The sequence below is a fragment of the Tamandua tetradactyla genome, chromosome 20 (assembly GCF_023851605.1).
Source record: "Tamandua tetradactyla isolate mTamTet1 chromosome 20, mTamTet1.pri, whole genome shotgun sequence".
Taxonomy (NCBI): domain Eukaryota; kingdom Metazoa; phylum Chordata; class Mammalia; order Pilosa; family Myrmecophagidae; genus Tamandua; species Tamandua tetradactyla.
This window is the reverse complement of record NC_135346.1, coordinates 3545370-3617458: the sequence shown is the minus strand read 5'-3', so window position 1 is coordinate 3617458 and position 72089 is coordinate 3545370. Positions and strand designations below refer to the sequence as shown.

Genomic DNA, 72089 nt, shown 5'->3' with positions numbered 1-72089 from the left:
CCATTGAGGATGATATTAGCTGTGGGTTTTTCATATATTCCCTTTATCATTTTAAGGAAGTTCCCTTGTACTCCTATCCTTTGAAGTGTTTTCAACAGGAAAGGATGTTGAATCTTGTCAAATGCCTTCTCTGCATCAATTGAGATGATCATGTGATTTTTCTGCTTTGATTTGTTGATATGGTGTATTACATTAATTGATTTTCTTATGTTGAACCATCCTTGCATACCTGGGATGAATCCTACTTGGTCATGATGTATAATTCTTTTAATGTGTTGTTGGATACGATTTGCTAGAATTTTATTGAGGATTTTTGCATCTATATTCATTAGAGAGATTGGTCTGTAGTTTTCTTTTTTTGTAATATCTTTTCCTGGTTTTGGTATGAGGGTGATGTTGGCTTCATAGAATGAATTAGGTACTTTTCCCTCCGCTTCGATTTTTTTGAAGAGTTTGAGGAGAGTTGGTACTAATTCTTTCTGGAATGTTTGATAGAATTCACATGTGAAGCCGTCTGGTCCTGGACTTTTCTTTTTAGGAAGCTTTTGAATGACTGATTCAATTTCTTTACTTGTGATTGGTTTGTTGAGGTCATCTATGTCTTCTTGAGTCAAAGTTGGTTGTTCATGTCTTTCCAGGAACCCGTCCATTTCCTCTAAATTGTTGTATTTATTAGCGTAAAGTTGTTCATAGTATCCTGTTATTACCTCCTTTATTTCTGTGAGGTCAGTAGTTATGTCTCCTCTTCCATTTCTGATCTTATTTATTTGCATCCTCTCTCTTCTTCTTTTTGTCAATCTTGCTAAGGGCCCATCAATCTTATTGATTTTCTCATAGAACCAACTTCTGGCCTTATTGATTTTCTCTATTGTTTTCATGTTTTCAATTTCATTTATTTCTGCTCTAATCTTTGTTATTTCTTTCCTTTTGCTTGCTTTGGGATTAGTTTGCTGTTCTTTCTCCAGTTCTTCCAAATGGATAGTTAATTCCTGCATTTTTTCCTTTTCTTCTTTTCTGATATAGGCCTTTAGGGCAATAAATTTCCCTCTCAGCACTGCCTTTGCTGCGTCCCATAAGTTTTGATATGTTGTGTTTTCATTTTCATTCACCTCGAGGTATTTGCTAATTTCTCTAGCAATTTCTTCTTTGACCCACTCGTTGTTTAGGAGTGTGTTGTTGAGCCTCCACGTATTTGTGAATTTTCTGGCACTCTGCCTATTATTGATTTCCAACTTCATTCCTTCATGATCCGAGAAAGTGTTGTGTATGATTTCAATCTTTTTAAATTTGTTAAGACTTGCTTTGTGACCCAGCATATGGTCTAGCTTTGAGAATGATCCATGAGCACTTGAGAAAAAGGTGTATCCTGCTGTTGTGGGACGTAATGTCCTATAAATGTCTGTTAAGTCTAGCTCATTTGTAGTAATATTCAGATTCTCTATTTCTTTATTGATCCTCTGTCTAGATGTTCTGTCCATTGATGAGAGTGGTGAATTGAAGTCTCCAACTATTATGGTATATGAGTCTATTTCCCTTTTCAGTGTTTGCAGTGTATTCCTCACGTATTTTGGGGCATTCTGGTTCAGTGCGCCGATATTTATGATTGTTATGTCTTCTTGTTTAATTGTTCCTTTTATTAGTATATAGTGTCCTTCTTTTCTCTTTTAACTGCTTTACATTTGAAGTCTAATTTGTTGGATATTAGTGAAGCCACTCCTGCTCTTTTCTGGTTGTTATTTGCATGAAATATCTTTTCCCAACCTTTCACTTTCAACCTATGTTTATCTTTGGGTCTAAGATGTGTTTCCTGTAGACAGCATATAGAAGGATCCTGTTTTTTAATCCATTCTGCCAATCTATGTCTTTTGATTGGGGAATTCAGTCCATTAACATTAAGTGTTATTACTGTTTGGATAATATTTTCCTCTACCATTTTGCCTTTTGTATTATATATATATCATATCTGATTTTCCTTCTTTCTACACTCTTCTCCATACCTCTCTCTTCTGTCTTTTTGTATCTGACTCTAGTGCTCCCTTTAGTATTTCTTGCAGAGCTGGTCTCTTGGTCACAAATTCTCTCAGTGACTTTTTGTCTGAGAATGTTTTAATTTCTCCCTCATTTTTGAAGGATAATTTTGCTGGATATAGGAGTCTTGGTTGGCAGTTTTTCTCTTTTAGTAATTTAAATATATCATCCCACTGTCTTCTAGCTTCCATGGTTTCTGCTGAGAAATCTACACATAGTCTTATTGGGTTTCCCTTGTATGTGATGGATTGTTTTTCTCTTGCTGCTTTCAAGATCCTCTCTTTCTCTTTGACCTGTGACATTCTAACTAGTAAGTGTCTTGGAGAACGCCTATTTGGGTTTAATCTCTTTGGGGTGCACTGCACTTCTTCAATCTGTAGTTTTCGGTCTTTCATAAGAGTTGGGAAATATTCAGTGATAATTTCTTCCATTAGTTTTTCTCCTCCTTTTCCCTTCTCTTCTCCTTCTGGGACACCCACAACACGTATATTTGTGCGGTTCATATTGTCCTTGAGTTCCCTGATACCCTGTTCAAATTTTTCCATTCTTTTCCTGATAGTTTCTGTTTCTTTTTGGAATTCAGATGTTCCATCCTCCAAATCACTAATTCTATCTTCTGTCTCTTTAAATCTATCATTGTAGGTATCCATTGTTTCTTCCATCTTTTCTACTTTATCCTTCACTTCCATAAGTTCTGTGATTTGTTTTTTCAGTTTTTCTATTTCTTCTTTATGTTCAGCCCATGTCTTCTTCATTTCCTCCCTCAATTTATCAATTTCATTTTTGAAGAGGTTTTCCATTTCTGTTCCTATGTTCAACATTAGTTGTCTCAGCTCTTGTATCTCATTTGAACTATTGGTTTGTTCCTTTGACTGGGCCATATTCTCAATCTTCTGAGCTTGGACAGTTATCTTCTGCTGCTGGCATCTGGGCATTTAGTCAGATTTCCCTGGGTGTCGGACCCAACAAGGTTGTAAGATTTTTCTGTGAAATCTCTGGGTTCTGTTTTTCTTATCCTGCCTAGTAGGTGGTGCTCGTGGCACACGTTTGTCTGCGGGTCCCACCAGTAAAAGGTGCTTTGGGTCCTTTAACTTTGGAAAACTCTCGCTGTCCGGGAGGTTCGCTAGCCGAAGTGGCTTGGAAGAGTGCCAGCCGGCCCAGGGTCCAAACGCGGGGAGGATCGCTGGCCGCCGCAGCCCGGGAAAGCGCCCGTCTGAATTTCCTAGTTGGCCCCGTGGTGGGAGGGCGCCAGCCGCAGCGGCCCGCCCAGGAGAGTGCACGTTCCCGGGGAGTCACGGGTTTGGAAGGGCCCCCCACCGTCACCATTCTCCGTGGCCTGGGGATTTCCCATCCAATTCTCTCAGTTGGTCCGGGGGGCCACGCGTGGTGTGGGCGCCAGCTGCCATGGTTTGAGGGGACCGCCTGTCCAATTCTCCCAGCCGGCCCAGGAAGGGGGAAGGGAGTGACTCCAGCCACTTGCCGCCCCGCCCGGTGAAGCCCGCGCCCCTCAGCGATCTCACCAGAGCGGGTTCTCTCAGCCAGCCAGCTGTTCCAGGATGGGGTACGCTGTCTTTTTTATCTCTGTCGTGGCTTTGGGAGCTGTTCTGTATCGTTTCTACTCCCCTAGTAGCTGTCCTGGAGGAGAAACCACTGGCCACAGGAGCCAGGAACCCAAGCAGCTCAGGAACAGCCAGTGGACCCTCCTCATGGCTCAGGAGAGAGTCCCCAGCACCCCGTCCCCGGGGGGAAGCGCCTCAGCAAAGAAGCAGCAGGCGGAACAGAGGTGAACCTGTCCCCACTGGCTGCTGGCCTGAAACCCTAACCTACCTATTTTAACATGAGGAATGAGATATACAGATATTGAGTGATGGGACTGCGATTTGAACATAGGTATTTAAGTGCCTTAAACTCCAAACTAAGCTATCTGTCAGCTGTCCTGATAAATAACTGCAAGTGTGATGTAATGGAGAGACTGTAGGGGAGTAGGTTGGGAAAGCTTTCCTCCTTCAGTGTTCAAGAAGGCATTGTTAGAGGAGGTTTTATTTTGACTACACTTAAAGAGCAAACAGGATTCCAATAAGGAAGATGAATGGGATAATCTTGGCAAAAGTAAAGGCAATTGTGCATATGTGTGAATGTGCAAGTCGTGTGAAGGAGACAAAAAGATATCCACTTGACTAGAGCTTGAGTTATATGTTCAGAAAATAATAGAACAAAAGTTTCCTAAATGCACCAATAAATACACAATGGCAGGTGCAGAGGGAAAAGAAAGAGAAAGGAACTGTCAAAAACACAATGACAGAGAAGTTCCTAAGTGTAGCCAAAGATGTGTATGTGCACATCCAAGAAGCTCAGAGGACACCAAACAGGAAAAATATGAAGAAAATACTCCCCATAATATACAGATTATATCGTTGAATGCACAAGACAAGGAAAAATTTCTGAAAGCAACAAGAGAAGCAATGTTATGTTTAAGGAAGTTCCAAGTAGATTGAGTGCTGATTTTTCATTAGAAACCATGGAGTCAAGAAGCAAATCAGTTGAAATCCTTAAGGCACTAAAAGAAAACAGTTGCCAGCCAAGAATTTTATAGTTGTTAAGACTCTGTTTAAAATATGAAAGAGTTATTTAGATATTCTCAGGTGAACAAAAGCTGAGGGAGTATATCACACTAGACCCACCCTACAAGCCATGTTAAAGGGAGTTCTTCAGAAAGAAAGAAAGGACACTAGACAGTGGTTTGTTCACAGAAATAAAGGACACTAGACAGTGGTTTGTTCATATGCCATATAATCCATACAATGTATAAAATCAGAGGCTCATAGTGGCATTGCATGGATGAAGGTTGGGCATGGGTTCAGTAACATGGGTTTCCACTTACTAAGGCTGATCTGATACAGTCACTGCTGAGTGCCCAATCTGCCAGCAGTAGCAACCCACACCCAGTCCCCAATATGGCACCATTCCCTGAGGTGATTAGCCTGCTACTTGGTGACAGGTTGACTACACGGTCCCACCTCCATCATGGAAAGGACAGCAATTTTTTTCTCACTGGAATAAACACATACTCCAGATGTGGGTTTGCATTCCTTGCATGTAATTCTTCAGCCAACACTACCATCCGTGGACTTACAGAAACCATCATGGTATTCCAACAGCATTGCTTCTGATCAAGAAGTCCACATTATAGCAAATGAAGTGTGGGAATGGGCACATGTTCATAGAATTCTCTGGTCTTATCAAGTTCTCCATCATCCTGAAACAGCTGTGTTGATAGAACAGTGGAATGGCTTTTTGAAGACCCAGATACAATGCCAACTAGGTGACAATACCTTGCATGGCTGTGGCAATGTTCTCCAAGAACATTGTGTGCTCTGAAACAGCATCCAATCTATGGTGCTGCTTCTTCCATAGGCAGGATTCATAGGTCCAGGAGTCAAGGGGTAGAAATAGGAGCCACACAACTCACTGTTGCCCCTAGTGATCTGCTATAACATTTTTTGCTTCCTGCCTCTGCAACCTTAACCTCTGCTGGTCAATAGGTCTTCGTTTCAAAAGGAGGAGTGCTTCTACCAGAAGGCACTAAAATAATTCCACTGAACTGGGAGTTAAGACTGCCACTTTGGGTTTCTCATGCCTCTGAATCAACAGGCAATAAGGGGAATACTGTACTGCCTGTGGTGATTGATGCTGACTGTCAAGGAGAAATACAACTGCAACAACATGTTGGAGGCACAAAAGAGTTTTCTGGAACAGAGGAGATCCCCAGGGCATCTCTTAGTACTGCCATAACCTGTATTTAAATCAAAAAAGGCAACAACCCAATCCAGGAAAGAATATTCATGTCCCAGAAACTTCATGAATAGAGAGTTTGATTCAACCCACCAAGTAAAGAACCCTGGCCAGCTGAGTGTTTGCTGGCTTTAAAGAGAACATGGAATGGCTAGTAGAAGAAGGTGGTGATAAATATGAACTATAACCACGTGACCACTTACAGAAATGAGACCTGTAATGATAAGAGTATTTATTCTTTGCTTTTAGTAAGTTTGGATTTGAAATTAAAATAAATATCTTTATTTCCTTCTCAGCATCTTTCTAAGGAAACTATTTATAAGTAGCTGACAAATTGACATAAATGCCTTCTTCATAGCAAAAGCTAGTGTTATCAGCGTGTTTTCAGCAGTTTGTACCCACATGAATCTATTGTATAGGGAGAAGAGTAGGAACAGTCCACTCCAGCAGGAAGGATAATTTTATTGCCAAAATGGTTTAAAATTGCTAATGTAAGGTAATAATAAAAATAAAGTTTACTCTAGGTTGAATTTATCATTTTTAATACCTCTACAAACATTACTTCCTTTACTGTGTGAACTGAGGGTTGACTTTGCTTATCCAACTTGTTGCATGCCACTGCAAGCATGGTGGAGTAACATTCCAGTAATCTTGATTGAAGTCTCTAATTCCAGTTCTTATCAGCTATCAATGAGTAAGAAACTTGCATGATGAAAGTAAGGCATCATAATTCTGTGTGAAGTACAAGAGACCCTTTCTAAGTGCATACCGTAGACCATCTGAATGGTTGATAGAGGTCAACTTCTAAGCTAAAGAAATTATTTCAGCATTTCTTAGAACAGCAAGTGTTATATTAGAAGTTCCATATATGCAGTAATAGAAGTTACAAACAATGATGAGCATTTTTAGAAAGACCTGCATTTTACCAATTTGTGATCATTTATTTTAAATTCATGTTAGAGTTGAAAATCGTCATTAATATTCATGCCCTGGAGTGGTAGAAGATTTACACTGCAAAAAAACAAAACCTTTTATATCCAAGGTCTAGTGTAAGTGGAAGCTGTTGAATGTTTATGAAGTACTTATCGATTTATTTAAAGGATATTTATCTACTGTATACTATGTATCAAACTCTTATAGACATTGGGGATATAGCAGTAAATATAACAGACAAAACTGTCTGCTTCTATAGGGCATAACTTGTATGGGAATAAAGGTAATTTATATGATAACTAGATAGATGTTAGATGAATAGATAGATAAAAATTAAGTAGTTGATTAAGCAACTATTAGATGTTAGTACTTACTAAAATGAAAGTAATCAGGGAAAGGAGAAACAAAGCATTGGAAAAAGGTTAAAATATTAGATATGGTGACCTGGGCTTTTGAGTATAGTGCCAGAGGAAGTAAGGATAAGAGTGTCCTAGGCTAAAGAACAGCACATGAAAAAACCTATCAGTGGGAGCATGTATGAGGAGCAAGTGGATTGATACAGTCTTAATATATGCACACTGAGCAAACTGGAGCTAGAGAGGAGAAGAAATGCAATCAGAGGCATAGCACAGGAGCCAATTTGTAGTTAGGTTGTTAAAAAAAAGCTATAAAAAATGTCTATAATAACCATGAGGTCACAATTAAATAGGAGAAAACAAAAAAAATGTGAAAAAAATAGATAAGTTGTTATTCAAAGATTGTTAAAATAATAAATTATTTTCATTTTATTTTATGTCACATAAAATCATAAGAAACATGACCTGGAAAAAACATCTTTTCTGGATTAAAGTAATATCCTCACGTTCTTTCTTTGTTTTACTGTCAAACCTAGCTCATACCCAGTCAGTAGTTAAAATGAGAAATCACTGCTGGCTATCCTGTGATGACGGAAAAGAGTGATGGGAGTAGTCATCCACTCTTTTGGGTGAATTAGGAAAAAAGGTAGATATGCATCCATCTATTCACCCCCTGAATATTTTATAAATAACACTACTTAACTCATGCATTTTGTTTCAAACACAATAAAGTGATCAGAGACTCAATGATGCATCACTAAAACAATTTATGTGCCTATAGAAATTCCCATGTACCTGAAGAAAGATGAGATCCAGAACTTCTGATTTCCAGACTAAATTCAGCATTAGATATACAAAGTTATAGAGGTAGAGTTTACTAAACTATTTTGATATCATGTTTCTTCCAAGAACCTTTTTCAGTGTACCCACAACCTCCTTGTTCCTTTGGCTGTAGATGAGTGGATTCAGCATGGGGGTGAGATGTAGAACATGGAAAGACCTTGGTCCATCTCTGGAGTATAGAAGGAGCCTGGTGTAATGTAGACCACTATGCATGGCCTCAGATAAAGGATCACTACAGTTAAGTGAGAAGGACATGTAGCCAGGCTTTGCTCCTTCCCTCTGGAGAACTCATTCTGAGAACAGTGAGGCAGATGTTTGTATAGGAAGCCATTATGAAACTAAAAGGGATGAGCATAAACACAATACTCATCGTGGACACACACAACTCATAATCTGATGTACTCTCACAAGAAAGCTTCAGGCTGGCAGACGTATCACAGAAGAAGTGATGTATCTCCCTCAGGCCACAGACAGGGAAATGAATGCTGTAGATGGTTTGGATGAATGAATTCAGACCACCCCCAACCCATGACACAAATGCCACTAGCCAACAAACCTCAGGGCTCATAGTGATTGTGTAGCACAGAGGGTTACAAACTGCCACAAATCTGTCATAAGCCATAAGGGTAAAAAGTAGACACTCAGCACCTCCAAGAGTCAGGCAGAAAAACATCTGGGCTCCACAGCCAATGCTAGAGATAGTGTGCTTCCCTAAGGGATGATTTATGATCATTTTTGGAACTGAGCTGGAGATGTACACCAAGTCAAGGAGAGAGAGATGACAGAGCAAGCAGTACATGAAGAATGAGGATGGAGTTCCCTGTGAGGGTGATGAGGTAGACCAGGAAGATAGAGTATACCAGGAGGCTGTCGTGCTGCAGCCCAGAGAAGAGACCGACCCAGGAGGATGAAATCTGTGGGGAATGTGTCATTACTTCTCTCCATACCTCTGCCTTTGTTGTAGCATCTAATGGGTGTTGAGAGTTAAAAACAGACCATGTGTTAAACCTTATACCCATACATGAGCCTTATTTTAATATTGACTTGCTTTTGACCTATCCATCTTTTTTCCACTTCTTAGCCTAACCAGATGACCTAGAAAGCATCTTGAAAATTTCAACTCTTAAATTTATTGCTTGGCATATGCTCTAGGCTGATCGTTTTGCTCCACTATTTAAAAGTTGCTTTATGTCTGTTCAATCGCGGAATCTATCCAAGAAAACAGAGCTGCTTTTTTGGAATTTCCTGGGACTAAAACTCTATCTTTCCTTGTCTCCTTTTTGTTTCTGATTTTTTCAAAGAAACATTTCCCAAAATATCTCACATAGGATTTTTTGTTCTGTTTAAATTATCTCCCTTGTCAATATTTTATAGCCTGTGCCAGTGAAGTACATAGTCCCTCTGTGGAATCCCAAGGAGGTGGCTACCTGCCTGCTTCTGGAGAAAAGCACATTTAGAAAACTTGCCTGAACTTCATTTAGAGCTGAGTTCTTGCCCAGGAAATATAAACTGTTTCAAGCTTCTAATTCCTCCAACTTAATCTCTGCTGGAGTTGTGATTGTAGGCAAGAGGGGACAGACTCTTCCATTCACTATTTCCTATCATAGAATGAGACCCTGGTACCTGGGACCAGAAAATAAGAAGGGGCATCATACACTGCCAGAGTTGTAGAATTCATTCAATCAAATTTCCTACCAAGTACGACAATATGCAATAACAGCCCAGAAAGCCTCAAAAAAGCAAAAGTCAAGGATTCAGTTACCAAGCATCAAGAGGCACTTACTAAATGTCCTTCAAATGCTAACTCATGAAATAGGTAACATTATTCTCATTCCTATGTTGCTGATGGGAAACTGAGACACAGTAAGTTTAAATATTTCATGTACAGTTAGCAGAGAGAAGTCAGGAATCCATCTACACCCATGGTCAGCTCCACAGCCAGGCTCTTAAACCCTGGGTTCAGCTTTCTGTCAAGGGCCATGGCTGCACCGAGAGAGCTTCCTAACTAAGTCCTTGGAGCACAAAGATGCTTGCCCTATGCAAGGTTGTTTTTACAAATATCCAGAATGAGTGGGGAGATCTGTGGGCTGAAGACAAGATGGTGGGGGAGTGAGGTGTTGGGAAGGTGGAGTGTGCTGTAGGCTGGTTGGAAATAGCAACGCTATCCACAGTGACTTCCAGGGTACTCAGGGTGGTGAAATGATGCTGCAAATGGACACAGAACTGAAATGGAACAAGAATAAAATTGGATTCACTGCAGAAAGTACTGATGGCTGAAAGAAGTGGGACCAGTGTGCCTCTCATTAGTTAATAATATGTACAATACAAACAGTGATCCTAATGGAAAAAATGGGCTATAGTTAATTGTGCAATTGTATAAATGCTCCTTTAAGAATTGTAACAAATGTACCACACTAATTCAAGGTATTAATAACAAGGTGTGTTTACATGGGGAATCAGTATTTTATGCATAAGTGTGCTTTAAATTTACACCTTCTCTTTAAAAATTGCAGACATATAAGGTACTAAATCAGACTAGTCCAAAAAAGACTTTTTAGTGGACTAAAATTATTTGTCTAAAAATATAAAGCATTTTACAAGTATCAAAACATTTGTTTGTAATATTTCATTGTTCTCACTACTTTGAATTTCGAATTCTGTGCATCTGTCCCCACTACTGGCTTCTGTATTTTTTGATTGCTGTCCCCTTGGCTCTTCCTTTTGATAATGTCAATGTGTAGTATAGCTTATAGAACACAGAAAGTACTAAGAAATGACTGAAGACTTAATCAAACAAACTATACATACCAATTATTCCTATCTCTACTTTTCAAGCAGGAAAGGTGACACTGTAAGATTCAGAGATTTTTCCCAAGTTTTCACAAGTATATGGCATAATGGAGTCCCTGACCTGCGCTATGTCCATGACACCATGCTGCATATCTGTTTCCAGGACCGTGACTGTGATGGAAATACCTGGTGGTGGTCCAATTGCTCATGCTGCCAGTGTGTCCGAATATGATACATTTTCTGCTCTTCTGTAAATGCAGCAGGGGAAGGGAGCTCAGCCTTAGGGATTTAATGTTGCTTTGAAATTTAAATTCTGCAAATGTTTTTTGAAGACATGCATTCAGGGAAAAGTAAGAGTTCTTAAATGAAAGGCAGAAAATAAAATTCAAATCAATATTGTATAGTCAGACAGTCACATTTCTGCCTAAATCCTCAACCCCAGCCTTCTATGTTCAATGATATGAATTTCATGAGTCATAATATGCTTTTGATGCCTAGAAAATTTCCAGAAAAAAACACAAACCATACATGATTATTCAAACAAGCTGATGGCTCTTAATGTCATTTAAGTCCAATCAATTTTTCCCCTGCAAAAATGCTGACGCTTTCAAAGTTCTCTTCAGTCCCTGGTGACTGTTGTTACAAGGAGACAGCTCTTTCCAAGGAATAAAAATGCATGTATCTCATGTGATATTGACAAAAATCAATGCATCTTCACTTCCAAAGGTTCACAGGCTTAGCCTTGAGGCTGGATTTTGTCTCTAAAATAAACTGAAGTTTAAATAAAGCTGTTGGGAAAGAGTGAGGTGAGACATTTCATAAAAGAGGTTCAACCCCCTCTATGCTGGTGATTTAGTGAGTGGCTTGAGATCTCATTTCAAATGCCCTGTGGAAGTTCCATCATTTTACTTTAATTAGAGTGTCTTCTAACTATCTAGACTTCCAGAACATTCCCAAAAGTCTCTAGAAAAGAAAACAGCCACTTCTTCCCACAGGACTAGAGAAGACCTAAATTCTGCCTCTCTTAGGACTCCAAGCCTATTGCCATATTCAAGATTCTCTGAGGTTTTCTTCTTGCTAATATGTAGAAGGCCTATGAATTCCCTTAATACACTGTGAAATTAGCTGTGTGAGAAATTAATGCCTTTTTCCAAATATTATCACCAGTTATTACAATGAAAAGGTACAACTCAACTATGTACTAACAAGAAGGAATCCTTTTTAATAAGTGAACCAAGGAGAAAATAGTACAGTAGGCTGGTGATTCTTAAATCTAATTGTCCAGGAGCTATATGCCACTTTAACTACAAAACCTAAAGAAATGTTGTGTTTAGGTAGACACTTAGGCTTCACTCTCAATATATTCAAAGCTGATGGCTTTTCCCTCTAAACTCATGCTTTGTTTTTAATGTTTGTATAAATTCATCGCAACTGCTACCATCATCAGCACAACTACTTAAACCACAAGAGTGGAAGTCATCATTATCTTCATTTTAATTTATTTTAACAGCATCATTGATGCATAATTGACATACAGCAAAATGCACATATTTGAAGTGCACATTTTTAAAGCTTTGCCTTGAGTGTATCTCATGAAAACATCACCATGATCAATATAGTGAACATATACAGCACCTCCAAACCTTTCCATTCCCCTGTACTAGCATTCTATCCTGCCACCCCATGAACCCCTCCTCAAGCACTCACGGATCCACCTTCTTAAATTAAAGGCTAGTTATCATTTTCTAGAATTTTAAACGGATTTATAGAGCAGCTACTCTTTTTTTATCACTACTTTAAATCAACATTATTATTTTGATATTCATTCATGTCGCATGTATCAAAATTTCATTCCTATTTATTGCTGAGAAATATTTCATTTATGAATATGCAATAATTTGTTTTTCCATTCACCTGTTGCTGAACATTATCTCGGTTCCAGTTTTGGCCATTACAAATAAAGCTGTTCAGAAAATACATATGAAAGTCTTTAAATGTTCTTAATGTCCACTTCTCTTGGATAAATATCTAAAAGCATAATAACTCTCATATAGTAGTCATATTTTTAGCATTTTGAGAAATGAACACCTGTTTTTTAAAGTATTTGTGCTGTTTCATTTTCCCATCAGCAGTTTATGAAAGTTCCAGTTCCTCCACATTCTTGCCTAGGCTGATATGGTCAGTCTTTTTAATTTTATCCATTCCAATATATGTGTACTTTTTTCTTTGTATGGTTTTAATTTGCATTTCCTTAATAACTAATGATATTATACATATTTTCATATGCTTATTGTCATCCATATATCTTAGCTGGTAAGTGTATGTTTAAAGTTTACCCTTTTCTGTTGTTCATTTCCTTGTTTTGTGAGTTCTTTATATATTCTTCATATGTTTTACAGTGTGGATATCTTTATCAGATATGTTTTGGAAATATTTTCTTTTGATCTGTGTGTTGCTTTTCATTCTCTTAACAGTGTTATTTGAATAAGAGTTTTTTTTTTAATTTGGTAAAGTCCAGTATATCAGCTTGTACTTTTATGAATTATGCTTTTGATGTTATAACTATCTCCAAAGCTTTAAGGTGAGGGAGTAATTGGGATGGAGCATGTGTGTGCCTTCTGGAATGCTGGGTGTGCTGGTTTGAAATTATTATGTACCCCAGAAAAGCCATGTTCTTCTTACCCATTCTTGTAGGTACAGACATTGTTAAGTGGGATCTTTTGATTAGGATGTTTCCATAGAGATGTGACCCACTCAGTTGAAGGTGGATCTTAATCCTTTATTGGATTAAAGACCTTTATTGGAAAGAGCTCATGGGAAAAAAAGCTCTTTTGATGACTGTGCTACTTACACGAAAAAAGGGAGATAAGATGTTGTCCAGGCTGTAGTGATCCTGTCCAGCAAACTGAACAGTGTTCATGATGTTCTCTCTTCAAAGCATTGTTCAAGGGTGCAAGAGAAATATTTGTCTCAAGACTTACAGGCTCATATCAACCTCCACCACATGAAAGGTGGAAAATCTGTTACCTGTGATTCACTTGAAAATATTTATCATCCTATTGCCCCACCCTCAGCTGAAATCCCTGATCACTTTATTATACCTCTAGAAAAGCACCACATACCAAAGCAGCACATCATGATGCCACTTTCTCCTTTGCAGCATGTGCCACACAAGCACTATAATCAGCCATATGAGGATATTTGTGCTCCTCCAGCAGAATTGTCCACAGCTCCACCTAAACCTCATTTTGTCAGTCAGGAAACCTTTCATGTTCAACAAGAAAACACAGCAATTTAATAACTGTTCCTATTCAAGATGATTCAGACTCAGGTGTTAGAGAACCATGACCTCCTTCCCCAGCACCTGCTCACCAGTATCCTGAATATCAGGGTCAACCAGTGGTACCACACCCTCATCACATTATGCCTCCCAACAACATTATGTACCACCCCTACCTCCTGCACCACTAGGAAACCAGCCAATGCCACTTTCTCCCCAGGCCGCAGCTATTTCTCACTTGGTTTATAGCCAAGCTCCACCTCCACCAAAGGCCTCTGCTCCACCACCAAAAGCCCCTCCCCCTGGACATATTATTGCTCAGATGCCACCTTATATGACTTGTCCTCCACCAGGACCTCCCCTACCTCAGCATGGTGGTCCAGCTGTAAGTGCACCCCCTTCTCACCATTATTATCCTAACTCTTTACCTAGTTCACTGAAGATCCAGTAACTCTGAACCCCCATTTATACAACCAGTGGGAATGACTCCCGGTATATGACCTGCACTAAGAGGGTCACCTCCTCCTCCCTGAATGCAGGGCCCGCCTTCTCAAGCCCCACTTCCTGGACTACATCACCCAGATCAGACAAGATATAGATTGTATTACCAATGGTAATAGTACTTTGAACTGAAAATATGATGAGAAAAGAAAACTTACATAGTCAACCATTTTACTAAGCCATGACTATTTTCAGAAGGAAATGCACTTTTTCCAGAGGTGACTCTAAAACACACAGGATCTTGTCCCTTAAAATAGTTTTAAACCTTGACCTTAGGACTGATTTCAAATACTGTGCTGGAGTGCAGAGTGGTGGCTTAGTTGAGAAGAGCTATATTATAACAATTTGGTAGTGTGATAAATGGACACAGAGGTACACATTTCTAATATTTCCTAAAAGTTTTTCCATTGTTCCACTTTGAAAAGTATTGCTTTTGGGCAGTGCACCAGTAGCTCAGTGGCAGAATTCTCGCCTGCTGTGTTGGAGACCCGGGCTCAATTGCAGAAACCTGCTTACGTTAAAAAAAAAAAAAAAAAAAAAAAAAAGTATTGCTTTGTAAACCCAATGTTTAATTTTCTTTGTAAACCTAATGTTTAATTTTTCTTTGATACATTTTGTTAACCTGTGTAGAAGAATTAAATTTCAATACAGTTGTCAAAATGCTACTGTTATATGAATTTACTGTGCAGCTACATACTGCTTTCTTTAAGCCATATGTTTCACCAATTGTGCTAATTTGAAATGATGTATGTACCCTAGAAAAACCATGTTTTAATCCTAATATGTTTGAAAGTGTAATTAGATCATCTTCCCAGAGATATGATTTATTCAAGAGTGGCTGTTAAACTGGATTAGGTAGAGATGTGTCTCCACCCATTTGGGTGAAGCTTGATTAGTTTCTGAAGTGCTATAAAAGAGGAAACATTTCAGAAAATGAAGGAGATTCAGAGAGAGCAAAGCAGAATGACATACCCATGAGAAGCAGAGTCCACCAGCCCCAACTTTTGGAGATGAAGAAGGAAAATGCCTCCTGGAGAGCTTCATGAAACAGGGAGCCAGGAATAGAAGCTAGCAGATGATGCTGTGTTTGCCATGTGCCCTTCCAGATGAAAGAGAAACTCTGACTGTGTTCACCATGTGCCATTCCACTTGAGAGAGAAAACCTGAACTTCATTAGCCTTCTTGAACCAAGTTATCTTTCCCTGGATGTCTTAGATTGGACATTTCTATAGACTTGCTTTAATGGGGACATTTTCTCGGCCTTAGAACTGTAAACTAGCAACTTATTAAATTCCCCTTTTTTAAAAACCATTCTGTTTTTGGTATATTGCCTTCCAGCAGCTAGCAAACTAGAACAGCTTTTGGGACCAGGAGCAGGGTGCTGTTGCTCTGGTTTGCAAATACCAAACATGTTAGAATGGCTTTTTAAATGGATAAGGGGAAGATTCTGGAAGAGTTGTGAGAAGCTTGATAGAAAAGGCCTAGAATGCTTTGAAGAGACAATTCATAGAAATGTGGACTCTAAAGGCACTTCTGATAAAGCCTTAGACAAAATGAAGCACATGTTATTATAGACTGGAAGAAAAGTGACCTTTGTTTTAAAATTGCAGACAATCTGGCAAAGTTGACCAGTGGCTTTGGCTGGAAGGCTGATTTTAAAAGCCATGAACTTGGATATTTAGCAGAAGAGATCTCCAAATTAAATATTGGAACTGCAGCCTGCTTTTTCCTTACAGCTTATAGTGAAATGCGACAGGAAAGAGATAAGCTGAAAACTGAACTCTTGGGTACAAAGAAACCAGAAATTGAAGTTCTCGAAAATTTTGGGTCTCCAGAAAGGGAGACTGCAGAGAATTGTGCCCTGTGTGAGGACTGAACCAAATGTGGAAACAGCCAGTCATTTCAGAGAAAGCCAGGATCGGACATGGAGTTATCCAGGAAGGGTTTGTGGAAATTCCTTATGTCTGATGGGCATGACCTATGACTACTATATAGAAAGTCAGCAAAAGTGCTGTGGAACCTGTATAAACAGAAGCACTGCCAGTCCGGACTGGGGGGTTCAGAGAAGGGACACATTGGAGGAAAAATAACTTCAAAGGCAAAGCCACTGAGGCTGGGGTCTGGAGTCAAGAAGGCTTGGGCCAGGAGAACAGACCCACCCAAGCATGTGGAGAGGGTGAGTTTGCCACAAAGGCAGAGAAAGGGCTTTCCACCTTGTTGCAGTGGAAGAGTCATGCTGCCTCAAGCCTTGGAGAGGGTGAAGCACATTCCTTGGGGTTTGGGGAGAGCCTGGTTGCCAGCACATGGAGGGGCTGAGTGTGTGCCCTGGAGAAGGCAGAGAGCCTGGCTGCAGCCCCTATGCTTGGGGAGGGTGGGGCCAAGAAAAAGGTGGCCTCCCCCAATGTCCCTCAAGTTTGCGCTTACAGAGAGGCAGACCTCTGTACAGGCATTTGGAAAGGGTGGGGCTGCCACTTTCTAAAGCCCTGAAGATAAATGACTCTCACACTTTGAAATCTAATGGACTTTTCCCTGTGGGTTTTCAAAAACTATTTGAGTCCAGTGAACCCTGTGTTCCTTCATCCCTATGGAAATGTGTATATGTATCCTATGACTGTTCTTTCTTTGTATGTCAGCAGCACATAACTTGTTATGAGTTTTCAAAAGTCCATAGACAGAGGAGAATTTTCCTCAGCACAGACCATGCTTGTACCTAACTTTGATGAGACTTTGTACTGGTTTTAACCTTGTATTGCATTTGATTGTTACTGAAATGCTCTAAAGTTTTCTGATATTGTGACAGAATTAATGTATTTTGTATATGGGAAAAACATGTCTATTTTAGGGTCCAGAGGGTGGAATGTGCTGCTTTGAAATGATGTATGTGCCCTAGAAAAGCCATGTTTTAATCCTAATATGTTTGAAACTGTAATTAGATAATCTCTCTGGAGATGTGACTTAATCAAGAGTGTCTGTTAAACTGGATTAGGTAGAGGTGTGTCTCCACCTATTTGGGTGGGTCTTGATAGTTTCTGAAGTCCTATAAAAGAGGAAACATTTTGTGGAATTAAGGAGATTCAGAGAGAGCAAAGCAGATTGGCATAGCCATGAGAAGCACAGTCCACCAGCCAGCAATCTTTGGAGATGAAGAAGGAAAATGCCTCCTGGGGAGTTTCATGAAACAGGAAGCCAGGAGAGGAAGCTAGCAGATGATGCCATGTTCAACATATGCCCTTCCAGATGGGAGAGGAACCCTGACCGTATTCACCACATGCCTTTCCAGATGAGAGAGAAACTCTGACTGTGTGTGCCATGTCCTGTTCCACTTGAAAGAGAAGCCCTGAACTTCAACAGCCTTCTTGAACCAAGGTGTGTTTCCCTGGATGCCTTAGATTGGACATTTCTATGGATTTGTTTTAATTGGGACATTTTCTTGGCCCTAGAACTATAAAATAGCAACTTATTAAATTCCCATTTTTAAAAGCCATTTTGTTTCTGGTGTATTGCATTCTGGCAGCTAGCAAACTAGAACACCAATAATTTCTCAAAGTTACAATAAAGCCCTAAAAGTAAACATTTACTAGAATTTACTGTAAAGAAAAGTTCTTGTGAAATCCTCCATTCTTGTCCTTTATGTCTTGACTCTAGCTCACATCTAGAGTGTCATATTCTCCTCCATCCCTCCTCTAATATGAAGTGACTGCTTGTTCAAGGAAGCTTAGTTTCTGTGATCTATTTAAGCCATGTAAGTTGATATCTTTTATTTAAGGTGTTATAAAAAGCAAATTCTGGGTACTATACTCACATCTTCCTTCATGACTTATTAGTCTACTTTTCTATACAAAAGCAATATTGGTGTCATAATTGTTGCAATGAGGATTTCAATAGTAATAAATCTTTATATATGTATTATTTTGTAATGCATGATTAACTTTCAAAGGCATTTTTCAATTATTTCTCACATTAGTCGTTGAAACTGGAAAGTCAAATGTTAAGACATCCAATCTATATGTAGAGAAGATGAAGGTCACAGGAGTTAAATTATTTACTCAAGAATTCATAGTTAATCGGCAGTGGACTTTTCAGTACAAGTCAACCGTAGATAGAATGGGTTTTATTTAAATCTTCTAACTTATTTATTATACCAATATAAGAGGAGTAAGTCACTTACAATTGTATTCATCTTATAGACAGAAATTTGGAGCTCATTGAGGTTAACGATGCACTTTGTCACCAAACTCAAGGAAACAAACTTCAAAGTGGCATTTTCTTTTTTACAAGTTCTAGGATCTTTGTCTACGTCATTCCTGCAAAAGTGTTAAGGGAAAATGCAATTTATTTGCCTTGGTTTACTGACTCATGGATGAGTTTTTGAAGCTACACACACATATATATATATATTAAGAACTTGGCATCTTTAAAGTACTTGTGGAATGACAAGTAACTATTTAAATGTTAAACCCCTCATAATGTTCCACATAGAGTTATCATTTATTTATTTGTTTGTCTCTTATAGGGATACATATATATCAACACAATCCATTGAAAGACTAATAAAAAATATTATTTTTGTTTTCTGATATTGTAAAACAATATCAATAATGTTGAAATGGCCTGTACTGTGTCCAGGCTATATTAAGCTGCATGAAGAGCCTTAATTTCAAACCTTAATAGCTTACCTTTTATTTTACAGCACAAATGATACTGAACCCCTCCTCAGCTTGTCTTCAACCTCTCTGTTTCTCAGGCTGTAGATAAGGGATTCAGCATGGGGTGAGGATGACACAGAACCTTGAGACAGTCTGCTCTTGGTCTGGGGTGTGGGAATGTCCTACTGTCATCTAGAACACTACCCATGGTCCCAGATAGAGACTCACCACATTCAAGTGTGAAAACCACATGACCAGGGCTTTGTTTCACCCCTTAGGAGAATTCATTCTGAGAGCGGTAGGGAATGTGGGAAGGTAGGAGTTTTGATGAGAGACAATAGGACAATAATACACATGATGCCCATCACCACCGACACCATTACACAGCATAACATGTCCTCAAAGGAGAATGTCCAGATGTCTGTCATCTCACAGCAGTGGTTGATATCTCCTTTATCATGCGTGGGGAAGTGCATCATGTAAACTTTCTGATTTCAGCACACCTCTAGTACAGGTCCTAGAATCATTCTGCAGGGCATAGAACTCATGATGGCTAGATACCTCAGAGGGTTACACATAGCCACATTGTAATAATGGGCCATGGGGTCAGGAGGAAGAATTTCAGAAAGAACGAATATTCTTCTTTCTTCCAAGCTTCCAAGCCTTATGCTTTACTTTTCTTCTGGCTATGTGTCTTCTTTGTTCTTTGCCTATAAAGCTACTATTAAACTTCCCCAGTTATCAAAGATCTGCCTTGGTTCCCCCACCATCTGGGCCATGTCTCCTTTAGCAATCTTGCTGCAACAAATGATTGTATTAACTGTTCTTGTTAAATTGTATAGTTTGGCAAATCATTAAAAGACTTCACTTGGGCCAATTAAATAATTATTTATCATATTCTAGGAAGTTTTTAAAATCTCCATTCTAAACATAGGTTTGTCTATGTTTTAATACTTGCAGGCTGTACTTATAATATTTTTCTGTATTCAAGTATATAGATATTCCAAGAAATATACAACCATACCTTTCAATCACCTGCTGTTATAGAATCCTAGACTGTTAAAACTTGAAAAGTTCTGGAGGGCCTTTTTTTCTTTGTGTGTGGTTTATAGATAAAGAAAGGTAGTTTCAAATATTATGTGGCCACTGAGAGAACCAAATTTAGACATTTGGTGTCAGGATAGAAATATTCAGTTGTTACTCAGCGGTGATGTGTACGTTGCTAATGCAAAAGAGTTTAAATTGAATTTACTGTAATTTGTACAAAATTACATGGCATAAGAACAAGGGCATAGTCTCCCATTGGACAGCTTATGAGTTGGTAGCTGTGCACATCTTCTTATTCTCTGTTTGGCTGTTCTGGCTATGCAATTAATGACAATCATGTTTGAAAATGGAGTGGATTTGGACACAGATCCTGAACACTTTCTTATAATGAATTTTTAGCACACTATTTTCTCAGTGATTGTTACCACTTTATGCCCAGTCAATTTAGTCATTTGTAGCTATAGCTGTAGGTATTTTTGCTTGGGAACATTTGAAAGAATTTGTTCTATTTTTAAAGATTCAGGTTGATGTGAACTCAACAGTAGATTCTGTTTACACAGGACAAGGAAGTGTGGTATGTCAGAAGCTTTCAGTCTTGGCAGGTATAATTGCATTACCCCAGAAAAGGGGGGTGATGACTTGGGATTTATCAAAAAAGAATGTCATCTTCTTCCTTAAACAGATCCTCTCTAACCTCCCAGCATTTCTCTTGCTACATCTAGTGCTAGGGACACCTTCCTTATACTCATTACTTTTCCTGTGGTTAATGCTTACCCTACTTTCAGTGCTCCATGTTTTAGGAAGCATTCCACATTGTTGTCTTGGTTGAGTGTCATTGCAATGTGTTCCAAAGGATATCTATGGTAACACTGTCCATTTGTACTGTAATAGCGTTTTTCATGGCCTCCATCTCATCTCTAAGATTTTTGAGGAAAAACACAGTATCTTTGTATTTCCAATATTTATCAATGTGGCTAGTTCGAACAATGACTAATATATTATTTGAACTTCCCATGGTGCTTTGCAATGTCAGGATGACCTACGTACAAATTGGGTGTCTTTTATGAATCTCAACTCCATTGTAGCATGATTTTTCTGATGATTTGGTAAAGAGTCAATCAGTCAACAAAATGTATTGAGTCACTTTCTGTGCATAGCAGTTTGTTTCTATTTGGGTATATATATATATTTGTTGTATTTATCATTTGTTCCCTTGCCTGCCAAGGGAGAGTCACAGTTATCTCCAGGTAAGAACCCAATCATTTCCAGGCAGGAACACTTAAGTAAGAGAAAAAATTAGGATAAAATGGTGTATCCCTCTGAAGATGAAACATTTATTTCAGTGACTTGAAGATCTAATAAAATCACTGATTTCATTCAATATTTAAAATTTTTCTTGAAACATCAGTGAGATATAAGCTTTCTATACAAACTCAGTAGTAAAACTCTATATATTGGCTCACATTATAATTTTATATTTAACCAATGATTTACTATCTGCGTAACTAGAACTTGATTGAAGTTATGGCACTATAACTTCAACTTACTCAACTTCTTGATGATTCACAGCCACAGCTGGTAATTCAGCCATACAATGATTTCAGAGCCACCCATTGGTAATTTCATATTAATGACAATAAATACAATGCAACAATTGACATGTGGGTCCCCATATAATGCACACCTAATCTAATACTGTTTAACACATTGGAGCACTAAATTGCTGCAATATGATGCACAAAATACATACTCTTAGAGTTGGTAAACAGTTATCAAATGGAAAAAAATGTCTGTTACTATATCATGTATATTATATAAATACTATTATTTAGTCATATTATATAAATACATACTTTTTATTTGCTCTTTTAAAGCAGGGAATTAAAACATTAATATGTTGACACACCTCTGACTATTTTATTTGAAGGTATTGTCTGTATGAAGAAGAAAAAATTAAACTCAGAGCAGATATGGCATCCCTAGGTAGGTAAAGAAAGGTAGCAGATATGACAACATGTGAGGTCACTGTCCTAACCCACAGCTGTACATCACCTGACACAGGCTGTCTGCATCAGGATCACAAGATTTTGACCCTGGGAGTGGTTGGTTGGTTGGTTGCACCAACTAAAAATGGGAAAATTTTATATAAATAATTGTATATCTATCTTTATGGGACAATTAAAAGACCTAATTACACTCTTACCTCAGTAGGCTCACGTGAAACACTGGCTGGTCCTTTGCATGGAGCAAGGACCCCAGAGCCCTGGTCCACATGTGCCTATTTTGCCTGGAGTTAGGGACATGCCGCATTGTGGGTTATTGTCTAAGTGCAGCTGCTCTCTTACATCCACACATTTTAGCTTAGCTAATTGATTGGGCCCATAAACAGTAGAGTCCCTAATCCACAGGGTTAGAGGATGGGCCCTGGAACAAGCGTGAAATTTCTGAACTGCTTCTTGATAAGCCTTCCACCTCTCTACACCAATCTCACTTAAAAACAACCCTAATGTGTCATCTCCAGAAAAAGAGAATATGCTAGATTTGTGATGGCTGATCCTTCCCAAGATCCCAACCGCTGATAACAACCCATCAGGGGATTTTCATGGAGACCAGACAACTGTCCCTCTTCCTTTCCTCGAAGCCTCCACTGACTCTCTGTTCTTCCCACAATAGAGGAAGAATTTGAACAAGAAATAGAATTTTGTAGAATAAAAGGCATTCTGACTTACTGTGAAAAGGATAAGGAAGACAAGGAGAGGAAGAAAACAAGACCAGGAAGAAGAGGAAGATAAATGAAAGATGGTGCTATGTGTAGGGCAGCCTTAATGTGCCCAGCAGTGTATTAAGAACATCAGAATTATTCAATTTGCACAAAATCCTCTGAGATTGGCTCCATGTAATTCTACTTTATGAAATGAAAATTGAGGCTCACAAAAATTGTTTTCCTTTGTAAGATCATGAAGATAGTGAGTTCAGGGTCTCAGGCTTAAGAAAGATTATATATGTTTCCATAGTCCATCTACCAAGCCCAAGAAGACCTGTGAAAACCCTCAGGTCCATACATGCGGTGCTGCACAGACAGATACATGACATTAGAATTTAATGGATGTGACTCCACCCACTCCAGGTGGGTCTTGATTAGTTTACTGGAATCCTTTAAAAAAGGAAGCACTTTGGAAAGAGCTTGAGAACAACAGAGCCAGGAGATGCAGAGAGCCCACTCAGCCAAAGACCTTTGGAGATGAAGAAGGAATACATCCATGGGGGAGCTTCATGAAACAAGAAGCCTGGAGAGAAAGCTAGCAGATGTTGGCATGTTCACCAAGTGCCTTTCCAGTTGAGAGAGAAACCCTGAACTTCTTCAGCCTTTCTTGAGTGAAGGTAACCTCTTGTTGTGCTTTAATTTGGACATTTTTATAGACTTGCTTAAATGGGGCATTTTTGTGTCATTAGGACTTTAAACTTACAACACAATAAATTCCTCTTTTTAAAAGCTATTCCATTTCTGGTACATTGCATTCCAGCAGTTAGCAAGCAAGAACAGAGATGAAGAAGGAAAACACTTTCAGGGGAGCTTCACAAAACAAGAAGCCAGGAGAGAAAGCTAGCAGACTTCTTCATGTGCCCTTCCAGCTGAGAGAAACCCTGAAATTCATCAGCCTTTTTTGAGTGATAGTAACTTCTTATTGGTGCTTAAATTCGGACAGTTTCATAGCCTTGCCTTAATCTGGACATTTTCATGGCCTTAGAACTGTAAACTTGCAACTTAATAAACTCCCCTTTTTAAAAGCCATTCTGCTTCTGGTATATCACATTCTGGCAGCTTGCAAACTAAAACATCCTCCTAAAGTATTTCAGAGTGTAGAAAAAGAAGCAGAACTCCCAAAGTGTTTTCATGAAGAAAGTTAAGCATTACATTCCTCTCCCTGCTTTCAAAAACAGAAACACAAAACCATTCTCATTTCTGAAAGCCACTGTAGACATTCCTAAGTAAAATATTAGCAAACAGAATCCAACAGCAAATTAAGAAATAGTATATCATAACCAAATAAGTTGTATTCTGGAATAAAACAATGATACAATATCAGAAATCTGTTAATATTACTGATATAATAACACTGATTGAGGGGGAAAATTGTAGAATATACTCCATAGGTGATGAAAAGACTTTGCCAAAATTTAATGATCATTTCTGGGTGGGCCATGGTAGCTAAGTGGCAGAGTTCTCACCTGCCATGATGGAAATGCAGGTTTGATTCCTGGAGCCTGCCCAGGCAAAAGTAAATAAATAAATAACAATAATGCCCATTTCTGATCTTTAAAAGATATTTAATATATAAGAATTGGTGATAGTTCCTTCATAAGATGGAAATATAAAATTAAGCCTTACAGCCAGTATCTTATTTAATGTGGAGACACTTGAGACATTTTCATTAAGATCAAGAACACAGCAAGGAGGACATGTCTCTACAAATATTTATTATATGTGATGATGTCAGCCAAGTGTAGTTAGGTAAGATAAACCAATTAGAAATATAATAATTGTAACATTATCTATTTGCAGATGAAATAAAATGATAACCAAAACACCCTACCAAACTAATGATAAAACTAACACTAACAAATCAATAAAAGGATTTAGTAAGGTAGAAGAACATAAAGTGTATAAAATTAGTAACCTTCACATATACAAATCTTTACCACTGGGAATGTATCATAGAAAAGAAAACCTTAAGTATAATAGCAATTAAAAAGATAAAATATTTTATAATTTTCTTAATAAGAAATGCATGATATTGAAAACAGAAAACTTTGAACCACTCCCCAAAATTCAAAAGAATACTCTCAAAATAAAAAGTCATGCCTTGCTTTTGGATAGAATGATTCAATATTATAAAGATGGCAATTCTCCCGAAGTCAATATATAAGGTTAACTTTAAACTAAGTTTCTATTTTCTGGAGCTACAAACATTGATAATCTAGATGATCTGGAAGAATGAACAAAGGGCAGTGGTCAGGAAACCCCTTCAAAAAGAACACACCACAGTGTACTCTGACAGAGAAAATTAGACCATTGAGTATGTCTGTCAACTACAATTTCACCTGTTTTTGGCTTATAAATATGTAACAATTTACTAAGATCATTAGCAGTAATTCTCACCAGGCTCAAGGGAGGGATCAAGTCAAGAAAATGGTCAGAAGAGGTGTGGATGGATTCTGTCAGACTCAAACATCAGAAGATGTATCCACCTCTTCTCTGTCATAAAGAGCCTTCTACCTTGGAATTCCCATTAGGGGTGATTTTAACACCCTTCAGTGAAAGCGTTTCTCCACAGAGAAGCCTGAAGGAATTTCTGCTTGGATTGTGGCCTTGATCATTTCTTTTCTGCTTTGTAGTTAATGTGGCAATCTAGCATTGGCTTTCTCACTTTCTTCTCACTGCTGAGAATCTGGGACACAGGTGATGATGCCAAAGGTGAGGTGCCCTGGCTGGCCCTCACTTCCTTTTTGGCACAGTGTGGAGGCAGCCTGCACTCCCACAGGGGTCCCTGGCCCATTCTGGGTGGAGAAGAGTAGCCCTCATGTTCTTCCTGTTGTGCCTGTGGGTGATGCCCATCTGTCTGCTTGCAGCATGAAAGACTAAACCAGAAATCTCATTCTAGCTTGTCCTCTGAGAACTGGCCTTACAAGTAGAATCAACTGTGGGCAGCTAAATCAGTGTAAAAAACAGTCACAGCAAACTGGGCAAAGTATTACCTGATTTAGTAAGAAGTACTTAATTTAAATGTAAATGGATTAAATTCTCCAGGCAAAAGTCAGAGATTGGAAGAATGGATAAAAAAGCATGGCCCACTGTATACTGTTAACAAGTGACTCATATTAAATTCAAAAGACACCAGTAGATTGAAAGTGAAAGGATGGAAATATATATGCCATGCAAATAAAAACTAAAAGAGAACTATTCTAATATCAGATAAAATAGACTTTAAATAAATATATATAAAGTTATGAAGGACAAAGAATGTCACTATAAAATGATAAAGAGACCAACTTTAAAAAAGACATAATTGTACATATAATGCACCTAACTGCAGGACCCCAACATATATGAAGCAAATATTGACAGACTTAAAGAGAGAGTTATATGACTCTACATTCTTAATAGAAGACTTCAATACCTTGTGTAAAATAATGGTTAGAATATCTATACAGATTAATAAGGAAATAAAAGACTTAAGCCATACTGTAATCTAACTAGATCCAACAGACATATATAGAACATGTGACCCAACAGTAGCAGAACAAACATTCCTCTGTAGTACTCATGGATCAATCTCCAGGAAACACCATATGTTAGGTCCAAAACAAGTCTCAATGATTTAAAAGTCTTGAAATTAGACAATGTGATTCTCCAACCACAAAACAATTAGGCTAGAAATTCATAACAGAGGGCTAGCAGTAAATTTCACAAAAATGTGGAAATTAAAAAAAAACTCATAAGCAATTAAAGGGTCAAAGAAGAAATCGAGGGATATTAAGAAATATCTTGAGGTGAATAGAAACAAAAACAAAACAATATAAAATTATGGATGTAACAAAGGCAATGCTGAGAGAGATATTTATATTTCTAAATACCAACATTATAAAAGAAGTAAGAGCCATGCTCAACCCTGTATGTAGTTGAGAAGCTGGAAAAGAGACCAACTGCCTGTGATCCATAAGCGAGTTAGTGGTGGGGGGCTGATAGAAGGTTGAGGGGGGAGATATTGTGGGATGGAAGAGGTAGCATGCAGGAGATCATTTGATATCAAGTGCCTTACAGATTATTTTATTTTGTATACAGAACTTGTGGTGCTCCTTAGATCAGCCCAAATGTTCACTTTATAAAAATACAAATTTGAAAAGCAGTTTAATGAGAAAGAAGCCATCCAATGGATGCAGGAAAACTGGAAGAAATCATTCCTGTTTTCTGTTGGGCACACTGACTTTGCATTTTGTGGTCAGTGGGGGGGGGTCAGGAGCAATAAATCAGGCCCTAGCAAGAAGAAGGTATTTGGAGTCAAAAGATCCAGGATGGAAAGTTCCCAGGAGTTAAAAACTAAACAATAATCCTTATTAAGAAACTAAAAGAATGGGATGTATTGTGCAAGAGCTAATGGCATTTCCCTGCTTCTGTAATAAGTTTGCTTGCTTACAGCTGCAAACCAAGATGTGGCTCTAAAAAGATAATGCCCTTTTCCTGCTTCTGTGGATACACTTGTGGTTTTTACCTTTATAAGCCCTCCTTGAGAACCTCTCGGGGCTGCTCTCTGAATCCTCCTTCTTGGGTTTCTGAGGCAGTCGCCAGCTGGTTAAAAAAGACTCCTAATTGGCTTGCAAATTGCTTTGAATTGAGTGGTCTCTCTTTTGGTGTGCCCCACAACATTTGGAAGCCTCAGCGAGATTACCCCAAATGGGACATCTGGTGACCACAGGTCCTGGGGATCGCCCCCAGAACAGGGGTCCAGCCTAGGGGAAGGCCTCAGAGAGATGTTCCTCTGCCCCAGGCAAGGACCAGAGACCAGGCCGGTTCTACAGGACCCTCCAAAATTATACAGAATCTGTGTGGAGTCATCTGTTTCTGGAAACCTCACCAGTGAGTACAGGTCTGTTACTGGATCCAGGTCAGGGACCTCTGGAAGGCTGGATGCAGCATTACTTCTGAGGTCAGGTCCCGGAGCAACATGTTGCCCAGGGCTTCTGGTTAGGAATCAATTAAGGATAAGGCTTTTGTGTGTCTTGGTTTAGTTTGTCCCTTCTCTCATCTGTTGGTCTCATCACATTCTGTGTCTTTCTTGTCATAATTGCCATGGGTCAGTCAAGCTCACCTGTCTGTTCTCCCCTTCAATATTTTTTGAAAAATTTTCAGGAATTTCAGTGGAAGGCCAGAGACTACAGAGCCCCTGTCAGCACCTTCAACTTGGAGAAATTCTGCTCACAGGAGTGGCCAACTTTTGGTTCTGGGTGGGCTTCCAAGAGAACCACAGACCTATCTATAGCTTATAGAGTCCAAAGGATGATTTTGGTGATCCAGGCCACTCTGATCAGATCCTCTATATACTAATTTGGATTGAAAATTTAACAGAAAAACCCAAGTGGTTACGGTCTTGCCTGGAGTCCCAAAAAAGAAGACCCCCAGAGTCAAAATGGGCCTCATACTAAAGAATACTCAAAAAGAAAAGACTTAATAGGTCCCAGTACTGAGGGGACCATCAGACAATCTGCTCTTAATATATTCTCCCCCATATCCAATAGCCTCTCTGCCCCCTCTGAGATGAGAGGGAAGAAGTGGCCGAGAGGCAGCAATCAGCCCCTCTAATCACCAGGAGGTGACCTTCAGCCCCCCACATACCAGAAGTGGCTCTGCTTACCACCCCTCTTCTGGTGCACAGTCATCAGATTCTTCCAGGGCCCCAATTTTACCCTTAAGGCAGATTGACCCTGCCCCAGGGGATGACTGCCCACCTTTCATGGTTTTTCCTCTAGTGACCTATATAATTGGAAAAACCAAAATCCCTCTTTCCCTGAAAAGCCCCAAGGGCTCATCTCCCTCTTGGAGACTGTCTTTTTCACCCACCAGCCCACCTGGGATGACTGTCAACAGCTCCTCCAGGCCCTCTTCACCTCCGAAGAATGAGACCGGGTCAGGAGAGAGGAGAGGAAGTTAATTATTGGACCTGACTGACAGTCTACTACTGAGTCAACTCAATTACAGGCTGTGTTCCCCTCCACCCACCCCGGATGGGACCCCAATACTGATAAAGTTAAGGAGGCTCTCAATCAGTATCGCCAGACTCTGCTTCAGGGAATATGAGTGGCAGTCAAGAAGCCGACAAACTTGTCTCAGGTAAGCGACATTATACAAAAGCCAGATGAATCTCCAGCCCCTTTCCTTGAGTGCCTCCTTGAGGCATGCCACTTGTACACCCTTATAGATCCAGAGGAGGCTGAAAATAGGTGAGCCATAATTATAGCATTTGTCACCCAGTTGGCCCCAGATATAAGAAAAAAGTTACAAAAATTAGAAGGATTTGAGGGTAAGGTGCTGTCCAAACTGGTAAAGATTGCCCAAAAGACCTTTAAGAACAGAGATGACCCTGGGTGTTGCTACCTATGAAATGGAGCTCGAAGGATATTAAGGAATGATGAGAAAGAAAGAAAGAAAGAGACAGATGGGTTCAAGGGGTCTGAAGCTTAACTTTAACAAACAACAGACATCAGACAACTTTATTCTTATCCAGATCCTGCTTATATACTGCAGAGTGACAAAAGGCATGCATGCATTTCTTGAGGGAACACAGAGCTTATCTTTCAGTGCTCTCTTCCTTCATACTTAACATAACCATTTGGGGTAAACATTCTCTTCCTCCCAGACTGCTCTACATAACAATCTCTGCAGTTTATTGCCACTATCCTGAGGCCAGCTGCTCCCAACAAATTCTGCAGGTCCTGTTTTAACCCTTGGCTCCTACAGCTGGGACCACACAGTCTAAAAAAATAGCCAGAATTTTAGTATCCACAATGGCTGAACAGGAAAAACAGAAAGATAGATGGGAAACTGTTGAGAACAGGAAGGGGAACCAAGGAAAAAGGTTGGGCCTAGGTGCAAACCAATGCACCTACTGCAAAGAGAACAGACATTGGAAAAATGAATGCCCTAAAAGAGGACTTAAAGGACTGAAACTGTCCCCTGTTCCAGTTGAGGAGGCAAATTGACGGGGCTGGGGCTCCATTCTGTTGAACCCTCGGGAGCCCAGGGTCACCTTAGAAATCAGGGGCAAGCCTATAAAATTTCTGGTGGATACTGGGGTGAACTTCTCCATCCTCCAGAAAGCAGAAGGGCCACATCTAAGGAAAAAACCCATACAGGGAGCAACAGGAAAGACAGAGCCTTACCCATGGATGAAGACTAGGATCACTAATCTTGGGGAATGATGTCACCCAATCATTTCGTGTAATGCCAGAGTGTCCATACCCCCTTTTGGAAAGGAAGGGATCTTCTCCAAAAATTACAGGCCACCATCTCTTTCAGAAATGATCCGGCCAAGCTCTCCTTCAAGACCAACCCTTCAGCAATTCTCCTCACTTGCCCCTTATCAGAAGAATCTTTACTTACTGAGGAAGTGGCAGTGCTGGCCCCAGGCCCTTACCTGTGGGAATTTAAAGAAAAAATACTGTGCATATGGGCAGAAACTAACCTACCAAGAGTAGCCACTCCTGGACAACCCCCAACCCCCATGGTTGTCCAGCTGACTAGCACTGCCACCCCAATCAATCCAACAATACCCAATAAGCTTAAAGGCTAAAAAAAGGCATTACAGTCCATATCAAAAGACTCTGGGATGCAGGCATTCTAGTCCCCTGCCTTCGGCCTGGAACACCCCCCTTCTCCCAGTCCAAAAACCTAGTACCAAGGATTACCAGCCAGTACAAGACCTCTGGGAAGTGAACAAAAGAGTTGAAACCATTCACCCTACTGTGCCTAACCCATATACACTCCTGAGCCTGTTACCTCCCAGCCAGCAGGTTTATACTGTTGTGGACTTAAAGGATGCCTTCTTTTCACTTCCTCTGGCTGAGGTAAGTCAACCCATTTCTGCATTTGAATGGATTGACCCAGAGGGTGATTTCTCTAGACAATTGACCTAGATCTGGTTGTCACAGGGTTTCAAAAATCCCCCCACCCTGTTTGATGAAGCCTTAAGTCAAAATTTGGCCAGCTTCAGACAAAAGCATCCAGAAATAACCCTGCTATAATACATAGATGACCTCTTACTGGCAGCTAATAACCTGTCAGACTGTAAAACAGCGACTGAAAATTTGCTGCAGGAGCTAGCCCAGTTAGGCTATCAGGTCTCAGCTAAAAAAGCCCAACTCTGCACCAATTTGGCAGCATACTTTGCATATGAACTAAAGGAATGAAGGAGGTCACTATCCTCAAGTAAGGTTGAAGCTATCTTAAGGATGCCCCAACCAAAGACAAAGAGGCAGGTAGGGGAATTCCTGGGGGCAGTTGGATATTGCCGACTCTGGATTCCCAGATTTGCAGAAATAGCCAAGCCCTTGTATACTAGTACAGGGAGGAAAGAGAAAACTCTAACCTGGACTGAAACTGAGCAAAAGGCTTTTAGAATGCTAAAACAAGCACTTGTAAGCGTTCCTGCCTTAACCTTGCCTGACCTGCCAAAACCCTTTCAACTGCATGCTGCTGAGGCCCAGGGAATAGCAAAAGGGGTCCTAACCCAAATATTAGGTCCATGGAAAAGGCCAGTTGCCTACCTGTGTAAGAAGGCTAAACTATGTAGCAGCCGGATGGTCAAACTGCCTCTGGGCCATTGCCACCACTGCTATTTTGGTTAAAGAAGCATCCAAATTAACTCTGGGGCAAAACTTACAAATAGTGGCCCCACATTCAGTAGAAACATTACTAAAAAACCCTCCTGAGAGATGGCTCTCAAATGCCTGGATAACCCAGTATCAAGTACTGCTACTAGATCCCCCGAAAATCCGCTTCCTGAAAGTGACAGCTCTTAACCCCACCACCTTACTCCCAGATGATGACCTGTCTGAGCCCATCCATGACTGCCACGAGATCCTGGAATCCCTCACAAACCTGAGGGCTGACCTCACCGACAACCCCTGGCCAAATCCTGATGAAGAACTATATACAGACGGGAGCAGTTACCTCTTGGAAGGAATCAGGTATCTGGGGGCAGTGGTGGTAACCTCGGACCCAGTCATCTGGGCTCAGGCCTAGGACACGGGACTTCAGCCCAAAAGGTTGAACTGATAGCTCTGACTCAGGCTCTGAGGTGGGGAAAAGGGAAGGTTGTCAACATCTACACGGACAGCAGATACGCCTTCACAACTGCACACGTCCATGGGGCACTATATCAGGAGCAGGGACTTTAAACATTGGTAGGTAAAGAAATAAAAAATATGCCAGAAATACTCACCTTGCTAGTGACTATCTGGTTGCTGAAAAGGGCAGCCGTTATACATAGCAAAGGACATTAGACTGCCAAAACTCAAATAGCCAGAGGAAATGCCCTGGCTGATAAAATGGCAAAAGAGTTTGCCCAAAAAACAGTGGGGACACTGCAGATACTTTCTGTCTTACTGAGATGGGTACTGCCAAACCCTCCAAATTATACTGGGGAGGAAATTAAACTGAGCAAAACTCTGGGCACTAAAACAGATCTGGATGGTTGGAAAATCCTCCCAGATGGGAGAATCCTGGTGCCAGAGCACCTGAGGCACAATTTGGTTGCCCACATTCACCAAAGTACACACCTGGGCAGTACAAAACTAACTGAACTCTTACAGAGAAATTACTACATTCCCCGACTGCAGGAACAAGCCTGGCAAATATCATCCAGATGCCACATCTGTGCCCAGGTAAATTCTGGCCAAGGGGAGGAGGCACCCCAAGGGACCAGGATGAGGGGACAAGCCCCAGGAGAACAGTGGGAAATAGACCTCACAGAAATACTACCTGGTCCATATGGATACAAACACCTGCTGGTTTTCATCGACAACTTCTCCAGATGAACTGGGCATTCCTTGCCAGAACCGAGACAGCACAAATAGTAGTAAGAAAACTAGTTTCCAAAATTGTCCCCCCAGTTGACCTCCCGACTGCAATGGGGTCCGACAATGGGCAGGCATTCATTGCCAAAATTACCAAACTGTTAGCAAATATATTAAATATCAAATGGAAATTGCATTGTATTTATAGGCCACACAGTTCAGGGCAAGTTGAGAGAATGAATAGAACAATAAAAGAAACTTTGAATAAACTAAAGCTCAAGACTGGTGAAAACTGGGTGAGTCTCCTCCCATTTGCCTTCCTAAGGACTAGATGTACTCCCTATGTTAAGGGAATTACCCCATATGAAATCATATTTGGGCCACCACCCCCACTAATTCCTAAGCTGGGGGAAGAGAAGATAGCTGAATTAAATAACCATTCTCTTCTAAAATCATTACAAGCCTTGCAATCTGCCATGCAGCATACCCAGGAACTGGTGAAGGCAGCCCATCCGAGACCAAAAAATCCTGCCCCTAACAAAGATCTATTTCAGGTGCAGCCCGGAGACCTGGTCTGGATTAAGAGGCTTCAGCCAGCCACCTTGGAGGCCCAGTGGATGGGACCGCTGCCAGTAATCCTCACAACTCCAATGGCGTAAAAGTTGTGGGAAAACAACAGTGAATTCATCACACCCAGATCAAGAAGGCTGCCCTGGACCAGTTCCCCGGAAAATTGACCATCCAGAGAACCGAGGCTCCACTAAAGATACGACTTTCCAGAAATCCCTCTGGGTCCTCCTGATATTCCTGGCGGGGGTCACGGGAAAAATCCTCACCAGGTTATAAACTATACCTGGGAACTCACTAGAGTGTGACGGTGGAAGGGATAGTGGTCACTAGAAACACCACTCTGTCCCAACCAATCCTCCAGTTTGACCTCTGCCAGTTGTTTGGGAACCAATGGAACTCTTACCGGGGAAATAAGAGGATGTGGGGGCATCTTCAAGGGTAAGGGTCAACTATAATCGGGGATATGGATGTGGCACCCTTCTCCAAGAAAAAAGCTTACAACATATTGGCCATTTTGCCTATCCGGAGAAGGGCAGTCCAGAATGTCAGGGGGAAGGCGGGTACCATTGTGCTAAATGGGGTTGTGAAACACTCGCAAAATGGACTGACCGAGAACCATCCATAACCTTAACAAGAGCACCAGCCCCTAGCCCTGACAGTTGCACCCAAGGCACCTGTAACCCAGTTATTATTACAATCCATTCCTGGTATACCCAAGTCTGGGACAGTGGGAAAATGGGGATTTAGACTATATGTCATGGGTTACGGTCCCGGCATCAGTTTCACAATTCAGAGATTCCTTCCCGGAAAACCGAACAACCCCATAGGGCCAAACAGAGCTCTAAACCCCAGCATAAAACCCGTACAAACCCCCAAACAAAAGCCGCCACCATTGCAGCTCCCTCCCTCCAGCCAAGGGGCAGGGCAGATCACCACCCCTCAGGCTACCCTGAACCCAAACAGTCTCACCCCTTTAAGCCCTCATACAGGCTTCTCCCCCTCCCCCAAAAACACCCTGCTTGACATGTTGGATTCAGTGTTCCAGTTCATGAATCAAACCAATCCACTTACTACTGGAGACTGTTGGCTTTGCTTAAACCCTGAACCCCCTTATTACATCAGAATAGGAGCTAATATCTCCCTAGGCCTTGCAGATCCCATATCAGAAACCTCTCAGTCCAAGAGGCACAAGGCCAACACCTATGCAGGTGGGGACAGGAACTGAAACTCACCCTAGGAGATCTCCAAGGGCAGGGAACCTGCATTTATTCTGAGGATTTCAATCTGGCTAAATCTCCCTATAGTGACTCTTGTGGACTCCTCATATCACTAGAGAACATTTTAACTTCAACCCCAAATGGATGGGGCCGCCTCCTTGTAGCTCCTGACAGTACTTGGTTTGCCTGCACATCGGGCATCACCCCCTGCATAACTCCCCCAGTAGGGGCCATTGAGGAGGAATTTTGTACCTTAATTCACATTATCCCCCAAGTATATTATTATTCTGGGGAAGGGGGTAGGGAACATTTAGAAATCACTTACCGGGTCAACAAGACCCAATCTTGGTGCCCCTCCTTGTTGGACTGGGCATCGCTGGATCAGCCGCAGTCGAAACTGCAGCCCTTATCACGCGGGACCAAAACTTTAAAACCCTTAGCAAAAAAAGTTGATCGGGACCTTAGTGAATAAGAAAGCTCTGTCAGTCGTTTGGAAAACTCCCTAAATTCACTGGCCGAGGTCATCCTCCAAAACCGCAGAGGCTTAGACCTTCTATTTCTAAAACAAGGGGGCTTATGCATGGCCCTCGGAGAGACCTGCTGCTTCTATGCCAATCATTCTGGAGTAATTAGAAATAGTCTATCCCTAGTCCATAGCAGGTTACGAGAGCAGGAGGAACACCGGAAAGCTGAAACCAACTGGTATGAAAATTTGTTTTCCTGGTCCCCATGGCTGACCACGCTCCTAACTGCCATAACAGGACCCCTAATTCTCATATTTTCAGGCTTAATGTCTGGACCCTGTATAATAAACTGTCTGACCTCATATGTGGAAAAAGAATACAAGCTATTAAATTATTAATCCTTCAAATCCACTATCAACAGATTCATAATCAAAATACAGAAACAATGATTTGATTCTCTCATGAAACCAGTGGGGAATGTGGGGGGTCAGGAGCAATAAATCAGGCAATAAATCAGGCCCTAGCAAGAAGAAGGTATCAGAGTCACAAGATCCAGGGCGGAAAGTTCCCAAGAGTTCAAAATTGAACAATAATCATTGTTAAGAAACTAAAAGAATGGGATGTATTGTGCAAGAGCTAACAGTATTTCCCTGCTTCTGTAGATAAGATTGCTTGCTTACAGCTGCAAACCAAGATGTGGCTCTAAAAAGATAATGTCCCTTTTCCTGCTTGTGGTTTTTACCTTTATAAGCCCCTCCTGAAAACCTCTCAGGGCTGCTCTCTGAATCCTCCTTCTTGGGTTTCTGAGGCAGTCGCCAGCCGGCTAGTAAAGACTCCTAATTGGCTTGCAAATTGCTTTGACTTGTGTGGTCTCTCTGTTGATGCACCCCTCAACAGTCAGCACCTGAAGAACATATGGGAAAAGTTTGAACTGAGAAGACCATTAGTCCCCTGGTCTCTGACCCTGGCAGTCTTCAGCATACTCAGTGCTCTTTGAACTGGTACTTCTACGACAGGCATTTTGATGACCAAAGGATGCAGCAGTCAGTTTGTGACCAGAGTTTTTGCCATGGACCTGTCAGCAAATTCTGGGCTTACGCATTTGTGCTAAGCAAAGCACCTGAGCAAAGGGGCACAGCATTCATCACTCTGTGGAGGCAGAAGCTGATCTCCCTGTGCTGGTACCTCTACATTGCTTTGCTCCTGTCCTCTTGGTATCTTACGAGCAGGGTTGCTTGGTTTATGTCTGTGAACTGCATCATGCATGCCATAATGCACTCTTCTCCTTTCTTTTCTTTTGTTGTTTTGTATGGCAGGGCTACATTTCATTATTTCTCCATGTGACTATCCCATTACTGCAGCACCATTTGTTGAATTTTTGTTTGGTTTGTGGTTTTCTTTTTGTTTTGCTTGTTTGTTTGTTCTTTGGAAAGCACATGGACCAGGAATCGAACCCAGGTCTCCCACATGGCAGGCGCGAATTCTACCACTGAACCACCCTTGCACTCCCAACATATATTCTTAATATGCTTTGTGGGAAGTAAGGTTCCAAGTCTCCTGGAAATCACCCATGTTCATCACCTTGTCCCAGATCACCCAGATGGGGATGGGCTGTATAATCAACTGCCAAGTCTTCTCCTGGGTGGAGTAAGACCAGTGCTGCCCTCAGCTTCAAAGCGTCCTCAGGCCCCCACTCATGAACCTCAGCTACGTTGAGCTCCTGCCACTTATTTTTTGAGGCCTCCATCAGCAAGATGAGGAAGACAGGAAAGGCTGAATAGTTCTGGCACTGAGGAGGTCATGCTCGGGTCCATCAAGAAAGAGAATAAATAATTGAAAAAGGCACAGGAATATCATGCGGTGCAGCCAATCAAAACAAAGCATATGAGCAAATCCAAAACCCAAGGCAGCTTTGGGATGATCAGGCTGATTTAACCCAGTAATATTTTACCTTTTTTTTTTTTTTTTTTGAGGACTTCCCAGCTCACCTCCATCTCAAAGCAGTGCTGCCGTAAAACTCCGCTTTCTCTCTATCTGTCAACTTTAGGACAAATGAGAACAAAACTGAGCTAGAAGTAGAAAGAGAAAAATACAGGCAAACAAGGCTTTTAAGTTATCTGGAAAAATGTATTTACTGAGTGTTGTATTTCTTTAAAGCTGAACGACTTTAAGACTGTGTGAGCACATACACAGTCATCTCTAAGGTATTTTTGATGCTTACCTGGAGCCAACAGAAAAGATGAAAACAAGAGACATAAAAAAGTTTATGTTTTTGCAGAAATTGAAGCCTTTTTAAGAACGTTTAGTGGTTGTAGCACCCAGGAGAAAAGACATCACCTCTTATGAACATGGATGCAACTATATTTCAACTAAGAGAAAGACTGGTATTTTTCCCTGCACTTGCACAGCCACATGCTGTTGAATTTGCCACGAGCAAAAGGGCACAACACTTTCCCAGGTCCTTCCTGGGCAAACACTGCAGACCAGCCCCCAAAAGGGCAGCTCCACCCCAGAGCATTTCTGAGAGTGAAACTGCAATTTCACCTCTTAAATGGGAAAGGAAGCATTATTCTTTGTTCAGGTGCCCAGGCTTTTGCACAGAAGAGTAAATACAGACTACATGAGCTAGAAATGCCACCAAATGATGGGAAAATGGGTTCCACAATGTCTGTAAAAATATTCAGTTCTAGAACATTCCTAAGCATGGAAAGGGGACAGGCAATAGAAGAGGTAAAAGCCAAAGATCAGTTCAATAAACCAATGGTATATATTCCCCTCTCTTCTGACTTCACAACTTTCCATGAAGCCCCATGGTGCAGTCAATACGTTCCGTTATCTTTTTTTGTGGATTTCAGATACATGTGCGCGACTTCTCCTGGTACTGGGCGAGCTGTCTCTGCAGCCTCTGCGTTTGCTCCCAAGCTCTGTAGATGTGTTTAACGCGCCCTCTGTTGGCCGTGAAGAGATACTCCAGCAGACACACTCCAAGTTCAGCTGAAATCCATGACAGCGAAGGGCCCTTGTACCCTTACCCTCAAGTTTTAAAGGATATCCAATAGCCATCAGGGTTTTTACCAAATCAGAAGACACCCTGCTTCAAGTCAGCTTCAGAAATTTTCTAAAAGTGACCTTCGCTCTGGAATTCAGAAAATCAATTTATTAAGCGTTATATTCTTAACAAAAGTTACATTATCTCTATTATTTCAGGCCTTTATGAGCCAAATAAATGCATCAATGCATCTAGTGTTTTAAACAAGCAATTATGTAGTTCTTCAGTATGCTATAATATTATCGTAATTGGTTAAGTAGTTTAATGATTCGAAACACTAGATGCAAACACTTGGGCTGCACGCTGCCCAGACACACACAACCGTGCATGCACACAGGCGTGGGTGCACTCAACCTCAACGCTCAGATGAACAGAAACACATTTTCGGGCTAGAAGAAAAAGAAACTGTTCTTTATCTTTTTGTTTTCTTTGAGAGGATACAGTAAAAGGGATTTTTCAGATTATTTTATATTGTTTTAGCTTTAATTATGGTGCCATTCATGGAACAGAGCTGCTCTGCTTTCTGGTCAGAGATGACAAGGGCGTTTTCAGGGTCCCACTGTGTGTAGAACTGAAAAGGAATAAAGCTTTACTCCACTATGTGTGGATGGTTTGGACGATGAACAGAAACTCCAGCGGAGCGGCATGACTAACGGACGTGGGGTGGGGAGGAGGGGAGGGGAGGGGAGGGGAGGGGAGGGGAGCGGAGGGGAGGGGAGCGGAGGGAAGCGGAGCTGCTGCATTTCGGTTCTATTACTGTGGCAGTCTGTGGTGTCCCGACATGGGTTCATAAATGAGAATCAGTCGATGGATGAACATACTATTGTTAGGGCAAAACCCGATCTGAGCGAAATGATAGGTCCTGCTACAGGAAACAGCTAACTGATTCTTAGGATGCAGATCATGTTCTTTTAAACTTTGAGAATGTTTGATACTGTGTAATGAACTTTTTTTTCATATAACAGAAAATGCAAAGAGTAATGAAAATGAGGAAAAAGCAAAATAACAACTGACAAGTTTAACTGAGAATAAAGTCTCAATTGGTTGATTTAACATATAACTCAGTGATCTGTCATTAATCTCTTAATGCAGATTAGAATATGGATAATGGACATAAACCTTAAGTAAATTGAAAATGATACTTCCAAGGCACTTTCTTCTTGATATTGGATCCATAATTTTGTTCAGTTGTGAAATAATTTAGAATTTTTGTTGACAGTTTGGATATCTAAAAAGAAATGTTTTAAAATAAGGTAATTCTATCTAAGGCATTTCCGATATTTATCATGGAAAGAAAAAGAGGATGTTCTAAAAAAAAAATCTTGGGTACAGTTGTAATTCTATCTAAGGCATTTCCGATATTTATCATGGAAAGAAAAAGAGGATGTTCTAAAAAAAAATCTTGGGTACAGTTTCAGTAAAATATTTTAACATCTCAGTTTAACCAATTAATTATAATCATATATGACACTGGATATCTAGCCAATGGCAAATCTAAAACCTATCATAAAATTGACTATCATATAGATAATCTTGCTGTCAGTTAAGAGCCCAATAAATTTAGACAGGCAAGTTTTTATAGCTTCCCTACTATGTTGCAATAAGGTTATCATTTTATCCATGATTTTCCACTGCATTCCAATCCCAGTATGGTAGAACATCATTCCTGTATAAAAACAAATCCTTGATTTCATATATCTGTACATGCAATTTTACATCTTGGGCCTAAACCTCAGCCAGAGTCCAAGAATTGCATTGGAAAACATTAGTGAAAAATGACCTATTGCTAGAACAGGGGGTGTTATCTGGGCCTTCTAGTTCTGCAATTGCTACGTTATTTACAACCAAAGCCAGGTCTAAAGTATGAAATTAAAATCATGGGTTGAGGGTATGTATTCCAGATGACTGAAACAAACAAACCAATTAAAATATGGGCAAAAGACTTGAATAGACATTTCTCTAATGGAGATACACAAATAAACAATAAACACATTAAAAGGTATTCAATATTTTTGTAGATTGGGGAGGTGCAAATCCAAAGCACAATGAGATACATTTCTACTTCCATTAGAACAGACCTATTTAAAAAATGCAAAATAACAATTTTTGGAGAGGATATGGAGAAATATGAATGCATTCAATATTGTTAGGAGTGCAAAATGGTGCAGGTGCTGTGGAAAGCAGTTTGTTGGTTTAACAGAAAATTAAGTATAAAATTATGACATGGAATCCCACTTCTAAATATAGATGAAGAAAACTGAAACCAGGAGCTTAAACATATATTTACACACTGATGTTCACAGCGATATTATTCACTATTGGCAAAAGGTGGAAGCAACAGAAGTGTCCACCAACAGATGAATGGATAAACAACATGTATATTATATAAAATGCATAATTATAATATATTTATAGTGAAATAGTAGCTTATAATAATAATGGACTATTATCCATCCATAAAGGCATGAAGTTCTGATACATGCAACCACATGGATGAAACTCAAAGACACCACATATTGAGCAAAATAACCCAGACACAAAACAACAAATATTGCATGATGTCCCTGATTTGAAATGATTAGAATAAGCAAATTCATTGAGTCAGAAACAAGAGCACAGTTAATTACGAGCCAAGGTGGGCTAGGGAATGGGAAATTAATGCTTAAGTGGTACAGAGTTTGGAGTGGTGGAAACATTTTGGCAGGGGATGGCAGTGATGTCAGTACAATGTTGTGAAAGTAAGGAATAAAAATTTATTTGAATGAGATTAAAAGGAGAAATTTTAGGGTATATATATATATATATTACTTGAATAATTAAAGAAACATGGGACATGGGATTGGGCAATTCAAATAGGGAACCCTAATGTAATGATGACTATTGCTCATAGAGCAGTTATATTACTCATCCATTGTATGAAAGCTGCCACACTAACACAAAGTATTAGTGATAAGAAAAACTGCATGTGTTGTGTGACAGGGCTATAGGGCTATGGGGGAATTCTGTATTTTCTGCATGAGTTTTCTGTCAAACTACAACTTCTCCAATAACAACAAAAAAGAACCAAAATAAAAAGTAGAATTTCTATAGTCTGACCTTGCTTCCTCCAAAGGGCAGAGAAGGAGAATTTATGGGAAGCTTATGGACATTTCCTGTCAAATTGAAAAGTGAAAACGTGGAATTGCCCTAACAAATTGAAATCTGGGAATGATACAGTAATATATTGCATTTATTACAGTTGCATCCAGGGATGACTTTCACTTGTTGAAACATTGGGCAAATCATCATCTCTACACCCCTTCAGTCTCATCTGTAAAATTGGAATGACCTGCTCCCCCTATATCCTTTGAAGAACTGTCATGAGATAAAATGAAAATAATAATAAAAATCTTTGTTAAATGAAGCTATTTATCAATATAGCTAAAATACAGAATAGCCCTTGGTTCTCAGAGGTCAACTAAAGCATTCATGAAATATAATGCTTGTTTTAGGGCTGAGACCAGAGAAGTGAGAAAATGCAGCAGAATCCAAGAGTTCCTTGAGTCTGGAAAAGTAATCTATGGTGTTTTTTTTTTTTTTGTATACTATATTGTGGGGTCACATTTCATCATTTTTCCATGTGAGTATCACATTATTGCAGCACCATGTGTTGAATTTTTGTTTGTGTCTACTTTTTGTTTGTATGTTTTGCTTGTTGGTTTTCAGAGGGAAGTGCACGGACCGGGAATCAAACCCGGGTCTCCCACATGGCAGGCAAGAATTCTACCACTGAGCTACCTTTGCACCCCTGATGTGGTGCTTTTTTAAAGTCCTTCTGCCTGGTCCTCATGGCAGGAAATTCTCATTCAATAAGTCTGAATACTCAGAAATCTAAACGTCATGATTTCTGATGAAGTTAATAAACCTTGAAGCATAGAGCATATTTCATAAATAAGTTAGTATGATTCTGGTCCCAGAAACTCTTTGAGGAAAACAGATGAATATATTTGCATTTTTTCCTGGGGCCAGGATACCATATTTTGAAAATCAGAGATAAATATGTGACCTGATAAAAACTGTACCAAACAAATTTTTCAACTTTCCTCAATTTTCCATACCAGGAAGCATCGTGAAGCTGCTGTTCCTATTCTCTTGGATACCCAACATGTAGACAATGAACAAGATCCTGGAGAAGTCTTTGCAGTTGAAAGGCCTTACTGAAGCTCCAAGGGGAGTAAGAGAGAAATGGGGAGATACTTTCTTCAAAGCAAATCCTTCAACATAAGGAGATTTATGAGGTATCAGGGAAGTATTTGCATAAATCGGTCATAAACCTAGTTGTGTGAATGAGATCAGAAATGAATCATTTCAGTCTCCTACTTGGAAGTGCCAGTAAAGAGCTGAAAAAATATATCTTCCATTTTCAAGCAATGCAAACATGAAAAGAATGAGGAATAGAAAAGAGAGTAAATATCTAAGATTGTGTCCTTAAAGTGATGTTATAAGCAAGTGAGGACATTGGGAGAGGGAGCAGTGGGTGGATATTCAAGTAGAAGGAAGTAAATACCAGACTATGCTGATGAGGGAAAGGAAAGGGGCAAGCAGATGACTCGACCAAGGAGAAAAGAAGTTACGAAAGTACTAAACGGTGATGGATGGGAATATCAGAAAGGTGATTTCCTTGTGCTATGACTGGAGAGATGCCAGGGGTCTGCCCACACTCCTCTCCCTCCTACCAGCTATTACCACAGCATAAATAGCACCAAATTAATGTCTTACAGAATTTTAGGTTAATAGTCAGAACTATCTTGGGGTTTTAGGAGGCTTAAGTGGACCCCACCAGAAACGAAGTGCCAAGGGAAGAGTGTTACCAGAATGTAAGAGGACAGCAGGCACCAAGACACAAACCCTGTAGGTGGAAAGGGTGCTGCAATGAACTACCTGTTTTACAATGCTGAAAAGATGAAGCACAAATGCATCTACTGATGAGGTGAGTGTAAGAGGATATAGCCCCTGGGCTTCCACATTAAATACCATGTTCCGGACTTAGAATCTTTAAGTTCAATTTTCTCAGAGGGAGGAAGCAAGGGTCTATATTAGCACTTATAACAATGAGAGTTTCCTGAGGAATATAATGACATTGGTGAGGTTGGGAACGCATGTCATTACAACCAGATTTGACTTCAATCAAAGGGCCCACTCCCTCTCTAGAGATGAGATGCTCAGAGATCCTGACACTGTTGAACACTGTGCTCATCACATGCTTTGCAGACTAACACTTAGGGAAATGTATCACTGAATGACTATCAAAATGCTCAGCACACCAATGCAGGGTCATCATGCTATTTAAAAAATCTGAATTTATAGAATCTTTCATCAAGCCTGCACAGATGAATTTGAATGACCTTTTAAACAAAAATATATAATGAACAAGAATTTTTTGGAAAATTTCCATGAATAAAAACTTGTAGATAAACACATGAAAACATAAAAATGCAGGTATTATGAAGACCATAAATCAGTAATAGAGTATAGTTAAATGCAAATGCTAACAAAACTGAAGGGAAAAATTGTCACCTCCACAATAACAGTTGGAGACCTCAACACACCACTTTCATTGATGTGTGCAACATCTAGACAGAGGATCAATAAGGCAACAGAAATTCTGAATAATATTACAAATGAACTAGACTTAACAGATATTTAAAGAATATTGCACCCCCAAACAGCAGAATATACATCAAGTGCTCACAGATCATTCTCCAGGATAATGTTGGGTCACAAAACTGGTACAATTAATTTTAAAATATTGATATTACATGAAATGGGGGTTTCTCATATCATAATGGAATGAAGGTGTAAATCAATATTGGAAAATTCCCAAATATATCAAGGTTAAACAGCACACTTTTAAACAACCACTGGGATAAGGAAGAAATTAAAAGAGAAATCAGTAAATATCTCAATCAAAATATATAGGAGAGCACAACATATCAAATCATATGGGATGGAGCAATAACAGTGCTGAGAGGGATGTTTATTGCCCCATATGCCTGAATTATAAAAGAAGAAAAAGCAAAATTTGAGGATGTAACTACTCACCTACAGGAAGATGAGATAAAGAAAAACAACCTGACCCAAAGCAAACAGAAGTTAACAATAAACATTAGAGCAGAAATAAATGAAATTGAAAAACATGAAAACAACAGAGAAAATCAATGAAACCAGAATTTGGTTCCTTGAGAAAATCAGTAAAGTCGATGGACCCTTACCTGGTCTGAGAAAGATAAAAGAAAGTAGATTCAAATGAATAAAATCAGAAATGGATGGGTGAACATAGCTACTGACTGAAGAAATAAAAGAGTTAGTGAGAGGATACATTAACCAACTATATGCTGACAAACTAGACAATGTAGATGAAATGATAATTGTTCCTCTGAACAACCAAGACTGACTCTAGAAGAAATAGAAGACCTCAAATAACTAAACACAAAGAAAGTGACAGAATCAGTCATCAACCCCCCCCCCCAAAAAAGGTCAAGAAACTTATGGCTTCATATGTGACTATAACAAGTATTTGAGAAAGAATTAGTACAAATCCTACTCAAACACTTAAAAAAATCAAAGAGGAGGGAAAACTAACTCATTCTATGAAGGTAACTTCATCCTAATAACAAAACCAAAGATGCTACAATAAAAGAAAATTCCAGACTAATTTCTTTAATGAATACAGATGCAGAAATCCTCAACAAAATATTTAAAAATTGAATGCAGCTTCACATTGAAAGAATTATATACCATAAGCAAGAGAGTTTTATTCCAGTTTTGCACAGGTGGTTCAATACAAGAAAATCAATGAGTGGAATACAATATATCAATAAATCAAAGGAGAAAAGCCACATGATCATCTCAATTGATGCAGAAATATTAATTGACAAAATTCAGCATGATTTCTTGCTGATAACACTTCAAAGGATAGGAATAAAAGGAGCCTTCCTTACTTTGATAAAGGGTATATATTTTTAAAAAAACAGCAAAAAAGCATGTTTTACTCAATATGATTGAGTATTTAACATCGTACTCCATCGGGAAAGACTGAAAGCTTTCCTTCTAAGATCAGATATAAGACAAAGACACCCACTGTCATCACTGTTACTCAACATTGTGCTGGAATTTCTAAGTAGAGCAATTAGGTAAGAAAAAGAAATAAATGGCATCCAGATCGAAAGGAAGAAAGAAAACTTTCATTGCAGATGACATTATTCTATATGTAGGAAATCCAAAAAAAAACTACAGTAGAGCTGTAATAAACAAGAACAGCATAGTGGCATGATACAACATCAACACACAAAAATCAGTAGTGTTTCTATATACCAGCAATGAGCAACCTGAGAAGGAAATAGAGAAAAAAAATACATTTACAATAACAATCAAAAAAACAAAACTTAGGAATAAATTTAATGAACGACATAAAAGACATACACAGAAAACTATAAAACAGTATTATAATAAAGCAATTATTTATCAATGAAGACTTAAATACAGGGAAGGACATTCCACGTGCATGGATTGGAAGACTAAATATAGTTAAAATGTCATTTATACACAAATTTATTTATAGATTCAATACAATATAAATTAAAATCCCAGCCACTTACTTTGCAGAGATAGAAAAACAAATTTATTTGGTTAAGCAGGATGCCTTGAATAGGTAGTTATATTTTGAGAAAAAAGAAGGAATTGGGGGGTCTTACACCACATGACTCCAAAGCACACTACAAAGCTACAGTGTTCCTAACAACTCAGTACTTGCATAAACATCAACACACTTACCAATGGAATTGAATTGAGCGTTCAGAAATAGACCCTCACAATCACAGACAACTGGTGTTTGATAAGGCAGTCAGGTTGACTCAAGTGGGACAGAGATGCTTCTTCAACACATCCTGCTCCAAGACCTACATATCTGTATCCAAAAGAATGAAAGAGGACTCATACCTCACCACTTATATAAAAATTAACTCAAAATGAGTTTAAAATGTAACATAAACATTAGAACTAAGACCATAAAAGCTTTAGAAGGAAATGTAGTGAAATATCTTAATGATGTTGTGGTTACAGGTGGTTTCCTAGATCTTACACCCAAAGCACAAGCAATGAAAGAAGAAACAGATAAATAGGATCTCTTCAAAACTGAATATTTTGTGCCTCAGAGGAGTTTGTCAAGAATATAAAAAGACAGCCTACACAGGGTGGGAGGGAATGTTTGGAAAACATATATAGGATAACGGTTTACTATTCAGAATATATAAAGAGATCCTAAAATTCAACAACAAAAAGAAAAACAACCTAATTAAATATTGGCAAAAGACATGGATAGACAGATCCTGTTCCAAAGAGGAAATAAAAATGACTCAAAATCATTTGAAAAGATGCTCAACTTCACTTGCTATTAAGAAAATGCAAATCAAAACCACAATGTGATATCATCTCACATCAATTAGAATGGACATTATCAAAAAAAAAATACTACAAGTGCTGGAGAGGACGTAGGGAAACAGGCACACTTACTCACTGTTGGTGGGAATGTAGGATGCTGCAGCTGCTCTGGAAGTCAGTCTGGTGGCTCCTCAACAAACTAATTATAGGGTTGCTGTATGATCCAGCAAACCCATTGCTAAGTATTTATTCAGGAGAGTTGAAAGCAGTGCAATAAATGGATATTTGCAAACTGGTGTTTATAACACTATTATTCATGATTGCCAAGATATGGTAACAGCCCAAATGTCCATCAATGTTCAACTGGATGAACAAGCTGTGGTATGTACATGCGATGGAATATTAGCAGTTGTAAGTCAGAATAAAGTCATGATGCATGCGACAATGTGGATGGACTTTCTGGAATCATGTTTACTGAAATAAGCCGGAAGCAAAAGGACATATTCTCTATGGTCTCACTAATATGCACTATAATGACAAACCTGAGGGGTGCAGTTGAGAACACGCATTATCAAGAGATAGAAAGAAGGTATAAGTTGGGCATTTGATGCTGAGGGAATATAGAATGTTCCACAGTATTGATAGTAAAGATCCAGAAATGGGCTGCACGACACTGTGTGATGGTAGTACAATATTGTAAGTATAATTAACAAAGTTAAGTGTGGTTGAAAGTGGAAGGCTAGCTGCATGTATGACACCAGAAGGAAAGATAAACTGGAACTATGTAACTTAGCAAACCCTAAAGTGGACAATGATGGTGCTTAAATGTGTGAATAATAGAAAGTTTTTACAGGAGGGAGAAGAAATAACACCATTGCAAGGTGTTAAAAATGGAATGGTCTATGGAAAAATACAATTCATGCAAACTAGGGGATATGGTTAAAAGTAACATTGTAATATTATTTTTACTGAAATAGGCCAGGAACAAAAGGATATTGTAATATTATTTTGTTGTGATATTATTTCCAACTTTATTCACAGAATTGTCCAAGCAGCATTGTAATATTGTCATAATATTTTATTACACTGTAATATTATTTCATTAATTGTAAATATGGCAATATATCAAAGCTAAATTTCAATAAGAAGAGATATAAAGGAGAAGTATAGGATTCCTGTTGTTTTTGCTTCTCCTTTTTTCCCTCTTTTATCTTGGCAGAAGAAATGGAAATGTTGTTGATGGGCTTTTTAACTGGGAGGGAGGAGAACAGACTAAAACACGGTCAAACGAGTTTATTGTGAGGCTATGCACATGCAGACTGAAGCCTGAAGTGGCCACAGCCCTGAGCAGGGGAAGGGGTACAGGTTATATAGGATGCTTGGCAAGCAACAGGGAAAGGAAGTGGTGGGTTTTCTTTGTCTAGCCTGGGAGTGGGAAGCGGTGGGTTTCCAGTGGTTGGTTTTGGAAGCCGGGGGCTAAGTTGGGAGTTGGCAATCCTTCATTGGTGGGGTTTAAATTTTAAGCTCTACTGTCTGCTATACTCATGCAGGGTTGTAACTGCCAGAGGGCGGATATTGTTTAGGGAATATTGCAGGAATGCAGCTTCCAGAGGGACAATCATGTGACTGCTGCATGAGCTGGGGTGGGGGAAGCTTCTTGGAATATTTGCTAGGGGTTGGTCACATAATGGGAAAAAGGGTTCTGCCTAATATCCTAGCCTCTTCCTTTGAGTTTTCTTGAGATACTGAAGGGCCAAAGTCAGTCTTTCTTATCTACTTCTGGCTGGCGGAGGGTGTAGAGCTGTCCCTGTGTCACATCACAGGGCAGTGGCTGCTATTGGTGCTTTTGCTGGAGGAGGGGCTTATCGCCAACAGCCTGATTTGTCATTGCCTGGACAGTTCTGTGAATAAAGTTGGTTAAGGCTTTTAAGAGACAGGACATAAACTTGAGTAGTACAATTATGAGAAGGTGGGTTACGACTGTATTTAGTGACAGGACATACAGGGGGTTGGGATAATGGGGTGGAGAGGAGTAACAGACTGCTAAATGATGTGAAAGTTTTGAACTAGCTGATATGTCCTATTTGGATTTTTAACTGGTAAAATGGGGATGTAGTCAGGAGAATTAGTTGCTTTTAAGCGTCCCACTCATAGGAGGCATTTAACAATGAGGTCAACTCCTCAAAGGGCTTCAGGAGCATTGGGGATTGGGAACGAGCAGGAAAGGAGGTGGGGTCCATAAGATGAGTGGTAACTGGTTCATTATGGACATGACAATGGGAGTTTCTGCATCCCATACTTTACAGTAGAAAGAAGGGGAGAGAAGGGGGATAGGTAGGGTCTGTTGAAGGTTGTATTGACTAAAGACAGAAGGAAGTTGCCTGACGTTTGAGAAGGAATGCATATTTGGGCTTTTACAATCATTTTAGATACCAGAGCAGCTGCAATTTAGTTTAGGGATTTCAGGTATCCCCTCTGTCTATTCCATTATTTCAGAAAGCAGAAAGGAATATTATTCAATAATCAAAATCGTTCCTTAAATCCTAATTTCTCAATTACATTTCTACCCTCTCATTTGATAAGTATCTCTTAAATTGGAGGGATATCTGGGTGATGCCTGTCCAACTGCTTCAAAGCTGAAAAGGGACGTTATTAAAGGGCAAAGGGATGATACAATGAAACTGATTGTTATTCTTGGAGAGTTCGGTATCTCTGAGTTTCAAAGTTTCTCTGGCATTGGGAGCAATCTGCAGGTTTCAAGCCTTTGAAAAACAAACTTCATAAGTAAAATTTTACAGAGTACAGGGTTTCTTTCTGGGTTCCTAGGAACACTTTTGTTTGGGGTTTAGTTCTCCAGCATTGTGTCAGTTTGCAGTATCTGGCTGAAACACATATATGAGTAACCTCTACAATGACCTCTCAACTCAATTTGAAATCTCTTAACCATTGAAACTCTATTTCTTTACCCTTTTTGGTCAGTTAGTCCATGAAGCCAGGGCCAGGCTCACCCTTGTTTCACAATGCCAGGACTATTCGTGTCCCATGATGCCAGGGCTAGGCTTACACCTCTGGAAATCATGTCCCAAGTTGAGGGAAAGCTCAGCATTTGACTTAAAGAGAGACCACATTTCAGCAGCAGCAGAGATTTTCTGGAGATGGCTCTAAGGCACTAATCATAAGTAAGTTCAGTTTGCTATTACAGAAATAAGTTTCACAAGGGCAAGCCCCAAAATTGAGACCTTGGCTTGTTAAATTGGGAGCCCCTCTTGTTTAAGGAAATGTCAGTAATTCCCTAGGTGGGAAAGTTTAATTGTTCTATTTTCCCCAGTTTCTCAAGGGACTTTGCAAACACCTTTTCATTTTCTACCGAAGATATTCTGGAATGCATTTTTGCATAACATTAATTTGTACAGAATATTAAGATTTTATTTCATATTCAAGGTTCTACATCAAATAAAGCTGAATTGGGTTGCTTAAATTAACTGATTAGACATTAAATTAGATAGTGTGTACAGAAAACTTAAATTTTGGACAAAATAAACATTTTTTTAATCTCATGCAAAAGTTAAAGCTTTAAAATAAAGACAACATTATTCTTTACCTTGTATATTGATTTACTTTAGATTTAACCAGATCAGTTTCATCACATCTTTAATCCGAGTTTTATCTTTTTCAGTTTTTTGCATGTTTGTTTGTTTTAACAGTTGCTGTATGGACCCATACTGAATTTCAGAGCTGGAGAACTAAATCTGAGTTTCAGGTGTCACACAGACACTTAAAGTTTCAGGGAATTACCTAAAGCTTTTAGAATTTAAAGATAACACTTAAAACTTACAATCTGAGCTTTAATTTTTATAAACATTTTTAAATTAAACTACTTTTAGAAATAAAAACATTAACAGTTGTTTTATATTAACAAATCATAACAAGCTTTTGTTCTGTATCACTTGTACACATTTACCAGTTATTTAAATAAGCAGATAAAATGTAATATATATTACAAATATATACATTCTCCTGCCTTTCTTTTAAAGTTTCATCCTTGTTACAGATGGAGCTCTGACCTATATCTAACCACACATACCCTTAGAGCAAAGCTGTGCAATGGTAATTTGGCTGTTTCTATGGTCTGTAACTTTTTAAGAATAATTGGAACTATGACTAACAACACTATATCATTGCTGAACATCATACAGATTACTATCAGAATATAGCATGGATAGTGGGAACACTGTTAGGTTTTTAGGAATTTTATATAATTTCTAAATATGTGAATAATATTATTTTACCTATACAGGCTTAACCAGTAATAGGATAGAAAAATTTTTTAACCACCGCAATACATTCCAAACACCTCCTATGTAATGGGTTAAACTATTTTAGCACCGTAAAAACAATTTAAGGGTTTCTTATCAAGACTATTCCTGTGTGCACCTGGAATTCTATTTTGTTCTTAAGAAAAATACAAAATGTCTTCCAGAATTATCCAATCTGAAGAAAAAAGTAGAAACTAGCATTTGCCCAACAATTCATGTCCTAATGGGTCAATAGCTGCTACAATAAAGTGGAAGCTTCCAAAGTTGCAACATACCCAAACCCAGGGATTCTAATCCAGCAGAACCTAACTTTGAGGGGATGGGAATATAAATTCCACAAGTGATGTGGTGGTGGGGACTCATCCTTATTCTTTACTGTTGACAATATAAATAATCAGCAGAACAGTTTTTTTTTTTCAACAAAACCCAAACTATTGGTCAGGTATAGAGTCTGCTTCCTTTGATGTATGTAACTATTCCATTCATGGTCCCATTATACAAGCACTGGGTGGCCAGAAGCAAGGACAAGCTGACCTCCCCTGGATCGATTACCCTCTCCACTATTTTGTTCAGTGCCTTTCAATGGTGGGTCATCTATAGTGACACTGATATCAGAAATGAAGATCTATCTACTCTGTGCCTATCTCTTGGGTTAATCTATGCCTCTTACATTGACTTCCTTGTTTCTGATGTTACAATCCTGCTCCTACAGACCAGTAACCAACAGGCCAAGGGATTAACCATTGTCCATGAGAACATTTATATCCTTACCTCAGTCCAATTCTCCCTCCATACAGAGTAAATGATGAATCTTGGCTCTCTGGAAAGATTCCCCACACCACTTTCCCAGAGTGAGGTCATAACAGAGCAGTAATCATTTTGTTGTATTGTTGTTGTTCAAACCATCATATTGAACTGAGCCACATATCAACAACAGCGGGTTTTTGATCCCTCCATCGTAGGATCCTAGAACAGGCACTAAAAGTTAACTAGACTATTAGTTTAATTTAAAAAGTTAACTAAAGTTAGATACATTCTGAAACTCGTCTGCTGTCCATGCTGATTGTTGACAATCTCTGAATGTGCTTGAGACAATTTCTGAATCAATCTTTTCCATTTTATGTTAGAATCCTGTTAAACCTGTTTGGCCTTATGACGCGATGTATCTGACAAAACCACCCATGGTGGGCAACTCCTGTTGCATAGTCACTGGATTTCCATTGCTCAGTTTCTACTGGTGCAATAGCCACTCAACTGGTGAGTACATTTCTGATGCAGAAAACATGAACGCAGGCCTACTTGATCACTAAAAAGAACGCTTTCACCAGATTAATGGCCACTTGCCTATACTGGAGATCGCACTGATTTCTGCTAGCACAACATGCCACCTTCTGAAGGACAGCAAGCTTTGGAATATTCCAATCCCACTGATCACTTTATCCTGGAAAGGGAGAGTTAAAATTCAAATACAGTGCTTTCCCATATTCCTTCTTCACAGTTACTAACATTTTGAAACTCAACATACGAAGACCAGGGAAAAATGTTTTTGTAAATACCCAAACAATAAGCATTTTAGGCTTTGCAGGCCATAGCATTTCTATCACAACTATTACATTTTTTTATGTAAAAACTGCTGTAGAAAATATGCAAATCTATGAACATGGCTGTATTATAATAAACTTTATTTTGGGCTCTGAAATTTAAACTTCATACAATTTTCATGTTGTGAGATTTTACTCTTTGGTTTTACTGGATTTTTTCAAACATTAAAAAATGCAAAAGTCATTGTTAGTTGATGGGCAATGTAAAAAGAAACAGCAAGTTGGATTTGGTCTGCAGGCCATAGTTTGATGACCCTGAGGTTGGTAATATACAGATAAATGATTTGCTGTTTTTGTCCTGAAGGAGACACTTTTTAACATGAAAGTGTAAACATGTATAAAAACAACCAATGCAATTTAACAAGGCAGATTTTTTTCTCAAAATTCCAGTGAGTGCAATGTAGTGTGTGTGCTCAAACAATGGAGATAACTACAGATATTACAAATTATTTACAGTGCAGTTTCACGTGCAAAAAAAGAATTAAAATATTTAGAAATAAGGTTAATTTTTTATTGAGGTAATTATTCAAATTTCTTTCTAAAATATATTTACCTACTTCTTCATTTGCCTAAAGGTGACAATTTTCTATTGTTTCTGAAGGAATTCAATATTTTAATTTTCAATTAATTGACTTGTAGGCTAATTATTTTGCAAATGGATTTTTGTTTCTGTACAAAGATTCAGTCCTGATGAATAAAGCTGTTTTTAAGGAAAGGAAATATTAGCCCTATAGAAACTACATTTTTGACTAAAGCTAGTCAAGAGGTACCCTAAATCTTAATTACAGCTACTGGCTGAGGAACAGTGCATATGAGTTCACGTATATTTTATAGGATTATATCATATAAACCACAACCTCGTGAGACAGATATTTCTATATCAATATTTACAGATACATGAGTAGAATTTAGAAATTTATAGAATTTCAATAAATTATAGTAACTAATTTTATTACTCTCTGACACCAAAATAAAGTTTCTATAGGCCAGGCTGCTACTATGTAGTTGTTATGCTGATACAAAATAAATATTTTAAAAGACATATTTGCAAAAATATATACAAACTGGAGGAAGTGTTGTTTGCAGGTGAATGTGAAGATGTTGCAAATCACCTGAAGTCTGTGTATATGGTAGACTGCATGTCCATGACAGGATTTCATCATTTTTCCTTTGTAAGAGGGCATTGTGGGTGCTCTAGAGTCAGATTTTGGGGTTTGGAAATATCCGAATATTTTCCAATGAGGACCATCTGCTTATGTGCATAATTGTGCCTTCACATAATTTTCCCTAATTTCCAAAGTTAACTATTGTGGTCTGAGAGATCAATTAATTAAGGCCTGGGGACTGTGTTCCCCTAGGCTATTCACCACAAAATCTCCAGGTCCCAATGAGAAGTTACTAGGCAATCTCCCAGGTTAGCACAGAGTTCACACACTAAACAGTACTTAATCTCTAGAGTATGACAGAATCATGAAGTCACTGGGTTCATCCACAAATTGTATGGTTCCATTCAACACCAAGACCACTGCATTCACATTTCCATGGGAAAACAAGGGTCTAATCTACACAGAGAATGGCATCTGAAAATCTAGTAGATGTCAACAATGACAAGAGCAGAGGGGCCTAGAGAAAAGTAGAATTAAAGGTAGATACTAAACTTGGGGAAAAAAAGCATCAGGAACCTTTACTGTTAAAGGAAATTCTGTAGAGAATTTGTATGCATAATGTTAGGTCTCAGATATCAGATGATGATTGTGCCTATTATAGGAAAAAAATGTGATAGTCTTAGATGTGTATTTGGTAGCCTGCCCAGGGTTCAGATCTAGAGGAAGCTTGTATGGAATCATAATATTTCTGTCTGACCACCTGCATGATTTCCATCAACCAAATAATATTGCCACACATGTTTGTCTGATTAAACAAGATAATATGTGTGGGTATCACACATGATGTTAAGAGAAACATTAGGGTAGGAGATTACCACACTTTTGGACCCAAATCTGAAATATTCAGGGTGTACCTAAACCAGTAACCAATTAGAATAATTCCTAGAATTCACCTGATCTCTTTTAGAAAAAAAAATTTTCAACTGAATTAGGATATTTCCAATTACCTTATATATACCCACATAGACAGGACCGTATTCAAGAAAATCAACTACGCACTTTCGGCAGGTAAATGGGTTCATTATAAAGTTTCAGTAGTCAGACCTCACTAAACACACATGGATTTTTCTTCTCTCGGAAGAAAGTGGCCAGTCAAACAATGTGGCATAATATAAATATACAGGTAAGAATTTCAGAATGTTTGCAAGAATGAAAAAGTTGTAAACTTTCAGAATGTTCTGGTTCAAAATGAGTGATTACAAATCTGTGTAAGAATTCTAGTTTGATTTTCACTTCCTTAAGTAATGTGATTTGCACTGCCAGTTGACCTGATATTTTAACCATGACAAACTGTTTGTGCCCTGAGTTATTCACAGTTCCATGAGTTGCTGTATCCTAGCAACTCTAAATCTTAGACCTAATTCTCCTGCCATCTCTTAAATAGATGCTAGCTCTCTTTACTGTGTTAATATAATAGTCTATATCTCTTTAAGACTCTGTGGGAGTCTTATCTATAGTGCTTGTTTGAACCTTGTTTAACTTGCTATATAAATGATTCATATCTATACTCTGAATTTAAGAATAAGCCATATCCTAATACACTGTTGCCACATATTCAGCAGCTGGTAGAATATGTGTGAAATATAGTGAACATTCAGCAAATGTGAAATGAAAATGAATAAATGGTAAAGGCTTTTCAAAAATTATTTTAACTCTTACTTCCTTTGAAATGTGAATATGACTTTCAGCTGGATTAGTGCTTCCTGCTCATTAGTGACAGCACACTTGTGATAATTAGCTCTGCATTTTATATTTCAGCAGACAAACAAAAGGAACAGCAAGAATTCTTCATGTCAACTGATACCTTTGTCACAAAATAATTTGAATATATATACCAGAAAAAATCAACTGAAATTGGAGAGTGACAGACAGTGTATCGCATTATGAAATTTCCTGCTCTGATAGGTGCTTTGACATATGCACTGCTAGGAAACACCACTGCATAAATAAAGAAACTTTTACATGCACAGCCATTTTCTTCCTTATGTTGAATTAGGGACTCCACTTTCAGTCAGATGGCAGGGAGGAGAAAAGCTTTCATTCTCATTAAGTATGTAATTCCAGCACAGGTGTTTGCTACATATTCTACATGGAAATGTGTATTGGCAAACTCCATGGAGTTTGTTCAACCTTCAGGTTAATAAATAAATATTGGATATAGATAATTTTTGATTTATAATGCTCTGTTATCAGGATTTAGAAATGCAAAACATAATTTTAGCACTGAAAATCTTAGAAGTGATTTGGAGAGAAATCTTAGAAAACTGAAATAAGATTTAATTCAGAAATCTATTGAATGTTTGCTATATAGAGGCCATTGTTAAAAGTGGTTTTTATGTAGGAATTCACTCAGGCTTCACAACTACTATATGAGTTTGTTTGATTAACCTTCTTATTTTAAAGATAAGGAGAGGGGAGCATAGACAGTAATTGATGGGGTTGGGATTTGAATAAAGGTAGTTTAGTGCCTGATACATTCTCTTACCTCCAAACTAAGCCGTCAGCTGTCCTGATAAATGACAGCAAGTGTCATGTAATTAATGGGCTGTAGGGGAGTTAACTGGGAATGCTTACATCCACTAGGGTTCATGTCAATTGATATTTTTGATATGTACACTCCTAGAGGAAAGCCGTGCTAGAGTAGGTATCCCAACAAGCCTTGAAGAGTGAATAGGACCCAATGATGAAGATGAGAAGGATAAGCCTTACAGAAATAAAGGAAATGATGCAGTTGAATGAATGTGCATGTCATGTGAAGGAGGCACAAAGCTCGCTTAACTGGAGCTTCAGTTTTGCTTATAAAACTAATTTTAAAAATGGTTTTGTATGGTAGTCTGTGTGCAATTCATGTAAGGTCTATAATTCTAGAATAGAAATATGTGTTTTATTTGGCCAATAATAGTGAATATTGATGTTTTTCTAAGCAGAGCAACTACATAATTCTGGAATTCTGTATTACTGCATCTGTGGCACCATGGCAATTAGTGGAAAAGAGAAAAGTACAGCCATAGGTTATTTCATTAAAAATTTGCTAAATAACTTATTTGCAATATTGAAATTAAATTGAATGACTTAGTTTTTCCTATCGTTGTGTGCCCAAGTACACAAGAGTTAATAATAGCCTGGATCCATGGTTAACAGAAATAGTATATTAAATTTTATTGTACATATGTCTGTAAAGTGGGTCCAAGTTATCACAATATCCCGAGATAGGAAAGATAGAAAGGATGGATGGAAGGAAAGAGAACCCCCCAAAACACTAAGAAACACTGAAGTTGTTCATTCCTTTTAATATTCTCTACTTAATACAATTTCTTGCTACTGTTAAACAATATATGGTAAAGTATTCATCATAAGATGATGGTGAACGGTATCAGGGAGTACAGAACTTAGAATAAGGATATAACATTTTTATCTCTACAACATTGTGAATGTAATTCTGTAAAAACAGAATGCATCTGTATGTGGTTAATAGGGGCAATGTTAGGTTGCATATATGGTACTAGAATTATTCTTTCAAATCCATGTATCAGCACAACATAAACCGTAAACCCTATATTAAACTGTGGGTTATAGTTAATAGGACAATTATAAAATTGTGCTTTCATCAATTGTAACAATTTACCACATCAATGCAAGCTGTTAATAGGGTGATACATAGGAAGCTTGTATTTTATGCACACCATAAACCCACAACTTCTCTAATAAAAAAGAAAAAAGTTTTTTTTCCAATTTAAAGATAGACGTAAGATCTGTGCTGAATGTGAACTATTCTAATCCCTTTGGTTTGTCCCCAGCCCTATTGTGTTTCTTTTAGGGACATGGGAGGTAAAAATGAGTCCTCAGTAACTGATTTCATACTCATGGGACTGTTTCCTGAGTTTCAGCACTCCATCATCCTCAACTCCACTATCGTCCTTGTCTACATCCTTGCCTTTCTGGGAAACATACTTCTGATTGTCTTGATTGGTGGAGACTCTCGGCTCCATACACCCATGTACATTCTCCTCAGTCAACTCTCCCTCATTGACTTGACATTAACTTCCACAATTGTCCCAAAGATGGCTTCTAACTTTTTCACAGGAGAAAGGACCATATCGTGGATTGGCTGTGGAACCCAGAGTTTCTTCTTCCTGATGTTGGGAATGTCAGAGTGCCTCATCTTGACCCTCATGGCTTATGACCGCTACGTGGCTGTGTGCCGCCCACTGCGTTATCCCACCATCATGAGCTCCAGGTTCTGTCTGCACATGGTTACTGGGTGCTGGATTGGAGGTTCCATAAGTTCATTTATACATACAGTATACCCTATGCATTTCCCCATCTGTGGATCAAGGGAGATCCACCACTTCTTCTGTGAGGTCCCGGTTCTCATTAAGCTCTCCTGTGAAGACACTTCAGTGTATCAGTTAGTGGTGGTGGTGACAAGCATTGTCCTGCTTGTTGTGCCTTTCAGTCTCATTACAACTTCCTATACTTTCATCTTCCTCACTGTCCTTCATATGAACTCCGTTAAGGGCAGGAAAAAAGCCCTGACCACATGCTCTTCTCATTTAACTGTGGTGAGTCTCTTTTTTGGCCCAAACATATTTATATATATGACTTTCACTTCATCTCATAGTCCAGAGCAGGACCAGGCTCTGTCTGTTTTCAGCAACGTCCTCACACCTATGTTGAACCCGCTCATCTACAGCCTGAGGAACAAAGAAGTGGTGGCAGCTCTCAGGAAGCTCGTGGGGAGATGCATCATCTCTTAATTGATGAGGGACAGCTCCCGGCAGTGAAAAAATTAAATGCTCGTGACCAAAAGAAAATCGTTGGGTCAAAGCTTGGAGACCAAGCATGTGTGGTGTCATTTCAGGAGACCAAGGGAATTGTGGTTCAATGTAAATGGAGATTTCCAGTATGATTTTCTAGACCTCAAATGGAGGCTTCTTTACCATTATTATAAATATAATTGGAACACCATTAAATTGGACAAAAATGGATCAAGTTGGTTTTCAATTTTTATAAAATTTGATCTAAAACTTCTGGAATTTATTAGAAATTTCTTACAAGTAAAATAAGAGACCATGTTTGGGCTTCAAAAGAAACTCAGCTTTCTTGAATCTGCTTATTATTAAAATTGGTAAGGTTATACAGAGCCAAAGTGAAATGTAAATATGAACTAGGATTGTGTGAATTCCAAAGGCAAATATTAAACTATCTTTTATATGTAAATATTTAGGAAAGGGGCATGTTAAACTATATTTGTAATATTTTCTTGAATAAATGTTAGATATTATAACGATCTCTGGTAAAACTTTTCATTAATTGTGTGTTGGGTTCCTATAATTAGTTACTATAATCCCCACAACAAAACATTCAAATTGCATACCCTAACTTAAAAGGGAGTGACAGACCCTCTATCACTGGTTCACTAAACAAGAGGACTTCAATCAGAGAACCATGTGTTCCTGCCATCATCCCTTCTTCCTTCCCGCATGTGGTTCTCCCCTCACATGGATGAAATCTTAGGAAGTCTCCACAGCTGATTTGTAGCCCTTTACGTAATGAAAATTCCCTACTCACTTTTAGATAAAAGGCTATTCTCATTTTAATAGCTTTATTCGATGTTCTTGACTCTTGTAGCTATATATATACATTTTTTTTTTTAACATGGGCAGGCACCGGGAAACGAACCCGGGTCCTCTGGCATCGCATGCAAGAATTCCCGCCTGCTGAGCCACCGTGGCCTGTCCTATATATATACATTTTTAAAAAGCTCTCCCCACCCCAGATATAATCAATTTTTAAACATATGTGACTCATGCAGTATACAAAGAAGACAACTTTTTTCTTTCTCCTTGCCCTGGACCACCAGCTTGTACAGTTTGCTCATGCTTTCTGGTTGATCCCAGACATTCCATTTCCATCTTCTGAGGTGCTGCTACTGACCCATTTAGCAGGTCTGACAAATACAGGTCATAAGGGGCAACTCAAGATGCAATGTTTGTTAGTGCTCCAAAGCCAAGCATTCTATCTTCACTAGGTACCTCATAATATGCCAGAAACCCTCAAAGGGACAATCATTTCCTGCAGACGATGGTCCAGACTTGCTCCAGAATTTTAGAGGCCTGTGCTTATGATTATCCCTCTGGGGCTTGTGATTCTCCATCAAGTCCAGACCACATCTTTTCCTACCATTAACACTTCTGACAGCATAGGGTCTTTGGATCATATGGCCAAAAGGTACAGAGTTTGTACCATAGTGTATATCTATGGCAGAAGCACAAGAATTTTTTTTCTTTTTTTATCTGGGCACCACTCAATGTCACCATTTTAGGAGCTGTACCAGCACTTCTAGGTATGTACTTGTAGCCTTGAGAACCCACAAGGAGCCTTTTAGGCTGTGTGCTGTGTTCTTTGTGGTAAGGGATGCTTGACAAAGCAATTTACCTTTTGAATGAGTATTCCAATATGCCCTGATAATTAGAATCCTAAAACCTTTACTAAAATGTCAGGTCCCTGAATCTACCTAAGCATTAGCTCCTACTCTTTGGAGTGTAAGAGTCTTACAAGCCCTCCCACAACCAAGCAACTTCTTGCTCGCGCTGTTTGTGTTAATTTGGAAGCTGCCAGAAAGTGACAAAGCAGAACTGAATGGCTTTTTAAAAGGAGAATTTAATAAGTTTGCAGCTCTAAGATTATAAAAAATGTCCAAACTAAGGCATCCATGGAAAGATACCTTAGTTTGAGGAGAGCAATGGGTCAGGAACACCTGTATCAGCTGGGTAGCCATGTGGCTGGCATCTGCTGATCCTTCACTCCTTGGTTTAGTGCTTTCAGCTTCTGTTCCTATGGGGTTCCTCACTTTGCTTCTCTGAAGCTGGCTTTCATCTCTTGGTTTCCCTTGGCTCTGTCCAGGTTCTGGCTTGCTTAACACCTCATGGTGGCATTTGCTGGGCTTCAAACATCTCCAAACATCTGCGTCTCTGTTCTCCAAGTGCTGACATCTGTGTAAGTTCTTCTCTGAAATTTCTGTTTGCTCTGTCACTTCTGACTGTCTTCAAACTATTTCCTCTTTTAAAGGATTCCAGTAAAGGATGGGCCACAGTGGCTCAGCAGGCAGAGTTCTCGCCTGCTATGCCAGAGACCCGGGTTGCAGGATCTGGCAAGCTCATCAATATTAAAGACACCAGTTGCGTGTCTACCTCTTCTAACATCAGTCCTTGCCTGCAGAGGAGTCCACCACTGAGTTCTTGGTGATGCTGGGGATTCTGTCACCAATGCTTCCTAAATGACCTTGGGGAATAGTGTGTCCTCAGGGCCCTCTCCTAATACATAATCTTTTGCTGGAATCGGCCCTTACATAATATATCCTTGAACTGCTTCCATCAGCTTGACTACTCTTCCCTATGTAACCTTTTAGGGTAACTCAGTTATTTCTACTCCACTGAGCTTTATTCTTCTAGGGGTCACTTTGAAATGAGTTTGACCTAGGGTCCTTGCCTGGGAATTAAATCTCATCCCCTGAGAAAATACTTATCTGGGCATATATACTGCATAAGAATTCTTTCTTAACCAGCCTTACATTCAGGCCCCCTTGATAAATCACTCTCATGACCAATCCCAACTGCCCTCCCCTGGCTCCTGCTTGTACGTGCTAGGGAATTCTTATAGCATGATGTACAAGCTCTCCCCCCCCCCCCACCCACCTAACATGCTCCTAGCTGTATTATACTTGGATTTAGCACTAGAATGTGACCTAACAGCAATAAGTGGAGATGGGTCACCTCTAGAGGTGATTAAGCATTGACTGCAGTCAAGAGGCCTCTGCAGCACTTTCCACCATGGTAGAAGTACTAGCATTTATGCAGAAAGGGAGAACCATCCCAGAAAGGTCCAAGGGTCTATGAAACCCTGTAGAGCCAGAACAACTAGGGTTATCCCTCCAGGTGTTCTCATTCCAAATTTCCGATTCTTGGGCTTTGTCTTATTGAGACCCTAACTTCAGTAATAAATCTGTCTCTTCTGAGCATTCACACTCAACTGGAGCTCTTTGTGTTTAACTATCAAGTCACCAGACCTTCTCCTTTCAGCCATTCTCCTCTTCCAGTAAATGAGATAGATTTCTTTGTAAATTATCACAGAGACCCTGTCATTTTGGCATTTATCCACAAACTGCTCATCAGCAGCCCTCTGTATCACATTATCCCCCTGCAAAGCACCAATGCAACTAGGTGATTATCAGCTGTCTTTGCTGTTGTTCTTTTTAGACATTGATTCCCCCATGTAATTCATGTATCTGAATCACTATAAATGCAATGGTGTTTGTTTACTGTTGAGACAGTTTCCCAGGTCACCAGTAGTAAAATCTTTAACAACAAGGATTGTATGTTATCTGATGGAATATCTATGCCCCACTTGCCAATGAGTATGGGTTCTCTTCATCCACTGGGTGGTGAGTGAACCAGCCCCACATTCCCATATCTTAATCTATTTTCTTAGAGGTAGCACTTGTTTTATTTCAAGTGCTCTGAGGAGCAGTTATAAGAAATGGGTTACATATGCAAGAGATTCATTGAAGGAAAAACATGTGAGAGAAAAACCAGGGGGATCCTGCAGGGGCCAGGAGAGTCATGATACTGTGATGCAGGTAAGACCCAAGCTAAAGAGAAAGAGAATGAGGTTAGGCAATGCCCTGACTATGGGGAAGTACTTGGAATTTTTTGCCCAGAAGACTGGGATTCTAGACCCAAGTTCACATGTCAGAGGATTACTGGGTCTCACAGAAATATATCTATGAAACAGTTCTACCTTACTATCCTGCCATAAACAGTCACTGAATTAGAGCTGCCCTCATGAGGCATGGCTTCTGAAGAAAGTAATGATGGATTCAGAGATGGAGCTCTGTGTTCATTACCCTCTCCAATGCAGGAAATATGACTGGTACATCTTGCTGGCTACCACAGTTCACTTGTATGTATTAAGTTGTACATGACTAAAAGAGTAATTTTCACAAGATTGGAAGGCATATTGAAGTAACATCCTAATTCTCATAAGCCTGTACTGCAGTAACAGGAATACAGGGACACATGTGGATTCCAGCTTGCCCTTTCTCTTCTCTGGCTTTGTGCAGCTCTTCCAGACTGCTCTCCTGGTGGACTAACAGAAGCCCCAGGCTCACTATGGGTGCTTTATGGTGACCCATGAAGGCAGGCCCTACAAAAGCATGACTTACCCATTTTTTAGCCTTAAAAAAAATCACATAAACAGGTATTTTGTGATCTGTATCTGACAATGTCAGTGTATGCATTCCTTGTTGGTCTCTATTTCCTGACCTTTTTCTCTGCTGACTCTTAGTCATAGAGGGTCACATTCTTGCATGTTTTGGTGATCTAGACTTGTAACATGTGGGTTTGGTGAAGCCTAAATTGAGGCTTTGGGAAGATTTTCTACAGAAAGCGTTTGGTTCCTGGATAAGTTTATGACAATTAGCACAGACTTCCTCTATCCTAAAATCATTTCTACCCAATTGTGTGAGCTTTGTTTGTTCTCTTTTTCTATGTAAAAATGGATGGTATTAAAAAACATTATTTCTTTCTTCTCACTCAATAAAACTCATGGAAATCTGGTCCACTGTCAGGGCTTTAGTATGCTTTTTCTTTTTTCAATGACTGAATAAATTTCCTCACTGTGGATATTGGTCATTCTTGTTTTAATGGACATTCACTTTATTTCAATTTTTCTCTGCTACAAACGATGCTGTAATAAAATGCCCTATGATAGCAGATTTAGTGGAGTTAAAGTGCTGGTCCAAAGTGTACATTAAAAAATTAAAGAGGTATTGTCATGTATTTTTTCACATGCACACACTCAAAACATATGGAGTACTTGGAACTCCAAGGTAATTTTGTAGGTGTTGGGCTAAGGAATTTAGGAAATACAGTCCTGCTCTCATGGAACTTAAATAGCTATGTTCATATTCAATAATGCTATGTCAATTAAAATTCTATTACTAATGCAAAAGAGCACATTTTCCACAGTTACCTGTAGTATTAGGCCTTATTTCACCTCTGTCATAGAAGATAGGCTAAGGTATGACATACTAATCAACAACCCTTCAAATCTCAAAGAGCTAAAACAACAAAGATTTATTGCTTCTCATGAGACATGCACAGCTCAGTTTAGCTGGCAGTTCTGTTCAAAATCATCTTCACTGTAGGACCCAGACTGAGGAAACAGCAAACATGTGGAAAATGTCTAGTAACTGTGGCAAAGGTCTGAAGAAGGGTTTCACATCAACAATCAAAGCCGAAATAACCATTGGAATAAAGGGCTGGTGCTTCTGGATATAGATATTATAAATACGATCTCAGTCTCCTTTTATCACTCACACAAACATTTTAACTCATCTTGACTTCTATTTATAAGCTAATATTCACATTCTCAACCACAGTTAGGACCTTTTTCTTACTTTGATTAGGAATACATCTACCTAGAGTTCTGGAATCACATTCTTGCTATTTGTGACACAAGGAGAGGGTCACTATTTTGAATGTAGTTGATATAATTCCATAAAAATTCACAAATTAGATGCATGGTAATACCTGTATTAGATGCTCACCAATGTGGTCTGAGGTATGTAGTTATATTGGTTATCACAGTAGAAAAACACAGACTTGGAGAAAACAATTCTGAAAAATAACTATGAACATTACTTTCACATGGTAAGTAGACCAAAAATCAATTCAAATCGAAGTAAGCCACAAATATTTGGAGGCAGAGAACATAAATAAATAGCAGAGGTATTTATTGACTTATCACACATTAGACAATCTTCATTAGATTTTTTTTATTTATACTTTTTTTTTTTGCCCAAGCAGGCACCAGGAAGTGAACCCGTGTCTCCCGCATGGCAGACAAGACTCTGCCTATTGAGCCATGACAGCCTGCCCTCCATTAGATTTTATGAAAGAAAATAATTGGGGATTTTAATTTGAGAAGAGAAACCTTTCCAATATCTTCCTCAATGTGCCCCAAACATCCTTGTTTCTCAAGTTATAAATAAAGGAGTTTAACGTAGGTTTGATGATTGAAAAGAAAATGATACATCCTTGTTATGATCAAGGCTGTGTGAGGAACCAGTACTTGAACATGGCTGGGCCATAAAAGAGCCCCACAACCATCAGTCGGAAGGAAAACATGGCCAGTGATTTGTCCTCCCTTTTGGAGAATTCATTTGGAGGACAGTGAATAAGATGATGGTGTAGGAGGAAAAGATGATGACAAAAGTAAGAAGGAGTAGCACAATGTCCGTCACAAGGATTGTCAACTTACATGCAGAGGTATCCTCACAGGAGGAACACAAGTTCACCACGTTTCTAACTCCTTGCAGCCACACTTAGGTAAGTGCATGTTGTAGGCAGCCTGGACTGGAGTATTGAGGTCGCCCCTAGCCCAGGACCCCATCACCATCTTCTGGAAGACTCTCTGGCTCATGATGACTGGGTATCTCAGGGGACAGCAGATGGCCACGTAGTGATCACAGGCCATGAGGGTCAGGAGAATGCACTCAGTTCCTGCCAGCATCAGATTAAAAAGCATCTGCATCCCACAGGCTTTGTCTGAGATGTTTCTCTTCCCTGAGAAAAAGTCAATGGCCATCTTGGGGACAGTGGTGGAGATGAAGAGCAGGTCAATGAGGGACAGCTGGCTGAGAAGGAAGTACATGGGCGCGTGGAGGCAGGAATCCCCCAGGATGAGGAGAATCAGGGTGGAATTCCCTGTGAGGGCAGAAGCATAGATAAGGATGACTACACCGATGAGGATGTCAGCATGCTTCACACCAGGGAAGAGTCCCAGGAGAACAAACTCCCTAACTGTTGTCAAATTCTGTGTGTGGTAGTTAGGTTCAGGTGTCATCTTGGCCAGGTGAAGGCACCTAGTTCTGTTGCTATAGACATGAGCCAATGATACATGGACCTCATCTGTTGCTCATTACATCTGCAGTCGGCTAGGAGGTGTGCCTGCTGCAATGAATGATGTTTGATTTAATTGGCTGGTGCTTAAATGAGAGACTCAATGTAGGACAGCCCAAGCAGCTCAGCATACCTCATCTCAGCACTCACAGCTCAGACCAGGCCTTTAGAGATGCAGAAAGAAATCACCCCAGGGAAAGTTGTTGGAACCCAGAGGCCTGGAGAGGAGGCCAGCAGAGATTGTTCTGTGCCTTCCCACATAAGAAAGAACATCAGTTGAAAGTTAGCTGCCTTTCTTCTGAAGAACGAACAAAATAAATCTCCTTTTATTGAAAGCCAATCCATCTCTGGTGTGTTGCATTTCAGCAGCTAGCAAACTAGAACACTGTGCCATTGTCAATTAAACTCAACTACTTCCACTAAGGGAAATAGCTCAAATGCACACATACACACGGGCACACATGCCAATAATGGTTTATAATTTCATTTGTTTAAAGTTTTTCTTTATGTTTCCAGATCTCAGTAAAAAAAACATCATTTTAATGCACTATTAAAGCATTCTGAGAGTTATCAATGCAAACCAAACTGCATCAAACATATTCACATATTTATTCCAGGGTGGAAATCTTAAAGAACATATAAAATGTAAGAGTTGTTACTGTACACTATTTATAAATATTTTGTGATTTCTTATATTTCTGGACACTTCATGCACTCAAAATGATGGTCTTTATCTATTTCTGATGCACTTTGAACAGGCTTTTTTTCACTCGGGGACTTCTTCTTTGCTAAGGGCATCAATACTTCGAGCATTCTGCAGACTCCATTTCAGTTCATTGTGGCATGTCATTGAGTTTTATAGAAAGCAGTATCAGGGGAGGTGTTGCTTCTCCCCCATAGCAGACAACTTCAGAAGGCCAGTGTAGAAGATGGTGGGACCACATTGTAGGAGGAATGTGGGTATCTGGCTCAATGATAAGGAAAAGACACACATTAGATTGTTTTTTAGCATGAATTAAATTTATTTAAGCCAAAACATTGTTGCTGTTTTTTTTTACTACAGCAGCTTGTATGAGCTTAATACTCAATGTATGTTGGAGAACATATTTTAACCTGAAAATGTATGCATGTGTGTATTTGAGTGTAAATTATTTTAGATTACAATCTAAAAATATGAGTTTCCTCACTCTATTGTTATCACAAATGCCAGCTTTTATCCCTGATTTATAGGCTGGAGCAGACTTTAATCTGCTACCCATGTTAATCATTTCTTTTCCTCCTATATTCCAGGATTTTCTTGAATGTCTAGCTTTGAGGTGCCATGTACTCTTCTCTGCTATCTTCACTGGCTTAAAATGCTCATTTATGCTGTGTTTGCCAAATCTTAATTTGATTGTTACCTGACCAGTGCAATCTACATCTCCCACTGTCATGAGCTCTACTCAAGGCTACAAGGATCAATGTGGAGGATATTCACACATATTCAATGATTTATAAATGGAGACATAAATATGACTTTTATCTCATCCTTTTAGATGGGCAAGGGGAAGACTTAGTTTCAGAAACTGGCTTACATAGAATTCAGCATACTTACTGAACAATCATAAATTAATTGCTATTTAATTAAAAAAACAAGTTTTGCCATATTTCTTCTTATGTTTTATTCTTATATCCATTTTCCTTCTTAAATTAAAACATATTTCTACTTTGCTTTATATATCTATTCTTTAAAGCACAATATTGTGAGTACCAGGAAATCTCCCCCAAAAAAGATACTGTAAAGATTTTGGGACTAGATAGTGTTGATAGCTGCACCACATTTTGAATGTGCTTAATGCCAATGAAGCGTACACTTTAAAATGGTTAATAAAGTAAATTTTATGGTACAACTATTTCAGAAAAAAAAAAGTCAAAAAATATTTTAGTGCCCAGACACTATCATTGCTTTCATGTTAAAACTATCATGTATAATTATCAGCTGCATAGTTTTTGTAAATATACATATATGTACAACAAAATATTTTTACTTGAAAGTAAGCATATCTAATCTGCTTCTTGACTTGCCGTTAAAAATATTCACCCATTATTTTCAAATGTCAGCTAAGAACTTACTAATTTTGTTGGAATAAATGTATTTATGTAAATTACTACCATTAGACTATAATGCTATGTCATGGTTAGGAACAGGTGTCAACTTGGCCAAGTTGTGGTACCTGTTCATCTGATTGGGCAAGTGCTGGCCTGTCTGTTGCAATGAGGACATTTCATAGGATTAGGTCATGATCACGTCAACTACATCCACAGCTGATTCCATTTGTAATCAGCCAAAGGGGAGTGTCTTCTGCAATTAGTGATGCTAAATGCAATCATGGGAAGCCTTTTAAGGAGAACTCAGAGGAGACAGGTTCCATTCCTGCTTTGGCTGGTGAGCCTCTCCTGTGGAATTCATCCAGGCCATCCATTGGAGTCATCGGCTTCGCAGCCTGCCCTGTGGATTTTGGACTCTGCGTTCCTACGGTCATGTGAGACACTTTCATAAATTTTATATTTGCAAGTGTTCCCTGTTGATTCTGTTTCTCTAGAGAACCCTAACTAATACATGCTACTTCTAAAGTTTGCTTCTATTATGTTGTAACCACACTGAGATGAATATAATTTTTTTATCTCATAAGACACAGGTCACCAGCTAAGTCAGGAGATCTTGAATTTTCTAGTTATATTACTGTGTTCATCTCTGAACACAGTAAGAATTCAAGTTATTTTTCCCTCCTCTAAATAGCAACAGTCATGGAAATCTGTTACCTGTTGTAAAATATGTCTCCAGTATTAAATGACCCAATACATGAAAATAAACATTGTAAATTTAACCACCAGGGTGGTATTGTAAATATACATTATAATGAGCAAATCGTGTATACTCACATTGGTTTCTTTCCATTGGTAAGTAGTCTGAATTATACCTAACATTTCCTAGGGCTTCACATGATGTAGCACCACATTTTCATGTTCCACATAATTAAACAACATCCTAGGATGATTAATTTCACAATGATGACAAGGCGCTGTCTGCCAGCAAGGCCTAAGTAATACGTTCTGGTTCGGTGACTGTGGTTTTCTAAAGATCAAGGCCTCAAATAGCAGCTGGATTGATTTGAGTATGACCTTCTAAAATGAAAAGCATGGCATTATTTAAATAAGGGGCTGGGAACATGTGGACAATATCCGATTGGATTTCTGATGTGATAACATATGGGAGAGTTCTGTTTCTTGACTTCAATTCAGTAGATCTACCAGGGACCTTTTTTTTTTTTTTTAACAGAAGTGTTCTAAGGAAAATAAAATTAAGAATCCCCATTATTTCATAGGCAGATATATGGACTTTTTGTGAAGTCAGGCTTGTGTCCTGTCAGCTTGCAGTTCCAGGGGCAGTTGCGCTAGTCTGGTAGCAAATTGAAGGAAAGCACAGGGAGCCACTGGTAGAGAGGCCATCTTTAATCATTCCCCTCCACTCTGATGCTTACAGAGCAGTAGTTCCTTATATACTAAATTACACAAAAGTGCCAGTTTTTCAACAAGTGACTTCACTCCTGGGACACATGATCAGATATATGCATATTACATCATTGTTTGCATAAGTCATGGTGTATCCTGCTCCACCAGAACTTATGAAGGCCATCTTAGCAGCCTGTTTATAATAAGTACTGTCTCCAGTAATGTCCCCACACTGCACCACTTAAATGGCCTGTGTTTCTAGGGGATGCCTCATCTCACAGGACTGCTCCTTGGGCCCATGGGCCACAACAATAATAAAGTGAGCTGCAAAATATTACTAAAAATCCAGACAGGCATGCTAAGGTTACTATTACCCAAGGCCAAGTCCCTGTCACGGAGTTCCGCCAGGACTGTAAGGGGTTCTGTGAGAGGGAGTGAGTGACTTGTACTTCCTCAGCCATTTTATGCAAAGCAGCTTCAGCAGAATCCTGGTTGTCAGGAGCATGTACTCAATATTCCACTTGGAGCATTGCACAAGTTCCTCTTGAGCAGCTGTCAAGAGATCTAAAGCCATTCTTTTTTGAATAACAACCCTACTCATCTGTAGGAGCCAAGTGTTAAAACAAGACCTGCAGAATTTGTTGGGAGCAGCTGGCCTCAGGATGGTGGCAGTAAACTGTGGAGATTGTTATGTAGAGTAGTCTGGGAAGAAAGTGTTTACCACAAATGGTTATGTTAAGTATGAAGGAAGGGAGCACTGAAAAATAAGCTCTCTGTTCTTTCAAGAAATGCATGCATGCCTTTTGTCACCCTGCAGTATTTAAGCAGGATCTGGATAAGAATAAAGTTGTCTGAAGTCTGATGTCTGATGTAAAGCGAAGCTTCAGACCCTCTGAGACTGTGTCTTTTTCTTTCTTTCTTTCTTCTTTCTTTCTCTTTCTTTCTCTTTCTTTCTTTCTTTCTTTCTTTCTTTCTTTCTTTCTTTCTTTCTTTCCCTCCCTCCTTCCTTCTTTCTTTCTTTCTTTCTTTCCTTCTTTCTTTCTTTCTTTTTTCCTTTCTTTCTCATCACTCCTTAATATCCTTTGAGCTCCATTTCAATAGGAAGCAACATTTGGTGCCCAACGTGGGGCTCAAAGAAGAAGACTCCAAATCAATATTAAGGAACCAAGGAAAAAGTCTCATTAGAGGTATGTGTGTCTAGCTGACAGAAGAGTCATATTGGTAAAGTAAGCATTTTCCTTGGATCATCAGGGTAACAGGTAATCATAATAGGTGGCTGGAGGAGTATGTGTGTGTATTGAAGCTACTGGGGTGCCTGTTAAAACATCTGAATTATTAAGCTTATTTGATCTCATTCAAAAACATTGGTATTGGTTTCAGCCTTAAGGACATAATGTTTTAAATCTTAAGTAATGGAAATTGGTTATGAAGGCTTTGCAGCAAACATAACAAAATGGGGGAAATATTCCTGTTTCTATTTGGTTATTGTGTTCAGTCAGGCAATGAAATACCTGGCTCATGCTTTGTCTTAAACTCTAAGTTGTGTTTCTTCTCAATCTCCCACTACCCCCTTCTTACCCTGTTTGGACAGTTGCTTGAGCTGGACTCGGCAATTGGTGCCCAGACAGGGATCTAATAAGGGAACTCTTAAAGATAAAGTGAGGAGATGTTCCAGAGACATCCACTACAAATACTACAGGTGGTCCTTTGTGGGTTAAGCAGTGGTCCTTATGTGTAGAGAGGTTTGAGGCTCTGACTCTGTTGATTTGGGAACAGTTTGGAGCAGGACATTTAGAGGAGTCTTGTGGTTCTTGGAATTCTCCAATATTTATTGTAGGAAGGAGGTCAGGAAAATGGAGAATGTTGACTGATTTGATAAAAGTTGATACTGTGGCTCAGCCTATGGAGTCATTGCAGCCTGGCTTGCCCACACCAGTTGTAATTTCTAAGAACTGCTTTATTATGATAGATTTTAAAAATTGCTTCTTTGCCATGCCTTTGGCAGAGCAGGATAGAGAAAGATTGGTTTCTAGACTTGTTCTTGATGGGCTGCCTTTATATAGGGATTCATGTACACCTGAGTCAGAGAGTATTCAGTGAGAATGGTGTCATGTCAAATGGGGATCAGTGCTCATTGATGGTTCCTGTGGCAGGTTGGTCCCCAAGGGGGTATGCAGTTCAGGATTGTAGTTCTGACTCAAGGTGTTCTGTTAGGTTACCTTTGTTTAGTCTAAATGATTATTCTATGAGATTTATACCAATGCTACAGGTAAAGTCTTGTGACAGAGAGTGGGAATGGTAGGCCCATCTCCTTTTGTTGGCTTAAATTCTCAACAGACAGTGGTTTGGAGACTGGCCATGAATTTACTTCCTATTCATGTTTGAAGAATAGATATATTTTAGGAACTTTGAGACTGAAGATTCTCATTAGAAACTATATATTGGTGTTTTGAGTGTGCATTAACTGAAGTGTTTTAAGTATTTGACATTCTAGCAATTGATTTTGATGGTAATTGTGTGTGGTAAAGTGTTTGTTTGGAATGGTGGCTTGGGCATGAAGGATGTGGGGGGCGTATTTTTATTAGTAGGATTACAGAGTAGTTTTATCCTAAGATGAAATGAATGACTGTTGCAGGGTGAGAGGAGTGTGGGACAAAGCCTAAACTAGTTGCTGGGGGGTTGCGGGGATGGAGATTATGGTCGAAATCAAGAAAGATTTAATGAGTCTGGAATGACATCATTTTCTTGGACTCTCAGTCTGTTCTAATGAAGACATAAAAAAAGTTTTTTTCTGGATGATCAGTGTGAGGGGCAGGGAGTCTGCATTTTATCAGAATAGCTTACGTTGATTTTTATCATGTCGTTATCTGTATAAAGAATGCTGATTTTCTCCTGGGTATCATTATACTAGAAAAAAAAAAAGAAACTGTTTCTTTTCTTGCCCTAAACCAAGTGGCTTAATCTATTAATCTAAGTAATATTACTATAAATGAATCTATTACTGGCTAAATAATATTCAAATCATATAAATACCTAAATTCCTTTAA

At 39.2% G+C, this 72089-nt stretch overlaps 1 protein-coding gene and 3 pseudogenes across 1 annotated transcript; 3 read left to right on the top strand and 1 right to left on the bottom strand.

Moving 5' to 3' along the window:
* Positions 1-7991: 7991 nt before the first annotated feature.
* Positions 7992-8751, bottom strand: LOC143664768 (olfactory receptor 2T27-like; annotated as a pseudogene).
* A 4841-nt stretch (positions 8752-13592) lies between these two features.
* On the top strand, positions 13593-14639 carry LOC143664767 (E3 ubiquitin-protein ligase Hakai pseudogene; annotated as a pseudogene).
* Positions 14640-27089: 12450 nt separating this feature from the next.
* Positions 27090-36818, top strand: LOC143664766 (very long chain fatty acid elongase 6 pseudogene; annotated as a pseudogene).
* Positions 36819-57408: 20590 nt separating this feature from the next.
* LOC143664765 (olfactory receptor 2T27-like) lies at positions 57409-58344 on the top strand. The gene has a single exon (XM_077138159.1). It carries the CDS (start codon positions 57409-57411, stop codon positions 58342-58344), a length of 936 nt encoding a protein of 311 aa, XP_076994274.1.
* Positions 58345-72089: the final 13745 nt, after the last annotated feature.

Bases quoted from the DNA above. Each gene is read 5' to 3' on its own strand.
- LOC143664765 (XM_077138159.1), top strand. From the start codon at position 57,409: ATGGGAGGTAAAAATGAGTCCTCAGTAACTGATTTCATACTCATGGGA.